This window comes from Bombina bombina, chromosome 3 (genome assembly GCF_027579735.1).
Source record: "Bombina bombina isolate aBomBom1 chromosome 3, aBomBom1.pri, whole genome shotgun sequence".
Lineage (NCBI taxonomy): Eukaryota > Metazoa > Chordata > Amphibia > Anura > Bombinatoridae > Bombina > Bombina bombina.
Genome location: NC_069501.1, coordinates 1275998796 through 1276070884, shown reverse-complemented (window position 1 = coordinate 1276070884; position 72089 = coordinate 1275998796). Strand labels below are relative to the sequence as shown.

The following is a 72089-nucleotide window of genomic DNA, read 5'->3' as shown; positions in this document are numbered from 1 at the left end:
ACTACACACGCTCCACAGACCCCTAACACTACACACACATAGACTGCACAATACTACACACATCACACAACAATAGACACAACACACAAACACTACATATACTACACAAACACATAAACACAACACTCATATATACATACTACACACGCTCCACAGACCCCAACACTACACACAGATAGACTGCACAAATACTACACACATCACACAACAATAGACACAACACACAATCACTACATATACCACACAAACACATAAACAAAAAACTCATATATACATACTACACACGCTCCACAGACCCCCAACACTATACACACACACATCACTGGACACAACACACAAACACTACATATACTACACAAACACATAAACACAACACTCATATATACATACTACACACGCTCCACAGACCCCAACACTACACACACATAGACTGCACAATACTACACACATCACACAACAATAGACACAACACACAAACACTACACACACAAAGACTGCACAATACTACACACATCACACAACAATAGACACACCACACAAACACATAAACAAAAAACTCATATATACATACTACACACGCTCCACAGACCCCCAACACTATACACACACACATCACTGGACACAACACACAAACACTACATATACTACACAAACACATAAACACAACACTCATATATACATACTACACACGCTCCACAGACCCCAACACTACACACACATAGACTGCACAATACTACACACATCACACAACAATAGACACACCACACAAACACATAAACAAAAAACTCATATATACATACTACACACGCTCCACAGACCCCAACACTACACACACATAGACTGCACAATACTACACACATCACACAACAATAGACACAACACACAAACACTACACACACATAGACTGCACAATACTACACACATCACATCACACAACAATAGACACACCACACAAACACATAAACAAAAAACTCATATATACTGTATATACATACTACACACGCTCCACAGACCCCCAACACTACACACACATAGACTGCACAATACTACACATATCACACAACAATATACACACCACACAATCACTATATATACTATTGAACTCTACACACAGTACACAAACCCATACCACACATACACACTACACAAGCATACACACACTACACAGACACTACACATGCATAGGGGAGTTGTGGCAGTATAGGGGTTAATAGGTTATAGGTTAGGGATATTGGCAGTAAAGGGGTTAAGTAGTGTAGGGGTGTTTGTGTTGGGCTATTGGTGGTTTAGGAGTTAAGTAGTGTAGGGTTAGTTTTTGGTGGGATATTGAAGGTGTAAAGGTAAATAGGTTAGGAAGTTTATTGTGGTGGGCTATTGGCAGTTTAGAGTTTAAGTAGTATAGAGGTTTTTTGCAGGGGCTGATATGGGGTAACGTAGTGTAGGGTGTTTGCGGTGGGCTACTGGTGATATAGGGGTTAATAGATTAGGAAGTTTATTGCAGTGGGCTATTTGCGGTTTAGGGGATAAATAGTGACACATTTGGGGTGTTTTTTTATGGCGGTTTAGGGGTACATAGGTATATTTATTAGGCTTGGTGCTATATATTTAAAAGAGATCCTTTACTTTACATCACCAATGTTGGTGCTGATGCTGCTTGGAATATTTTGCCAGCTTCTCCACCCTTTGTGATATATAGAAAAACGCATCTCAGCACTTTTGAATATTTTACCAGAATTCTTGACATCGCGTTGGATCCCTTTTAAATTTATCACCACCGTGCAGCACTTTCAATCTTTGGGGCCATTGAGTTATGTTCCATTTATCTAATAGTACCATAGGTGGATGTGATACTCAAGGAAGCTGCAAAACTGTAAACTAGTGTCTCCAAATTTCTGATTATTATGACCGGTTATTTGTAGAGCGCCAACAGATTCCACAGCGCTATAAACAAAGGGGGAGTACAACAAACCAAATACAGGGATCAAATGGGTAGAGGGCCCTGCCAAGAGTTGCACTCTTATAGTCAGCTCTTAAGAAGGTGATCTACAAACATCTGGGCTCATAGGCTTACATGCTAATGGGGTTCAGGGGATAGCAATGGAGGAGTGGAACTGGTATAGAGTAAGGTTAGTGTAGTTTGTATGCATCCCTGAACAGTAGAGTCTTTAGGGAGCACTTGAAGCTTTCAAAACTAGGGGAGAGTCTTGTGGAGCGAGGTAGAGAGTTGGGATGGGAGCTAGTCTGGAGAAGTCCTGTAAACGGGAGTGTGATGAAGTAACCAGAGAGGAGGAGAGTAGGAGGTCATGAGCAGAGCAAAGGGGATGGGAGGGAGAGTATCTGGAGATAAGGTCTGAGATATAGGGGGGAGCAGTGCAGTTGAAGGCTTTGTATGTCAGAGTGAGAATTTTGTGTTTGATCCTAGAGGCAAGAGGAAGCCAGTGAAGGGATTGGAAGAGAGGTGTAGCAGATGAAGAGTGACGTGTAAGGAGGATGAGTCTGGCAGAGGCATTTATTATGGATTGTAAAGGAGCTAGGCGGCAGGTGGGGAGACCAGAGAGGACAGAGTTGCAGTAATTGAGGTGGGAGAGAATGAGAGTGGATTAAAATCTTAGTAGATGTTTTTAAGGTGGAAGCGGCAGGCTTTAGCCAAGGACTGAATGTGAGGAGTGAAAGAAAGATCTGAGTCAAAATGTGCCCCCGAGACATCGGGCATGCGGGGTAGGGGTAATGATGGAGTTGTTGACAGTTATAGAGAGATTGGGGGTGGAGATTTTGGAAGAAGGGGGGGAAATGAGTAGCTCAGTTTTGGAGCTTCAGGTAGTGAGAGGACATCCAGATAGAGATGTGAGAAAGGCAGTTAGTGACACGGGTTAGCAAGGAAGGAGAAAGGTATGGTGCATTTGGGTGTCGTCGCAAGTAGATTTGGGTGTCGTCGACATACAAATAATATTGGAAACCGTTGGGCTTTATTAGGGAACCTAGTGATGACGTGTAGATTGAGAAGAGAAGGGGACTGAGGAAAGAGCCTTGCGGTACTCCGACAGAAAGTGGTGACGGGGCAGAGTGCATCTATAGTGGGTGTGTTAGATATGGTTTTCTATGGTTAATACTGATGTCTCAAGTGATTTAACTGTTATATACCAGTTTTTATAGTAGAGCTGGGTGATTGTGTGGTTCAAGAAGATATGTATGTAGCCATTGAAGATATGTATGTAGCCATTACACTGGTACTGGGTATTATTTATTATTTTCGGGTGTAAATTATGAAATGCTCTCTAGTCATACAACTGATTTGTAAAGTCAATAAGTGCAGCTGGAGAGGATTATACGATTTTACCCCAGGACCCATAGTCCTTCAATAAAAGGTTCTTGCATGTATTTGATTTGTATATAATACTTAGCTATAAATAAATAATAAATAAAAACTTGCTAAGTTTCATATGATTAGTAATTCTACCTCCTCCATTAGCATCTAGGCCTTGCTGTGAAGATGCAGAGCAGCAGACTGGTGATGAGAACTGGTTTAGCTGGGACGTTTGTAAGTAGACAAAAGATTGTAGGAAGACCATGATATGGTGAGGTGAATTGGTTTAGCTGGGACGTTTGTAAGTAGAGAAAAGAAGGTAGGAAGACCATGATATGGTGAGGGGAACTGGTTTAGCTGGGACATTTGTTAGTAGACAAAAGAAGATAGGAAGACCATAATATGGTGAGGGGAACTGGAGAAGAGTAGGTGGAAGCAGCTAGAGTCTGAGGAGAGTAGAGATTAGATGAAGAGTAGACGCCAGCTGCTGTAACAAAAACAAGAACAAACATTAACAAACAGGCTTCCTGGGCAAATCAGTGTTAGCAAATAATAAAGAATTCACAGAGACATCAAATATAAGTGCAAATAAAATGTATCTAGGAATTTCTATGTAAAACTTTTTTTTTGTCAAAAAACAAAAAATCCAAGAACTAAAGTCTTACAAGAATTGTGTGAAAGTATTAAATCAGTGATGGATACTGGATACACATCTCTTTCTCTAGTCTTGAGGACATATACAGGTCATGTACACATTGTATTTTATTTATTGTGTCACCTCTACAACAAAAACATGCAGTTAGGACAAATATCAAGCACTATCACCTAGATTACGAGTTTGCATTAGAGGCTGTGCGGTGCCAACGAGCAGTTTATGCTCACCACTCACTTACAGACAGCGCTGGTATTACAGGTTTTTACAAACCCGGCGTTAACTGCAAAAAAGTGATTGTAGAGCAAAATTTTGCTCCACATCTCACCTCAATACCAGCACTGCTTAAGTTAGCTGTGAGCTGGCTGAACGTGCTTGTGCACGTTTTCCCCATAGGAATCAATGGGGGAGAGATGGCTAAAAAAAGTCTAACACCTGCAAAAAAGCAGCGTAAAAGCTCCTAACGCAGCCCCATTGATTCCTATGGGGAAAATACATTTATGTCTTCACCTAACACCCTAAACATGAACTGTGAAAAAATTATGGAGATTAGGCGCTTAATCTGCAAAAGGGATAAAGGTGCGTATGGAAGTCGTTAGCTAAATATGTAGAAAAAACTGGACCTTGGACAGAATAAGTGAAAAATTCTTCTACAATTTATTTTCAAAATAAAAACATGATAATACCAAGATAAAATAATCACAATCCCTAAGTGTTGCAACACTATATTGATCAATTCATAAAATTCATAAAATTCAGATATACATTTGTTTCATACACCAATAACAGGATTTATCTGCTCTTTTGTATCATTTGTTCAAAGATTTTAGATAGGATTTATTCTTTTATTTCAACACAATTAATAATATTTGTCTCTATTTGATATTTTATATCTATATTTCATCAACTTTAAAATTACAAATATGTAGCAAAAACTAACAATTAGTTAAAACAATTTAAATGCAAGACTAATTATAAATGGTGTCCCCACAATGGCTGTTTACTTATATTGGTTGTAATTTTGCGTATCTTAACACTACACTATAATTAAATAAATTAAATAAAATAAAATAATCTAAAGTAAAAAAAAAAAAAAACTAAATTACAGAAAATAATAAAAAAAATTACAATATTTTTAAACTAATTACACCTAACTAATCCCCCTAACAAAATAAAAAAGCCCCCCAAAATAAAAAAGCCGTACCCTACACTAAATTACAAATAGCCCTTAGAAGGGCCTTTTGCGGGACATTGCCCCAAAGTAATCAGCTCTTTTGCCTGTAAAAAAAAATACAAATCCCCCCCAACATTAAAACACACCACCCACACAACCAACCTTACTCTAAAACCCACCCAATCCCCCCTTAAAAAAACCTAACACTAACCCCCTAAAGATCACCCTACCGGGAGATGTCTTCATCCGACCAGGCAGAAGTCGTCTTCCAGATGGGCAGAAATCTTCATCCAAGCTGGCAGAAGTGGTCCTCCAGACGGGCAGAAGTCTTCATTGAGACGGCATCTTCTATCTTCATCTATCCAGCGCGGAGCGGGTCCATCTCCAAGACATCCGACGGGGAGCATCCTCTTCTTTCCACCGCTACGACTGAATGAAGGTTCCTTTAAAGGACATCATCCAAGATGGCGTCCCTTTAATTCCGAGTGGCTGATAGAATTCTATCAGCCAATCGGAATTAAGGTAGAAAAAATCCTATTGGCTTTGAGCTTGCATTCTATTGGCTGATTGAAACAGCCAATAGAATGCCAGCTCAATCCTAGAATTCTATCAGCCAATCGGAATTGAAGGGACGCCATCTTGGAGAACGTCATTTAAAGGAACCTTCATTCAGTCATAGCCGTGGAAAGAAGAGGATGCTCCACGCCGGATGGATGAAGATAGAAGATGCCGTCTGGATGAAGACTTCTGCCCGTCTGGAGGACCACTTCTGCCCAGCTTGGATGAAGACTTCTGCCCATCTGGAGGACCACTTCTTCCCGGCTAGATGAAGACGTCTCCCGGTAGGGTGATCTTCAGGGGGTTAGTGTTTTTTTAAGGGGGGATTGGGTGGGTTTTAGAGTAGGGTTGGTTGTGTGGGTGGTGGGTTTTAATGTTGGGGGGATTTGTATTTTTTTTACAGGTAAAAGAGCTGATTACTTTGGGGCAATGCCCCGCAAAAGACCCTTTAAAGGGCTATTTGTAATTTAGTGTAGGGTAGGGCTTTTTTATTTTGAGGGGGCTTTTTTATTTTGTTAGGGGGATTAGATTAGGTGTAATTAGTTTAAAAATCTTGTAATTTTTTATTATTTTCTATAATTTAGTGTTTGTTTTTATACTTTAAATAATTTTATTTTATTTAGGGAATTAATTTAATTATAGTGGTAGTGTTAGGTGTAATTGTAACTTAGGTTTTATTTTACAGGTACTTTTGTATTTATTTTAGCTAGGTAGTTATTAAATAGTTAATAACTATTTAGTAACTATTCTACCTAGTTAAAATAAATACAAACTTGCCTGTAAAATAAAAATAAACCCTAAGCTAGATACAATGTAACTATTAGTTATATTGTAGCTAGCTTAGGGTTTATTTTATAGGTATTTAGTTTTAAATAGGAATTATTTATTTAATTATAGTAATTTTATTTAGATTTATTTAAATTACATTTAAGTTAGGGGGTGTTAGGGTTAGACTTAGATTTAGGGGTTAATAACTTTAATATAGTGGCGGCGACGTTGGGGACGGCAGATTAGGGGATAATAAATGTAGGTAGGTGTCAGCGATGTTAGGGACAGCAGATTAAAGGTTAATAAAATGTAACTAGTGGTTGCGAGGCGGGAGTGCGGTGGTTTAGGGGTTAATATATTTATTATAGTGGCGGCGATGTCCAGTTCGGCAGATTAGGGGTAATTTTTTTTAAAAGTGTTTGCGATGTGGGGGGCCTCGGTTTAGGGGTTAATAGATAGTTTATGGGTGTTAGTGTACTTTTTAGCACTTTAGTTAAGAGTTTTATGCTACAGCGTTGTAGTGTAAAACTCTTAACTACTGACTTTTAAATGCGGTACCAGTCTTGACAGGAGAGGGTGTACCACTCACTTTTTGGCAGACTCGTAATACCGGTGCCATGCAAATCCCATTGACAAAATAGGATACGTAATTGACGTAAGTGGATTTGCTGTATTTCCGACTCTGGCCAAAAAAGTGAGTGGTGAGCCTCTACCTGCAAGACTCGTAATACCAGCGGGTGTTAAAAAGCAGCGTTGGGACCAGCCAACGCTGCTTTTTAAGCCTAAAGCAAGACTCGTAATCTAGCCGTTTATTTGCAAAATAGATAAGAAAAATTACTTCAACTAAGACACTGTGCAATGTAACCATGTGACTTGTCTGTACAGCTTCTGATTGGTTGCTCAACCATTGAGTAAAGATAAAACACTCCCTGTTCCAGATCACAATAAATATCGTTATAACCTCACTACATCATTAGTGTGCAACTTAATATTACAAGGCCATGGCTAATCAGATTTGCCAGAGAAGTTTTATCGCAGCCAACATCGCTGTAGTGCAACCATTACTTTCAATGGATATCCCAACTGCGCTAAATAGCGCTCATAGCACAAGTTGAAAGTTATAGGTTGCGCTCAAGCGAAAGCCAAAACTGGGGTAGAATTTTTTTTTAGAAAAGTGTAAGGGTTAAATTTTTTTTTCACAAAACATACATTTTTTATAATAAATTATTACACACATATATGAAAAATTGAGGAACAGATGGGGTGAACATCATTGCAACTGTAAAAATTCCACAAAAAAAATAATTAAACATAGCATACCCAATCACTGCCTAACCAAACACAATGGAAATCCTTATATTTTCAGTTATGTTCCTATTGACTTTGTTCCTAAAAGTTCAGATTACAATAGACTTAACAGACTCAGACAGCGCGAGACATATTGGATCTATCGATTGAGGACGCTACATCCTCTTGGGCTTAATGGCAATCTGGATCTGGCAGCCTTCAATTGATAGACCCCTCTTTACGGACAAATTATATAAGTCCCTACCAAACAAATATCTATATCATTTTTACACCATCCCAACTTTTTAGACCTAACAATACGATCAACATTATGATCCATATACCATGATTACTACATCAATAACATGATTCAAATATTATAAGAACCAATTCACAACATCACTGCCAAGATTATATTTTTTTCTGGCTTTAAAATACACATTTATATACCATTACATCCACCAAATATTCTTATTACATAACGTATTTTCACACCACTAACACATTAATCATACATAATAACATTTTATAGCAATTAATATAGATATACATTCACACAACCCCCTTTTTTCATATTTACACACCAATTACACCCAATAACATTTTACATCAGCCATACAGAAATATTATGTATCAACTTTTTTTCGCTGATTCTATTTTCAGTGTTTGAGTGTTTAATATACATTCAGACACTTAGAAGAATAGCTAGATTAGAAATTATGATGTTAATAAATTTCTCCTGTGCATGCATAAATGTTACAAAATATTTCCATTGATGAGCAGGAAATTATTATCATATTTTATAAATTACTATTTTTCCTAAATATATTCATACATTTATTGCTAGAACCAAGCATTTTTACTATTTTTTATACAGACACGCTATTTATTAAATCCAGGGTTATTTCACCACTAGATTTAAATTGTTTTAAACAGGCTTTTATGCGCAAATATATAGCGAATAAGACAAACAGACCAATAATCTTTTATTCACAGTTATACAAGCTGACAGATATATAGGATACTAATAGACCAGCAATAGTTAGTACATTAGGCACAACCATTAGAGTACAGACAAATCATACTAAAATAGGATAACCAACAAAACCATATTTGAGATAGCGACCTATTGAATAGGAATGCTACTATTATTAGAACCCTGGGTAAAGGTAATATATTACTAAACAATAGTCTATAAATAACACACTCTGAACATAGAATTATTTTTCTGCTAATTGTTTATACATAAACAATTTTTTGGGATTTATTTTTGTAATCAAACCAACTTTTTTCTTCATTTACTAGATTGAGCGGATACTTTATGCGCTAAAAATGAGTATAGAGTGAGATTATATATATATATGTCAATAGTGAGATTATGTGCATCCCTATATTTATAATGTAAGAATTATTTTATTTAAACTAATATCTGTACGTGCATATATGCTTTTTAACTATGAATGTCTTTTAAATTTGTAATTTGTTACAGCTGGGAGCCTGAATTGGTTTTTCCAGCTGACTTATACATGTGTATTCTTATTGGATAAACACCCTATGACAACTTCCTTTTAAAACACACAATGTGTATAAATTGTTAACAATTGCAAATGATTACATTCACTTTTTATCTGATGAAACGACCCGGTTAGGGTTGAGAAACGCGTCATAACAATAAAGCATTCTTATCTGAGAAGTTGTCCATGTTGAGCCATTTTACTAATAATAGAACAACACAATAAGGCTTTCCTTTTTGCCAACTGAAATTCAGTCACCAGGAGGTGTATTCCAAGCGGGAATCAGGAGAAGAGCCTTGGGAGCTTTATTCCCACAGTGTACTAGCCACTGCTAAGTGCTAGCAAGCCTTCACGCACTGGTCACAGTACAGTGCCGCTTGATCCGGTAAGCACATTACCTACCTTCATTCACACCTGTATTACCAGACAATAGCTATTTTAGGGTTTATTTTTATTTTACAGGCAACTTTGTATTTATTTTAACTAGGTACAATAGCTATTAAATAGTTATTAACTATTTAATAACTACCTAGCTAAAATAAATACAAAATTACCTGTAAAATAAATCCTAACCTAAGTTACAATTACACCTAACACTACACTATCCTTAAATAAATTACATTAATTAACTACAATTACCTAACATTAAATAAAATTAACTAAAAATAACACTAATAAAAATAACAATAAGTACAAAAAAACCCCTCTAAATTACAAAAAATAAAAAAAAATCCTTCTAGGCCGATGACTACCCAACGAATGGCTGGTCCTTTAAATGACGTCATCCAAGATGGTGTCCCTCGAATTCCGATTGGCTGATAGGATTCTATCAGCCAATCGGAATTAAGGTAGGAAAAATCAGATTGGCTGATGTAATCAGCCAATCGGATTGAAGTTCAATCCGATTGGCTGATTGGATCAGCCAATAGAATTGACCTTGCATTCTATGGGGTAGTCTTAGGTTTTTTTGAGGGGGGATCGGGTGGGTTTTAGAGTAGGGGTGTGTGGGTGGTGGGTTGTAATGTTGGGGGGTATTGTATTTATTTTTTTTTACAGGTAAAATAGCTGATTACTTTGGGGCAATGCCCCTCAAAAAGCCCTTTTAAGGGCTGGTAAAAGAGCTAATTACTTTGGGGCAATGCCCTGCAAAAGGCCCTTTTAAGGGCTATTTGTAATTTAGTGTAGGGTAGGGCATTTTATTATTTTGGGGGGCTTTTTTATTTTATTAGGGGGCTTAGATTAGGTGTAATTAGTTTATACTTCTTGTAATTTTTTTTATTTTCTGTAATTTAGAGGGTTTTTTTGTACTTTAGTTATTTTTAGTTAATTTTATTTAATGTTAGGTAATTGTAGTTAATTAATTTAATTTATTTAATGATAGTGTAGTGTAAGGTGTAATTGTAACTTAGGTTAGGATTTATTTTACAGGTAATTTTGTATTTATTTTAGCTAGGTAGCTATTAAATAGTTAATAACTATTTAATAGCTATTGTACCTAGTTAAAATAAATACAAAGTTGTCTGTAAAATAAAAATAAACCCTAAAATAGCTATAATGTAATTATTAATTATATTGTAGCTATCTTAGGGTTTATTTTATAGGTAAGTATTTAGTTTTAAATAGGATTAATTTATTTAATTATAGGAATATTTATTTAGATTAATTTAAATAATATTTAAGTTAGGGGAGGTTAGGGTTAGACTTAGGTTTTGTGGTTAATTAATTTAATATATTGGCGGCGGTGTGGGGGGGTAGATTAGGGGTTAATCAATGTACTGTAGGTGGCGGCGGTGTAGGTGGGGCAGGATAGGGGTTAATAAATGTAATGTAGGTGGTGGAGTGTTCCGGGTGCGGCGGTTTAGGGGTTAAACAATTAATTTATTTGCGGCAGGGTCCGGGATCGGCAGGATAGGGGTTAATAACTTTATGTAGGTGGTGGTGGTATAGGGGGTGGCAGATTAGGGGTTAATAGGTATAATGTAGGTGGCGGTGGGGTCCGGGAGCGGCGGTTTAGGGGTTCATATATTTATTATAGTTGCGGCGGGCTCCGGGAACAGCGGTTTAGGGGTTAATAAGTGTATTATAGTTGCGGAAGGGTCCAGGAGCGGCGGTTTAGGGGTTAATAACTTTATGTAGCTGCGGGGGGGTCCGGGAGCAGCGGTTTAGGGGGTAAAACTGTATAGTATAGTTTGGGTGCTTAGTGACAGGCTAGCAAGAAAGCTGCGAATAAGCCGATGAGCAGCGAGATCAATGACTGTCAGGTAACAACAGTCCGCTGCTCATCGCACCGTACTTGGTGCACAGCTTTTTGACAGCTATCTTGATAACTTTGGCGAACATATTCAGGTCCACAGTGGCGATGTTAGGAGACCTTAGGCGAGCGTATTGGGCCGGCGAATGCAGGTAAGTAGACACGTTGATAACTAGAGGCCTATGTGTTAAAAATAGAAATACAGAAAAAAATAAACAAAGCTATAAAAATAATACAATTAAACCTATACTAATACCCCTATAAAAATTAAAAATCCCCCCAAAATAAAAAACAAACAAAATCTAATACTAAACTAAATATAGCCCTTAAAAGGACTTTTTGTAGGGCACTGCCTTAAGTTTAAAAGCTCTTTTACATTAAAAATAAACAAAGTCCCCCCTAACAGTAAAACCCCCACCCACCAAACCCCCCCAAATAAAAAAAAACCTAACACTATATAAACCTAATCTACCCATTAAACTGGAAAGGACATTTGTATGGGCATTGCCCTTAAACACTAAAGGCCCAAATAGATATTAACAGTTTCAGAAGTCCGGCGGATAAGGTCTTCTTCCAGGTGGGTCCATCATCTTCATCCGCGACAAAGGCGGCCCAGAGTGGAGGTCCGGAGCGGTCTTCGCAGATGTGGCGATCCTCGGCGGTGGTCATCTGTGGCGGCGGCGGTGGTCCTCGGTGGCGGCAGTCCTCAGCAGCGGCGGTGGTCCTTGGAGGCGGTGGTCCTAGGCGACATGGAGGCTCCTCTTCATCCGATGTATGTGATATACGCAATCAATTTGGGGTACCTTGCATTCCTATTGGCTGAATTTTTCAAAACAGCCAATTGAATGAGAGCTACTGAAATCCTATTGGCTGTTCAACTCAGCCAATAAAATTATTATATTATAAAGAAATAGAGAAGGCGCCACATAGCATAATTCTGTATAGTGTATCAAGATATAAATTGTAGCTCAAATGCACTCACGTGTAAAAAAGCACCAAGATGTGGTGCTGACTAGGCAAACCGGAGCCTCAGAGTTGTCCGGTAAACTCTCCTCTTAAGCAAAGACTCCCAGAAGCCAAAATGGTATTCGCCAAAGAGGCTATGTTGTCAGAAAGGCACTGTTCCGCCTCCAACAGTATTGAAATGACTTCAAATGAGAGTGTCCAAAGAGAAGCAAAGTAGCAAGTTGGATATATTAAAAGTGTTTATTACAACACATTAAAAACACAGCAACGCGTTTCTCAGTATCATGTACTGTTTCCTCAGGCTGAATAAAACTATACAACATTTGCTACTTAATATACTCTATACTAACCAATAAAAAGCTATTTAGCGTACATGCCCTAATTTCTCTTAATTAGTCACATGATTAACAGATGTTTGCAAACCACATTCATGTCAACTCAGATCCGACATAGCATATATCGTATAACCACATTTATCCTATAAACAATATCAAATCTTATCGCATGTGGCAACATTCCTTTTGAACATTTGTCTACAACTAATATATATAGTATGAAATAAAACAAGTTAAAAATTGTAATAGCAGTTATAAAGCAGACAAACCGCATTGATAGTAACATTGACATTCATTTGAATACCCCTATTATAATATCGATCAATATCGTACCTGTTCGATTACTCAAATCTAGTTTTAAATTTACATCTAAGCACATTGATCCCTGCAATATCTCTTTCCTTGGTGATTATGTGCTCGTAAACACTGTATATCTCGATTCAGAAAATAACCGCATTATCGTGATTTGTTACTTACTTTGGCTACTTACTAGCGTGTCTAACTTTCGTGGGTGTATATGATTAGCTGGTGTTACCAAGATTACGTCTCAGGCGGGTGTGTGCTATTGATAGTCTCCTATTGGGGTAACTAGGAGTGACGTATCTGGTTACTATGGAAGATTCAAGTGTGACGTATAGTGTCTTGATTCGAAAGAATCAGAGTTAGCAACCTAACCCGCTATAATCATAGTGTTCAGTGGTTACATAAGATAAAGTGGATGTTAAATTTTCAGAACCAATGGTAACCTCTATCTTAGCGATTATGTTTTATATCAGGTATGTATTTACATGTTATATTTGTACTGTATATTTCACTGAACACTATGATTATAGCGGGTTAGGTTGCTAACTCTGATTCTTTCGAATCAAGACACTATACGTCACACTTGAATCTTCCATAGTAACCAGATACGTCACTCCTAGTTACCCCAATAGGAGACTATCAATAGCACACACCGCCTGAGATGTAATCTTGGTAACACCAGTAATAAACAGCTAATCGTATACACCCACGAAAGTTAGACACGCTAGTAAGTAACCAAAGTTAGCCTTTGCACAATAACGTATAACTGTTATATATACATTTTTTAACCCTAGCACAATGAAACCACTAGAAAGATACTTTTGAAGGAATATAAACAAATCTCGATAATGCGGTTATTTTCTGAATCGCACATAATCACCAAGGAAAGAGATATTGCAGGGATCAATGTGCTTAGATGTAAATTTAAAACTAGATTTGAGTAATCGAACAGGTACGATATTGATCGATATTATAATAGGGGTATTCAAATGAATGTCAATGTTACTATCAATGCAATTGTCTGCTTTATAACTGCTATGACCATTTTTAACTTGTTTTATTTCATACTATATATATTAGTTGTAGACAAATGTTCAAAAGGAATGTTGCCAAATGCGATAAGATTTGATATTGTTTATAGGATAAATGTGGTTATGCTATGTCGGATCTGAGTTGACATGAATGTGGTTTGCAAACATCTGTTAATCATGTGACTAATTAAGAGAAATTAGGGCGTGTACGCTAAATAGCTTTTTATTGGTTAGTATAGAGTATATTAAGTAGCAAATAGTAGTAGTTTTATTCAGCCTGAGGAAACAGTACATGATACTGAGAAACGCGTTGCTGTGTTTTTAATGTGTTGTAATAAACACTTTTAATATATACAACTTGCTACTTTGCTTCTCTTTGGACACTCTCATTTGAAGTCATTTCGATACTGTTGGAGGCGGAACAGTGCCTTTTTGACAACATAGCCTCTCTGGCGAATACCATTTTGGCTTCTGGGAGTCTTTGCTTAAGAGGAGAGTTTACCGGACAACTCTGAGGCTCCGGTTTGCCTAGTCAGCACCACATCTTGGTGCTTTTTTACACGTGAGTGCATTTGAGCTACAATTTATATCTTGATACACTATACGGAATTATGCTATGTGGCGCCTTCTCTATTTCTTTATAGATTAACTCGTTGTGGATGGCTTTATACATCGAGGAGAGCTGCCTTACACCTCTATAACTTTTGGGGATAATTTTGGACTTTATTTGGATTTTATTTTTGTCTATCTGGACGTTTATATTTACAATTTTGTATGTTTCAAGCTATTATTATATTATACATACCTGTATGTTTATGCCTAAGTGATACTACGTGTAGGAAATATATGTATTAAGAACTGTGAAACCATCTACAATTTTGGTATTATTGTATATCTAGATAGCGCCCCTATCTCATATATTATTGTATAATCCTTTAGGGTGTACATATATATATATATTTAATAAAATTTCAGTAACTCTTATTCTATAGGCTGATTTTGACAATTTCAGCCAATAGGAATTTAAGGGACACCAATAAATATAGGGTACCCTGAATTCTTTCTTCTGTGTGCGGCAGACTATCGCATGAAGAGGAACCTCCACGCCTTCGCCGAGGACCGCCGCAGCCGAGGAGCACCATCACCACTTCTGGGAAGATCACTATGGACCTCCGCTCCGCGCCGCCTCCGCTGTGGATGAAGATGATGGACCCGTCTGGAAGAAGACCTTCTCTGCTGGACTTCTGAAACCATGAGTACCTATTTTGGGCTTTAGTGTTAGGTTTTTTCAAATTTTTTTTTTGGGGGGGTTTGTTTTTTTAGATTACTTTTTTTTTTGGGCAAATCTGAAAAGAGCTGAATGCCCTTTTAAGGGCAGTGAAAAAGAGCTGAATGCCCTTTTAAGGGCAATGCCCATACAAATGCCCTTTTCAGGGCAATGGGTAGATTAGGTTTATTAGTGTTAGTTTTTTTTATTTTGGGGCATTTGGTGGGTTTTACTGTTAGAGGGGACTTGATCTATTTGTAATGATCTGTTAAACTTAGGGCAATTCTCTACAAAAAGCCCTTTTAAGGGCTATTGGTAGTTTAGCATTAGATTAGTGTTTTTTTTTATTTTGGGGGCTTTTTTATTTTCATACGGCTAGATTACGAGTTTTTGTCGATAATGGTGTGCAATGCTAGCGAGCAGTTTTCCCTCATCGCTCACTTGCAGAAAACGCTGGTATTACAGTTTTGTTATAACCTGGCGTTAGCCGCAGAAAAGTGAGAAAAGAGCAAAATTTAGCTCCACATCTCACCGCAATACCAGCGCTGCTTACGGTAGCTGTGAGCAAGTAAAACATGCTCGTGCACGATTTCCCCATAGGAATAAATGGGGCAGAGACGGCTGAAAAAAAACCTAACACCTACAAAAAAGCAGCTTTCAGCTCCTAACGCAGCCCCATTGATTCCTATGGGGAAAGAAATTTTACGTTTACACCTAACACCCTAACATGAACCCCAAGTATAAACACCTTTAATGTTACACTTATTAACCCCTAATCTGCCATCCCCGCTAATGCTGACACCTACATTATATTATTAACCCCTAATCTGCCGCTCCGGACACCGCCTCAACCTACATTATAGTTATGAACCCCTAATCTGCTGCCCCTAACATCGCCGACACCTACATTATATTTATTAACCCCTAATCTTCCGCCCCCAATTTCGCCGCAACCTAACTACACTTATTAACCCCTAATCTGCTGCCCCCAACGTTGCCGCCACTATAATAAAGTTATTAACCCCTAAACCTAAGTCTAACCCTAACCCTAACACCCCCATAACTTAAATCTAATTTAAATAAATCTAAATAAAATTACTATGTTTAACTAAATTTTTCCTATTTAAAAATAAATACTTGCCTATAAAATAAACCCTAAGTTAGCTACAATATAACTAATAGTTACATTTTATCTAGCTTATGGTTTATTTTTATTTTACAGGCAAGTTTGTATTAATTTTAACTAGGTACATTAGTTATTAAATAGTTATTAACTATTTAATAGCTACCTAGCTAAAATAAAGACAAATATACCTGTAAAATAAATCCTAACCTAAGTTACAATTACACCTAACACTACACTATAATTAAATTAATTACCTTAACTAAATACAATTAAATACAATTTAAAAAAAATATCTAAAGTACGAGAAAAAACAAACACTAAATTACAGAAAATAATAAAATAATTACAAGTTTTTAAAACTAATTACACTAATATAATCCCCCTAACAAAATAAAAAAGCCCCCCAAAATAATAAAAAGCTCTACCCTATACTAAATTACAAATAGCCCTTAAAAGGGCCTTTTGCAGGGCATTGCCCCAAAGTAATCAGCTCTTTTACCTGTAAAAAAAAATCCAATACCCCCCAACATTAAAACTTACCACCCACACACCCAACCCTACTCTAAAACCCACCCAATACCCCTTTAATAAAACTTAACACTAACCCCTTGAAGATCACCCTACCTTGAGAAGTCTTCACCCAACCGGGCCGAAGTCCTCAAAGAAGTCGGGCAAAGTGGTCCTCCAGACGGGAAGAAGTCTTCATCGAAGCTGGGAAGAAGAGGTCCTCCAGACGGGCAGAAGTCTTCATCCAGATGGCATCTTCTATCTTCATCCATCCGGAGCGGAGCGGCTCCATCTTCAAGACATCCTCTTCAAACGAAGTCCAACTGAAGAATGAGGTTCCTTTAAATGACGTCATCCAAGATGGCGTCCCTTGAATTCCGATTGGCTTATAGAATTCTATCAGCCAATCGAAATTAAGGTAGAAAAAATCCTATTGGCTGATCTAATCAGCCAATAGGATTGAAGTTCAATCCTATTGGCTGATCCAATCAGCCAATAGGATTGAGCTAGCATTCTATTGGCTGATTGGATACATTCTGTGCCCCACAAGCCTAATTCAAACAGTGTGCTGTTTTCCAAAACCTTTTCCATTATCAGTTTCCTGCCACTGGAAGTACTGGCACACTATCATGGCTGAAGGTATGACAAATGCTACTACAAATGATAATACAGATATACAAATGGGTCTGAAGACGTTTGGTTATGATGAGGAAACTGTACAGCAGATTAATTCCAATGTCATGGGGAATAGAGACTTTAAAATCTCTCCTTCTGAAGTTACAAGCAGGCTGTTTGAAAAAGAAAGCAAGAAAAGAATAGTACTGGAATAACATGCTATAACACTGTCAGAATACCATAATGTGCAACGTATGCCTAGAGGACTGAGAATGTCCACATGCCAAACCATATATGCTGACCGCAAGGAGTATACAGATAAATTCAAAAACATATTGAGCAAATGCTTTTGTGATCTAATAACATGGACTGTTGAATATGCACAAAGAGAGATTGATAAATATAAAGAGAGCATTAATCAACAAAAAGAAAAAATGTTGAAGAATTTACCTCTAGAAGAATATAGGAAATTGGTGATGGAGGTAGAAAAATCTGTCAGTGAATACAGAAAGCATTTGGAAGGTAGAAAACGAACAAAATTTATTAGAGATGAACAAGACTACTGTCATGGGACAGTCTACAGATGGCGCCAGAGTACAGGCCTTGGGAAAAACATGAATAACACTACCCGAGATCAGATGAGACGGATAAAGCAGTCCTCAGTACAGGAAGAGGGTAACAGCGGCTCAGAATCATTTGCTAGTTTTTTAACAGAGGACTCAGACGTCGATTCCATCGCGCCGGTAGGAAGCACAAAAGGAAACGCTCCCAGTCAGCTGATGACGTCAGAGCGACAGCGGACACGCAGGATGCGTGGGACACAGCGGGAATACTACCGCTACTAGCTCTGAGAACGCCGATTGGAACGGAGGGACAGATGCAAGAACACAAGTGGGTGCATCACACAGGTAATACACAAAGTGCTACAAGAAACAGTGTTACTGGTTTTGACACAAATGTAGCTAAGAAATGTGTAAAACAAGTGATATTGAATGACTCTGACACCCGAACACTTGACTCTATAGTAGCTGATACCGATGATCCATATAATAGAATATCTATGACTGTCGATGAATTACGTCAGGACAAGGCCTGTACTCTCATTGATTGTAATACCACCACACGGACTGTGAATATAAAAACTGATACAATACCTCCAGTAAGGACAAATAGTACCCAGGGATTACATGGTATACCGATAGTTTCGGGACTAACTGCCAAGTTAAATGCATCTAAGATAATGGTTCCAATTGAGCATGTTATCCCTTCTGTTTCAGTTAAAGAATTGGGATTAGATACCTCTCAAAATACTATGATGGTGAATGCTATGAATGAATGTATGTAAAAATTGTATGAATGTGGTGATACTACACCTTCACACAAGGTGCAAAAGCAGGCAACGCCAATATTTGCGCGGGTTTGGTATCCTATATACGGCGTAACCTAGAAGTATATTTCTGCCGCCGCCCGTAGTTTTTTGGGCCATAGGCAGGTATACCAAACCCGTGCAGTTTGGTATCCAATATACAGCGTAAGGACTTACGTGGCGAAAATGGAGAAATCTTGCTCCATTTTCACCTCGCCACAAAAAGCAGCCATAAGAAGCCTTACGCTGACTATTGGAGCCCCGTAACTCTTTAAACTGGCTGCTAAATAAACCTAACACCTAACGCATGCACAATGTCTATCTCCCTGTCAACCGCGATCTGCTAAATAAAACCTAACACCTAACAACCAATCAGCCAATCGGATTGAACTTGAATCTGATTGGCTGATTCAATCAGCCAATCAGATTTTTCTACCTTAATTCCGATTGGCTGATAGAATCCTATCAGCCAATCGGAATTTGACGGACGCCATCTTGGATGACGTCATTTAAAGGTACCTCATTCGTCGTTCAGTCGTCGGCCGGGATGGATGCGCCGCTTGGATAAAGACATCGCTGGGATGAAGACCTCTTCTTTGCCGCTTGGATAGACATCGCCCGGATCGGATGAGGAGTTCGGACCGGGTGGATGAAGACAAGGTAGGGAGATCTTCAGGGGGGTAGTGTTAGGTTTATTTAAGGGGGGTTTGGGTTAGATTAGGGGTATGTGGGTGGTGGGTTGTAATGTTGGGGGGTGGTATTGTGGGGTTTTTTCAGGCAAAAAGAGCAGTTTTCTTTGGGGCATGCCGCCACAAAAGGCCCTTTTAAGGGCTGGTAAGGTAAAAGAGCTTTGAACTTTTTTTAATTTAGAATAGGGTAGGGAAATTTTTTTATTTTGGGGGGCTTTATTATTTTATTAGGGGGCTTAGAATAGGTGTAATTAGCTTAAAAATCTTGTAATTTTTTTTATTTTTTGTAATTTAGTGTTTGTTTTTTTTTGTAATTTAGTTTAGTTTAATTGTATTTTTAGATAGATATTTGTAGTTTATTTAATTTATTGATAGTGTAGGTGTATTTGTAACTTAGGTTAGGATTTATTTTACAGGTAATTGGGTAATTATTTTAACTAGGTAGCTATTAAATAGGTAATAACTATTTAATAGCTATTATACCTAGTTAAAATAATTAACAATTTACCTGTAAAATAAATATAAACCCTAACATAGCTACAATGTAATTATTAATTATATTGTAGCTATCTTAGGGTTTATTTTATAGGTAAGTATTTAGATTTAAATAGGAATATTTTAATTAATAATATTAATATTAGATTTATTTTAATAAGAGTTTAGTTAGGATGTTAGAGTTAGATAGGGTTATTATACTTAATATATATATATAATATAATAACGATATTAACTATATTAACCCTAATATAATTAGGGTTAATATAGTTAATATATATAATATAATAACTATATTAACCCTAATATAATTAGGGTTAATATAGTTAATATAGCTGGCGGCGGTGTAGGGGGATTAGATTAGGGGTTAATACATTTACTATAGATGGCGGCGGTGTAGGGGGATGTAGATTGTAGGCAAAAGAGCAGTTTACTTTGTGACAAAGCCCTGCCAAAAGCCCTTTTAAGGGCTGGCAAAAGAGCTGAATTCTTTGGGGCATGCCCCACAAAAAGCCCTTTTAAGGGCTGGCAAAAGAGCTGTTACTTTGGGGCAATGCCACGCAAAAAGCCCTTTTCAGGGCTATTTGTAGGGTTAGACTTAGGTTTAGTGGTAGGGATAGTTTAGTATTTTAGGGGTTAAATAATTTAATATAGATGGCGGCGGGGTAGGGGGATTAGATTAGGGGTTAATAATTTTAAAATAGATAGCGGCGGGGTAGGGGCTCACTTTAGGGGGTTATAGATTTAATATAGCTGGCGGCGGTTTAGGGGTTAATAACTTTTATAGGTAGCGGCGGGCTCCGGGAGCGGCGGTTTAGGGGTTAATACATATTTTATTGTTAGGATAGTGAGGGGGGATAGCGGATAGAGGGTTAGACGTGTCGGGCTATGTTAGGGAGGCGTGTTAGACAGTGCGGGTGATTTAGACTTTAGTCAGGTTTTGTAGGTGCCGGCAGTTTCTAACATGCCGTAAGTCACTGGCGACGCCAGAAATTTGTACTTGCGCAGATTTCTGGACATCGCTGGTTTATCCGACTTACGGCACATCAAAAGTACTGATAGAAACAATTTGTTACAATTTGGTAGCTATCACTCTGAAAGTATATTTAAGGCTATTCCAAAGAGCCAGTTTTCCAGAGTAAAACGTATAGTATCAGATAAGGATAAATGTAAATATAGATTGGAACAAATGGAGAAAAAGTTTGTCAATAGAAAATATCCTACTACACTAATTGCTGAACAACTTAATGTAATCATGAATGATACAATAGAAACTTAAAAAAAACAAAGAACAAGAGACAAATCGTATGATTTTTGTAAAATAATTCAATAGACTCAGTACTAAAATTGGTATATTTTGAAGGAGTGCAATCCTGAAGTTCCTGAATTTAAAATAAATCCCATGGTAGCGTATAAAAAGGAATTGGAGCATCAAATATATTTTGGTTCACTCAGACATAGGTGGCAGTAAACAAAGCCATCAAAGGACTATAGGTCCAAAAAAAAGTGGGTGCTACCCCTGTCTGAGTTGTAGCAACTGTAGCTCTATGATAAAAGGTGAGATCTTTTACAATCCTATCAATGGGAAAAAATTTAAGATAAACAAATATTTAACCTGCAGGGCAACTCACTGTGTTTATCTTATCAAATGTCCGTGTGGCCTAATTTATATTGGCGAGACCTGTAGAGAGGTAAGAGAGAGGATAACTGAACATAAATCAAACATCAGATGTAAAAATAAAGATGCTCCAGTATCCTCTCACTTCCTCTCTATGGGTCATAATATCAGCCAACTTAGGTTTCAAATCATAGAGCAGGTTGATAGACCCAGGAGAGGGGGCAACAGAGAACACCTGTTAAAAACTAGAGAGATGCTCTGGATATATAAGTTAGAGACCCTGAGACCCAACAGTATGAATAAGGATTTTGATTGGAAATTGGAACACGAACTTCCGCAAATGTTTGCGAACGGGCGAACCGGGCGAACCGCCATAGACTTCAATAGGCAGGCGAATTTTAAAACCCACAGGGACTCTTTCTGGCCACAATAGTGATGGAAAAGTTATTTCAAGGGGACTAACACCTGGACTGTGGCATGCCGGAGGGGTATCCATGGCAAAACTCCCATGGAAAATTAAATAGTTGATGCAGAGTCTGGTTTTAATCCATAAAGGGCATAAATCACCTAACATTATAAAATATGAGGAAAAAATGGAAAAAAACAACACACTTTTTCTAACTTTGACCCCCAAAATCTGTTACACATCTACAACCACCAAAAAACAACCATGCTAAATAGTTTCTAAATTTTGTCCTGAGTTTTGAAATACCCAATGTTAACATGTTCTTTGCTTTTTTTGCAAGTTATAGGGAAATAAATACAAGAAGCACTTTGCTATTTCAAAACCACTTTTTTTCAAAATGAGCGCTAGTTACATTGGAACCCTGATATCTGTCAGGAATACCTGAATATCCCTTGACATGTATATATATATATATATATATATTTTAGAAGACATCGCAAAGTATTGATCTAGGCCCATTTTGGTATATTTCATGCCACCATTTCACCGCCAAATGCGATCAAATAAAAAAAAATTGTTCACTTTTTCACAAACTTTAGGTTTCTCACAGAAATTATTTACAAACAACGTATGCAATTATGGCATAAATGGTTGTAAATGCTTCTCTAGGATCCCCTTTGTTCAGAAATAGAAGACTTATATGGCTTTAGCGTTGCTTTTTGGTAATTAGAAGGCTGCTAAATGCCACGGCGCACCACACGTGTTTTATGCCTAGCAGTGAAGGGGTTAATTAGGAAGCATGTAGGGAGCTTGTAGAGTTAATTTTAGCTTAAGTGTAGTGTAGTAGACAAACCAAAGTATTGATCTAGGCCCATTTTGGTATATTTCATGCCACCATTTCACCGCCAAATGCGATCAAATTTAATTTTTTTTTCCCCCCGAAATTTTAGGGTTCTCACTGAAATTATTTACAAACAGCTTGTGCAATTATGGCACAAATGGTTGTAAATGCTTCTCTGGGATCCCCTTTGTTCAGAAATAGCAGACATATATGACTTTGGCGTTGCTTTCTGGTAATTAGAAGGCCGCTAAATGCTGCTGCGCATCATACGTGTATTATGGCTAGCAGTGAAGGGGTTAATTAGGTAGTTTGTAGGGAGCTTGCAGGGTTAATTTTAGCTTTAGTGTAGAGATCAGCCTCCCACCTGACACATCAGACCCCCTGATCCCTCCTAAACAACTCCCTTCCCTCCCCACCCCACAATTGTCCCCGCCATCTTAAGTACTGGCAGAAAGTCTGCCAGTACTAAAATAAAAGGTTTTTAATTTTTTTTTAATTTTATAGCATATTTACATATGCTGTGGTGTAGCATCCCCCCTTATCCCCAACCTCCCTGATCCCCCCCAAAACAGCTCTCTAACACTCCCCATCTGCCTTATTGGCGGCCATCATGGGTACTGGCAGCTGTCTGCTATTATTTCACAGTCAAAAAAGTGTTGTTTTTTTTAAATGTACACTACTTTTACACCAGATATGAGTGGTGGCACTGGACAGGTGGGCACAGTATACGCCGTGAGCCTGACACACACGCTGGCAGGCAGGCAACTGCAATTAGATTACACAGAAAAAAAAAAAAAAAGCAGACTGATGTTCTAGCCCTAAAAAGGGCTCTTTGGGGTGCTGTCAGATGAGTCCTTCAGGACTGTAGTGGACACTGAAAACACTAGCCTAGCTATCGATTTCCCTATTAAATCAGCAGCAGCTACACTGTCCCTCCTCTCACTAAGAATACAGCTTCCAAATGAATCTAAAATGGATGCTGTCCAGGAGGTGGGAGGGTCTGGGAGGGAGGGTCTGCTGCTGATTGGCTGGAATGTGTTTGCTGACTGTGAGGTACAGGGTCAAAGTTTACTCAATGATGACAAATAGGGGGCGGATCGAACATCGCATATGTTCGCCTGCTGCTGCGAATGCGAACAAGCTATGTTCGCCGGGAACTATTCACCGGCGAACTATTCGCGACATCACTATATAGCAGGCTTGAAACGTTGTATGTTTTTCTTCTGAGGACCACATGTAAGAAAAAATAAAGGTTCTTTTTAAATTTTCTGGAGGCTGGAATACCTTTTGTTGTAATATTGCTATGTTCACGGGAGCTTCTTATTGGTGTGATTTCTTGTCCGACCTCATTTCTGAGTAGACTACTATTAAGGAGATCCAGGATAGTATCAAGGCTCTAAAGCTGGCTAATACTTTCATCTGTGATGCTAGCATGCAAGTGATCAGGCTGGGAGCTAAGATCTCTAGCTTTGCAGTACTAGCTCGCAGAGTTCTATGGTTAAAGGCTTGGTCTGCGGACGTTACATCCAAGTCCAAACTCTTGTCTTTACCTTTTAAGGGCAAGACTTTATTTGGTCCTGGACAGGCTGAGATAATTTCTGAGGTTACTGGTGGAGAGGGATCTTTCTTACATCAGGACAAAAATAATCAACTTAAGAGTCACCGGAATTCTAATTTTCGTTCCTTTCATAACTTCAAGGGACAAGAGTCTTCTTCTTGTTCTTCCAAGCCGGAGCAACCCAGGACTTCATGGAGGTCAAACCAACCTTGGAACAAGAGCAAACTGTCCAAGAAGTCAGCATGAAGGGGTCGCCCCCGATCAAGACTTGGATCAGGTAGGGGGCAGGCTTTCTTTCTTTTGTCAAGCTTGGATCCATGATGTCCCAGATCCTTTGGCGGTGGAAGTAGTTTCCCAGGGATACAGGATAGGGTTCAAGTCTTGTCACCCCAGGGGCAGATGTATCCTGTCTCGGTTATGATAAAGAGAGAAGCCTTCTTATGCTGCGCAAACGACCTATCTTTTCTGGGAGTGATTGTCCCAGTTACAGTAGAGGAACAGGGTCAGGGTTTCTATTCAAACCTCTTTGTGGTTCCCAAAAAGGAGGGAACTTTTTGACCCATATTAGACCTCAAATGTCTCAACAAATTTCTCAAGGTTCCATCGTTCAAGATTGAGACTATACGCTCCATTCTAATTTGATTTAGGAGGGTCAGTTTATGTCAACCATAGAACTGAAGGATGCCTATCTTCATGACCCTATTCACAAGGATCATCACAAATTTCTGAGGTTTGCCTTTCTAGACAAACACTTCCAGTTTGTTGCTCTTCTAGGAGCACTTTTGGCGGTGGTCAGATCTCAAGGGATAGCGGTTGCACCTTACCTGGACAATATCTTGGTCCAGACACCACCTTTTCATTTAGCAAAATCTCATACAGACACTTTGTTGTCTATTCTTCGTACTTATGGATGGAAGATAAATATGGAAAAGAGTTATCTGGTGCCAGACACCAGGGTATGCTTTTTGGGGAAGATTATAGACTCTCTGTCCATGAAGATTTTTCTGACGGAAGTCAGAAAATCCAAAATTCTGGATTCTTGTTATACTCTTCAGTCCTCTATCTGTCCGTCAGTAACTGTGCATGGAGGTAATTGGTCTAATGGTAGCTTCCATGGACATTATCCCTTTTGCTCGTTATGCATGCTCTGACAATGGAACGGAGAACACTCAGATCTCTCTCAGACAATAGTTCTAGATCCTCTAACACAAGACTCTCTATCTTGGTGGATTTCGCAGGACCATCTGTCTCAGGGTACATGCTTCCAGCGACCTTCCTGGGTGATTGTGACCACAGATGCCAGCCTGTCGGGTTGGGGAGCAGTTTAAGGCTCTTTAAAGGCTCAGGGTCTTTGGACTCGAGAGGAGTCTTCTCTCTCCATAAACATCTTGGAGTTGAGAGCAATCTTCAATGCTCTAATCAGATTATCAGGTAAATCGGACATCACCTGGGTGGCATACACCAATCAGCAGGGAGGAACTCAGAGTTCCTTAGCTATGAAGGAGGTGACTTGCATTCTACAGTGGGCAGAGTCTCACAATTGTCTCCTCTCTGCCATCCACATCCCAGGGGTGAAAGAAAACTGGGTATGGGTGTACCTAGGTACACACAAGCCCAAAAGGGGGCGCTTCCTAATACTAGATCTAAAAACAATAATAACTAAAATACAAATACACTGTGTGCAGAATTATTAGGCAAATGAGTATTTTGACCACATCATCCTCTTTATGCATGTTGTCTTACTCCAAGCTGTATAGGCTCGAAAGCCTACTACCAATTAAGCATATTAGGTGATGTGCATCTCTGTAATGAGAAGGGGTGTGGTCTAATGACATCAACACCCTATATCAGGTGTGCATAATTATTAGGCAACTTCCTTTCCTTTGGCAAAATGGGTCAAAAGAAGGACTTGACAGGCTCAGAAAAGTAAAAAATAGTGAGATATCTTGCAGAGGGATGCAGCACTCTTAAAATTGCAAAGCTTCTGAAGCGTGATCATCGAACAATCAAGCGTTTCATTCAAAATAGTCAACAGGGTCGCAAGAAGCGTGTGGAAAAACCAAGGCGCAAAATAACTGCCCATGAACTGAGAAAAGTCAAGCGTGCAGCTGCCAAGATGCCACTTGCCACCAGTTTGGCCATATTTCAGAGCTGCAACATCACTGGAGTGCCCAAAAGCACAAGGTGTGCAATAATCAGAGACATGGCCAAGGTAAGAAAGGCTGAAAGACGACCACCACTGAACAAGACACACAAGCTGAAACGTCAAGACTGGGCCAAGAAATATCTCAAGACTGATTTTTCTAAGGTTTTATGGACTGATGAAATGAGAGTGAGTTTTGATGGGCCAGATGGATGGGCCGTGGCTGGATTGGTAAAGGGCAGAGAGCTCCAGTCCGACTCAGACGCCAGCAAGGTGGAGGTGGAGTACTGGTTTGGGCTGGTATCATCAAAGATGAGCTTGTGGGGCCTTTTCAGGTTGAGGATGGAGTCAAGCTCAACTCCCAGTCCTACTGCCAGTTTCTGGAAGACACCTTCTTCAAGCAGTGGTACAGGAAGAAGTCTGCATCCTTCAAGAAAAACATGATTTTCATGCAGGACAATGCTCCATCACACGCGTCCAAGTACTCCACAGCGTGGCTGGCAAGAAAGGGTATAAAAGAAGAAAATCTAATGACATGGCCTCCTTGTTCACCTGATCTGAACCCCATTGAAAACCTGTGGTCCATCATCAAATGTGAGATTTACAAGGAGGGAAAACAGTGCACCTCTCTGAACAGTGTCTGGGAGGCTGTGGTTGCTGCTGCACGCAATGTTGATGGTGAACAGATCAAAACACTGACAGAATCCATGGATGGCAGGTTTTTGAGTGTTCTTGCAAAGAAAGGTGGCTATATTGGTCACTGATTTGTTTTTGTTTTGTTTTTGAATGTCAGAAATGTATATTTGTGAATGTTGAGATGTTATATTGGTTTCACTGGTAAAAATAGATAATTGAAATGGGTATATATTTGTTTTTTGTTAAGTTGCCTAATAATTATGCACAGTAATAGTCACCTGCACACACAGATATCCCCCTAAAATAGCTATAACTAAAAATAAACTAAAAACTACTTCCAAAACTATTCAGCTTTGATATTAATGAGTTTTTTGGGTTCATTGAGAACATGGTTGTTGTTCAATAATAAAATTAATCCTCAAAAATACAACTTGCCAAATAATTCTGCACTCCCTGTAGAAATAAAAATATAATATTAAAGTGTATATATAAAAACCATACACCAACAGAACACAAAAGTCCAATGTAATCCAAAAGGCGGCAGCACTCTGTCAAAGGACGGTCAAATCCTGGTGTATGATGATCTATTGAAAGAAATAACAGAGGTGCCACCACTGCCTAGTACCTCCATCACAGTAAGAGAATGATGCAAGATGTCAAATTATACTCACAAAGGTGAAGCACCCAACGGTGCTAATGGGGCAGACTGGAACTTTGCAGTGGTCCTCAATCACAAATCCCTTGGGGAAGCCTTCTTAGCACCTATGTAAACACAAAAAGCAAACAAACATAGTCCAGTAACGTTGGGACAAGGGCAAGAGGAAATGTGTTGGTTGCACTTACAAGAAAGAAAGCACCTCCAGGTGCAGTAACAACAGACTGGGACTTTGCAGCCACCAAGCTGACTGTGTACACCAACAAGCAGCAGGCAGCTACAGACTTGTTCCAAAAAGGCCCAAAACCAGTGATGTATTAGTGTTAAACACCATACAAACTGATATAAAGTGATGATGAAGCAAGTGTATAATGAAAGTTATCTTTATTCTAAAGCGACGCGTTTCTCAGCCTAGAAGTGGCTGTTTCCCCATGCTATGATACAGACATTAAAATTACAATAAAAAAGACATTAAAAAAGACATTAAAAATCTGGGAGATTGTGCTCGTGGCCAAATGGAGAAGTCTTGGAATCTAAAAAATATATATATAATTGTTGGGAAGACTATAGGAACGTGCAATGCAAACCATTAAAACCCAGATTATAGCTAATTATTTTATGCATATTGTATGTGGATAATACTATGAGACCTAAAAGTTGTGTTTTATTAAAATCGTGATGAGTGTGTGACAACCTAAACCAGTGGTTTGCTAGTTGCTATGTGCTAAAATACCTAATAAGTGTAGTGAAAAGGAAATATTATGCTCAATAAAAACATACTATAATGATGGATATTAATTCTGATGTGAACCCCTCTCAATTCCAATATTGTATTGTAATAAAAATTGTGGCCACATATTAATATTAGGGGAATAAGTGATCATTCCTATATTTATAAAATTGTGTGTCTTGTGACAAACCATAGTGAATACTAAAATATGTGATAATTTAAAGAGAAATATGAAATAGTACTGACTAACGTGAACATACCTATACCCTGTATTGTAAAGGAGATTATTATTGGTGTTGATATTTATGTTATTAGAAAGAATATATAAAACTGTTATAGTGAACTAATGTCCTCAATCTAGGTGTGTGAAGGTATGAGTGTAAAAAGAAACTAATAACTGGGCTATGGTTGTTTGCTTTTTGTGTTTACATAGATGCTAAGAAGGCTTCCCCAAGGGATTTGTGACTGGACATCATTGCTTATTCTATACAGTGAGCTGGATCACTGCAAAGTTCCAGTCTGCCCCATTAGCACCGTTATACGGTGCTGTATAATTTGACATGACATCTTGCATCATTATCTTACTGTGTTGGTGGTACTAGGCCATGGTGGCGCCTCTGTTCTTTTTTCTATAGCAGATCCCAGGGGTGGACAACTGGGAGGTGGATTTTCTGAGCAGGCAGAGTTTTCATCCCGGGGATTGGGCTCTCAATTCGGAGGTATTCACAATGATAACCCTCAGGTGGGGGGTTCCGGAGTTAGATCTGATGGCATCTCATCTAAACACCAAGCTTCCAAGGTACGGGTCAAGATCAAGGAACCCACAAGCAGCACTGATTGTCACTCTGGCAGTCCCATGGAAATTCGGTCTTGCGTATCTGTTCCCTCCATTTGCTCTCCTTCCATTAATCATTGCTTGTATCAAACAGGAGAGGGTGTCAGCTGTTCTAATAGCTCTTGCCTGGCCACGCAGGATCTATTTCACAAATCTGGTGAAGATGTAATCTCTTCCCCCTTGGAGGTTGCCTCTGAGGAAGGGCCATTTTCTTCAGGATAGCCTGGAGAAAGGTTTGTCAGTCAGTACTCTGAAGGGTCAGATTTCTGACCTATCTATTCTTTTGCACAGACGTTTGGCAGATCTTCCAGATGTTCAATCCTTTGTTCAGGCCTTGGTCAGGATCAGGCCTGTGTTTAAACCTGTTGCTTCTCCTTCTTAATCCTGTTCTTAAGGTTCTGCAGCCTATGCATGTAGTTGATATTAAGTTGTCATCTTGGAAAGTTTTGTTTCTTCTTGCTATTTCCTCTGCTCGCAGAGTTTCTGAGCTTTCAGCTCTGCAGTGTGATTCTCCTTATATTATTTTTCATACGGTTCTTTGTACTAGGTTCGGATTTCTTCCCAAGGTAGTATCGGATCCCAATATCAATCAGGAAATTGATGTTTCTTCATTTTGTCCTAATCCTTCTTCTCACAAGGAATGCCTGTTGCATAACCTGGATGTTGTGCGTGCTCTAAAATTAAGCAACTAAGGATTTTTGGCAATCATCTGCCCTGTTTTCTACGGTAAACATGAGGGTCAAAAGGCTACTTCTACTACTCTCTGTGGTTGAGAAGTGTTATCCGGTTAGCTTATGAGACAGCTGGACAAATGCCTCCTGAGAGAATTACAGCTCATTCCACTAGGGCTGTCTCTTCTTCCTGGCTTTCAAAAATGAAGCTCCTGTGGAGCAAATTTGCAAGGCGGCTACTTGGTCCTCCTTGCTTACCTTTTCCAAATTCTACAAATTTGATACTTTTGCCTTGGCTGAGACTTCCTTTGGGAGAAAGTTTCTTCAAGCGGTGGTGCCTTCTGTTTAGGTCCGCCTGTCTTGTTCTCCCTCCCTTTCATTCTGTGTCCTCTAGCTTGAGTATTGGTTCCCACTAGTAATTGGAATGATATCGTGGACTCTCCATGCTATTGGAAAGAAAACAAAATTTATGCTTACCTGATAAATTTCTTTCTTTCCTGGCATGGAGAGTCCACGACCCGCCCTTAATTAATGTTTAAGATGGCAGCATTTCATTCATGTAATTGGCAAGAGTCCATGAGCTAGTGACGTATGGGATATGCAATCCTACCAGTAGGGGCAAAGTTTGCAAAACCACAAAATGCCTATAAATACACCCCCACCACACCCACAATTCAGTTTTTACAAACTTTGCCTCCTATGGAGGTGGTGAAGTAAGTTTGTGCTTGATTACTATGATTTCTTCTATGATAAGCGCTTCTAAGCATTTTGAAGCCTAATTCCTCTCCGAATACAGTGTTTGTCAGAGGGATATAAACCTCAGGCACCTCTATACCCTTGTGTCATCTTCTATTTCCATTTTCCTTCGGCCGAATGACTGGGGATTATGAGTAATGGGAGTGACATTTAACAGCTCTGCTGGGGTGTTCTTTGCCTCCTCCTGCCGGCCAGGAGTTGAATTCCCACTAGTAATTGTAATGAAATCGTGGACTCCATGCCAGGAAAGAAATTTAACAGGTAAGCTTAATTCTTTTTTGTAATGTGCCCCATAAAAGTCTTCAGGGAGAAGTTAGCGTGGTCGCAATATCTGAAGTATGTCGCTCACCTAGATTACATGTTTTGCGCTATAGAGGGTCCGAAATGAATGCAACAAAAGTTGCGTTATTTCACCCTCCATAGCACTGCCATTGCAAGTTTTGAAAAAGCCGCCTTGTGCGTGCAATATTGTGGTTTTAAGTTCCATATTGCACAAATACAAGTGCTGCTTTGACGTGCTTGTGCACGCTTTCCCCATAGACATCAATGGGAAGTAAGTGTTAGAAAAAAAACTAACACCTGCGATCGCGGAATGAAAAGCTCCGTAACGCAACCCCATTGATGTCTATGGGGAAAAAAAGTTAAGTTTAAACCTAACATAAAACCTAAGTCTAAACACCCCTAATCTGCTGCCCCCGACATCGCCGACACCTACATAAAGTTATTAACCACTAAAATTAAACTAACTACAAATTAAATAAACTAAATTACAAATTAAAAAAACCTAACCCTACTAAATAAAATTAAATCTACAATTACAAAAAATGAAAAATACTAAATTACAAAAAATAAAAAAATTCTAAAGTACAAAAAATAAAAAACACTAAATTATGAAAAATAACAAACAAAATTATCCAAAATAAAAACAATTACACCTAATCTAATAGCCCTATAAAAATAAAAAAGCCCCCCCCAAATAAAAATATCCCCTAGCCTAAAATAAACTACCAATAGCCCTTAAAAGGGCCTTTTTGTAGGGCATTGCCCTAAGTTAAACAGCTCTTTTACATTAAAAAATTACAAAGACCCCCCCAACATTAAAACCCACCACCCAACCAACCAAAATAAAACACCTAACTCTAAAAAAAATACTAAGCTACCCATAGCCCTGAAAAGGGCATTTGTATGGGCATTGCCCTTTAAAAGGCATTCAGCTCTTTTTCGTTGCACTTAAAAGGGCATTTAGCTCTTTTAAGATAGCCCAAACCCCAATCTAAAAAAAACCCACCCAAATATTTTTAAAAAAACCTAATACTAACCCTCGATGATCCACTTACAGTTTTTTAAGTCCGTAAATCCATCCTCATCCAGGCGGCGAAGTCCTCATCCAGGCGGCATCTTCTATCTTCATCCCGGCAGCGAGGAGCAGTCCATCCTGAAGACATCCGGCATGGAGCACCCTCTTCATACGGTCGCCGCCGTACACTGAATCTTCAATGCAAGGGAGCCTTTTCAAAATGGTGTCCCTTGCATTCCTATTGGCTGATTTGATTTTGAAAATTCAAATCAGCCAATAGGATAAGAGCTACTGAAATTCTATTGGCTATTCAAATCTTGTTTCCTGCTGTGATACTTGTGTATGCTTATCCTGCTGCTGAGACCAAAGACCTCTGCAGTAAAACTTGTGTATGCTTATATTACTGCTGAGACCAAAGACCTCTGCTGTGATACTTGTGTATGCTTATCCTACTGCTGAGACCAAACACATCTGCTGTGATACTTGTGTATGCTTATCCTAATGCTGAGACCAAAGACCTCTGCTGTGATACTTGTGTATGCTTATACTGCTGCTGAGACCAAAGACCTCTGCTGTGATACTGTATGTTTATCCTACTGCAGAGACTAAAGACCTCTGCTGTGATACTGGTGTATGTTTATCCTAATGCTGAGACCAAAGACCTCTGCTGTTATACTTGGGTATGCTTATACTACTGCAGAGACCAAAGACCTCTGCTGTGATACTTGGGTATGCTTATACTACTGCAGAGACCAAAGACCTCTGCCGTGATTCTTGTGTATGCTTATACTACTGCTGGGACCAAAGACCTCTGCCATGATACTTGTGTACACTTATACTACTGCTGAAACCTGTTGTGATACTTGTGTATGCTTACACTATTACTGAGACCAAAGACCTCTGCCGTGATACTTGTGTATGCTTAATACTACTGCTTGGACCAAAGACCTCTGTCATGATACTTGTGTATGCTTATCCTACTGCTGAAACCAAAGACCTCTGCTGGGATACTTGTGTATGCTTATACTACTGCTGAGGCCAATTATCTCTACTGTGATACTTGTGTATGCTTATACTACTGCTAAGACCAAAGACCTCTGCCATAATATTTGTGTTTGCTTATACTACTTCTGAGCCCAAAGTCCTCTGCTGTGATACTTGTGTATGCTTATACTGCTGCTGAGACCAAAGACCTCTGCTGTGATACTGTATGTTTATCCTACTGCTGAGACCAAAGACCTCTGCTGTGATACTGGTGTATGCTTATCCTAATGCTGAGACCAAAGACCCCTGCTGTGATACTTGGGTATGCTTATACTACTGCTGAGACCAAAGACCTCTGCCATGATTCTTGTGTATGCTTATACTACTACTGGGACCAAAGACCTCTGCCATGATACTTTTGTACGCTTATACTACTTCTGAGATCTGCTGTGATACTTGTGTATGCTTACACTACTGCTGAGACCTAAGACGTCTGCTGTGATACTTAAATAAGCTCTCTTGTTCCAGGTCATTTTAAAAAATACCCACTGGGTTCTGTGTTTGCTGAGAGACTTGTGCTTACTTATATATGCTCCCTAGTTCCTGGACATTCCTCACCAACAGTACCCACTGGGTTCTGTGCTTGCTGAGAGACGGATGATTAAAGTTTTCATTGTAAAGACTTTCGGCCAGATTTAGAGTTCTGCGGCCAAAGGGGTGCGTTAGCTACGCTTGTTTTTTTTCCCCCCGCACCTTTAAAATTCCGCTGGTATTTAGAGTTCACAGAAGGGCTGCGTTAGGCTCCATAAAGGGAGCATAGAGCATAATTTACCACCACTGCAACTCTCAATACCAGCGGTGCTTACGGACGCGGCCAGCTTCAAAAACGTGCTTGTGCACGATTCCCCCATAGGAAACAATGGGGCAGTTTGAGCTGAAAAAAAACCTAACAACTGCAAAAAAGCAGCGTTCAGCTCCTAACGCAGCCCCATTGTTTTCTATGGGGAAACACTTCCTAAGTCTGCACCTAACACCCTAACATGTACCCCGAGTCTAAACACCCCTAACCTTACACTTATTAACCCCTATTCTGCCGCCCCCGCTATCGCTGACCCCTGCATATTATTATTAATCCCTAATCTGCCGCTCCCTACACCCTGCCGCAACCTACGTTATCCCTATGTACCCCTAATCTGCTGCTCCTAACACCGCCGACCCCTATATTATATTTATTAACCCCTAATCTGCCGCCCCCAACGTCACCGCTACCTACCTACAATTATTAACCCCTAATCTGCCGACCAGACCTTACCGCTACTATAATAAAGTTATTAACCCCTAATCAGCCTCCCGCCTCAAAAACCCTATAATAAATAGTATTAACCCCTAATCTGCCCTCCCTAAAATCGCCGATATCTAACTTCAAGTATTAACCCCTAATCTGCCGACCAGACCTCGCCGCTACTCTAATAAATCTATTAACCCCTAAAGCTAAGTCTAACCCTAACCCTAACACCCCCCTAAGTTAAATATCATTTTTATCTAACGAAATAAAATAAATCTTATTAAATAAATTATTCCTATTTAAATCTAAATACTTACCTGTAAAATAAACCCTAATATAGCTACAATATAAATAATAATTATATTGTAGCTATTTTAGGATTAATATTTATTTTACAGGCAACTTTGTATTTATTTTAACCAGGTACAATAGCTATTAAATAGTTAATAACTATTTAATAGCTACCTAGTTAAAATAATTACAAAATTACCTGTAAAATAAATCCTAACCTAAGTTACAATTAAACATAACACTACACTATCAATAAATTAATTACATACAAATATCTACAAATAAATACAATTAAATAAACTAACTAAAGTATAAAAAATAAAAAAAGAACTGTTTCAAAAAATAAAAAAATAATTTACAAACATTATAAAAATATTACTACAATTTTAAGCTAATTACACCTACTCTAAGCCCCCTAATAAAATAACAAAGCCCCCCAAAATAAAAAAAATGCCCTACCCTTTTCTAAAATAAAAATTGAAAAGCTCTTTTACCTTACCATCCCTTAAAAGAGCTTTTTGCGGGGCATGCCCCAAAGTATTCTGCTCTTTTGCCTGTAAAAAAAAACATACAATACCCCCCCAACATTACAACCCACCACCCACATACCCCTAATCTAACCCACCCCCCCTTAAATAAACCTAACACTAAGCCCCTGAAGATCTTCCTACCTTATCTTCACCACGCCGGGTATCACCGATCCGTCCAGAAGAGGGTCCGAAGTCTTCCTCCTATCCGGGCGATGTCTTCATCAAAGCGGGGGCTGAAGAGGTCCATCATCCGGGTGAAGTCTTCATCCAAGCGGGGGCTGAAGAGTCCATCATCCGGCTGAAGTCTTCATCCAAGCGGGGGCTGAAGAGGTCCATCATCCGGCTGAAGTCTTCTATCAAGCGGCATCTTCAATCTTCTTTCTTCCGGCTCCATCTTCATCCCGCCGACGCGGAACATCCACCCTGGCCGACGACTTCCCGACGAATGACGGTTCCTTTAAGGGACGTCATCCAAGATGGCGTCCCTCGAATTCCGATTGGCTGATAGGAATTAAGGTAGGAAAATTCTGATTGGCTGATGGAATCAGCCAATCAGATTCAAGTTCAATCCGATTGGCTGATCCAATCAGCCAATCAGATTGAGCTCGCATTCTATTGGCTGTTCCGATCAGCCAATAGAATGCGAGCTCAATCTGATTGGCTGATCCAATCAGCCAATCGGATTGAACTTGAATCTGATTGGCTGATTCAATCAGCCCCCACTTGGATGAAGACTGCAGCCGGATGATGGACCTCTTCAGCCCCCGCTTGGATGAAGACTTCAGCTGGATGATGGACCTCTTCAGCCCCCGCTTGGATGAAGACATCGCCCGGATAGGAGGAAGACTTCGGACCCTCTTCTGGACGGATCGGTGATACCCGGTGTGGTGAAGATAAGGTAGGAAGATCTTCAGGGGCTTAGTGTTAGGTTTATTTAAGGGGGGGGTTTGGGTTAGAGTAGGGGTATGTGGGTGGTGGGTTATAATGTTGGGGGGGGTATTGTATGGGGTTTTTTTACAGGCAAAAGAGCAGAATTCTTTGGGGCATGCCCCGCAAAAAGCCCTTTTAAGGGCTGGTAAGGTAAAAGAGCTTTTCAATTTTTATTTTTGAATAGGGTAGGGCATTTTTTTATTTTGGGGGGCTTTGTTATTTTATTAGGGGGCTTAGAGTAGGTGTAATTACCTTAAAATTGTTGTAATATTTTTATAATGTTTGTAAATTATTTTTTTATTTTTTGTAACTTAGTTCTTTTTTTATTTTTTGTACTTTAGTTAGTGTATTTATTTGTAGGTAGTTTATTTAATTTATTTATTGATAGTGTAGTGTTAGGTTTAATTGTAACTTAGGTTAGGATTTATTTTACAGGTAATTTTGTAATTATTTTAACTAGGTAGCTATTAAATAGTTATTAACTATTTAATAGCTATTGTACCTGGTTAAAATAAATACAAAGTTGCCTGTAAAATAAATATTAATCCTAAAATAGCTACAATATAATTATTACTTATATTGTAGCTATATTAGGGTTTATTTTACAGGTAAGTATTTAGCTTTAAATAGGAATAATTTATTTAATATGATTTATTTTATTTTGTTAGATTAAAATTATATTTAATTTAGGGGGGTGTTAGGGTTAGGGTTAGACTTAGCTTTAGGGGATTAGCGGTGAGGTCTGGTCGGCAGATTAGGGGTTAATAATTGTAGGTAAGGTAGCAGCAACGTTGGGGGGGCAGATTAGGGGTTAATAAATATTATGTAGGGGTCGGCGGTGTTAGGGGCAGCAGATTAGGGGTACATAGGGATAATGTAGGTTGCAGCGGTGTGCGGTCGGCAGATTAGGGGTTAAAAAAATGTATTAGAGTGGCGGCGATTTGTGGGGGCCTCGGTTTAGGGGTACATAGGTAGTTTATGGGTGTTAGTGTACTTTAGAGCACAGTAGTTAAGAGCTTTATGAACCAGCGTTAGCCCAGAAAGCTCTTAACTCCTGGCTTTTCTCTGCGGCTGGAGTTTTGTCGTTAGATTTCTAACGCTCACTTCAGCCAAGACTCTAAATACCGGCGTTAGAAAGAGCCCATTGAAAAGATAGGCTACGCAATTGGCATAGGGGGATCTGCGGTATGGAAAAGTCGCGGCTGGAAAGTGAGCGATAGACCCTTTCCTGACTGACTCTAAATACCAGCGGGCAGCCAAAACCAGCATTAGGACCCCCTAACGCTGGTTTTGACAGCTAATGCAGAACTCTAAATCTAGGCGTTTATTTGGTTCAATATTGACCTCAATTTGATTTACCTGTTTCTGCATTATATTTATTTAGTAAAGTTTATTCAAGAAAAGACTTTCTTTGTTTTGGTTTTCCATTCCTGCATACTGAGTTCCAGACACCTACCTCCTCCTCACAGGCTGTCAATCATCCCGATCGTATCGGATGATTTTAGCCCACTACCTAAAAGTTGGCGAAGAAGCTAAAGAGCATCCACCGCTTAATAAATGGAGCCCAATGACTCATTATGTTAATGTCTAGATAATTACTGTAAGATCTACATGTGACTTATAACAACTTTGTTCTTTTCATGTCTCAACAACGTCTATAATGTTTTTTATCCTTTAACTTCTCTCATTGTGTAGCAATACAATAACTGGCAGAGGAATATCTGGAACATAGTGGGAAATCATGGATAATTTTACCAGCTTCTATCCTTCCATGTTTATACTGGTTGGAATTCCAGGTCTAGAGATTGTACCTAACTGGATTTCTATCATGTTCTGTTCTTTCTACATCATGGCCTTGTTTGGAAACCTTATCTTAATGTTGGTGATTCCATTGTCTTCCAGTCTCCACAGTCCTATGTATAGTTTCCTCTTCCTGCTAGCAGCTAATGATACACTGTTGTCTACCTGCATAGTGCCTAAAATGTTGTCCATCATATGGTTCAACCTGAAGCTCATCAGTTTTAATGGATGTCTTCTCCAGATGTTCTTTGTCCATTGCTTTACAAGTACTGAATCTGGGCTGTTGCTGACTATGGCATTTGACCGTTATTTAGCTATTTGTAAACCTCTCAGATATACAATGATAATGACCAATACCCTGATAATGAAAATGGTTATAATTCTACTCACCAGAGCAACCATTCTGATGGCACCTTCCATTATCCTCATCAAACTTTTTCCAGCTTTCAAGACCAATGTTATTGCCCATTCCTACTGCGAGCATATGGCTGTTGTAAAGCTTGCAGCGGCTGACATTCGTGTGAACAGTGTCTTAGGGCTGATTGTAGCCTTTACCATTCTCGGTGTTGATGTTCTACTTGTTTTACTATCCTATTCCATTATTTTCCATGCAGTTTACCATATTCCCTCTAAAACAGCCCGTCTGAAGGCATTTAACACCTGCACACCCCATATTTGTGTGTTTTTAAGTTTCTATGCCCTGGCATTTTTTTCCTTCTTATCTCATCGTTATGGTAAAAGTATTCCGTCTTATGTCCATATAATCCTGTCTGACATGTATCTGCTTGTTCCACCCATGCTCAACCCAATTATATATGGTATAAAAACCAAACGCATCCGTGATCAGGTATGGAGTGTGGTCTGTAGAGCACATTATATCCATTGACCCAGATACCCAAAAACATTCCTAAATGTTATATCGGATATGAAATTAGATGTTTATTTTATGACTGTTTAACACCTTTTGTACTAACAAGACAACTCTTGTCAGATAAAAAGGTGTCACAAACACCTTTCAGTTATTGCTGAAATACAATAATATTGGGACATAGATGCTATCTTTACTGGTAACAGTAATAAAAAAATTTCGATGTGAAGAACATAGAAATATAAAATATGCATAATGTGCTTCAGATTTCACGCTTTACATCTAACACAGTGTTGGGTTAGCGCACATGGGCCTAGATTTAGAGTTGGGCGGTAGCCATCAAAACCAGCGTTAGAGGCGCCTAACGCTGGTTTTGGGCTACCGCCGGTATTTGGAGTCAGTCAGGAAAGGGTCTAATGCTCACTTTCCAGCCGCGACTTTTCCATACCGCAGATCCCCTTACGTCAATTGCGTATCCTATCTTTTCAATGGGATCTTTCTAACTCCGGTATTTAGAGTCGTGGCTGAAGTGAGCGTTAGAAATCTAACGACAAAACTCCAGCCGCAGAAAAAAGTCAGTAGTTAAGAGCTTTCTCGGCTAACGCCGGTTCATAAAGCTCTTAACTACTGTGCTCTAAAGTACACTAACACCCATAAACTACCTATGTACCCCTAAACCGAGGTCCCCCCACATCGCCGCCACTCAATTACATTTTTTTAACCCCTAATCTGCTGACCGCCACCTACGTTACACTTATGTACCCCTAATCTGCTGCCCCTAACACCGCCGACCCCTATATTATATTTATTAACCCCTAACCTGCCCCCCACAACGTCGCCGCCAGCTACCTACAATAATTAACCCCTAATCTGCCGACCGCCACCTACGTTATCCTTATGTACCCCTAATCTGCTGCCCCTAACACCGCCGACCCCTATATTATATTTATTAGCCAATAATCTGCCCCCTTCAACATCGCCTCCACCTGCCTACACTTTTTAACCCCTAATCTGCCAAGCGGATCTCACCGCTACTATAATAAAGTTATTAACCCCTAATCCGCCTCACTCCCGCCTCAATAACCCTATAATAAATAGTATTAACCCCTAATCTGCCCTCCCTAACATAGCCGACACCTAACTTCAAGTATTAACCCCTAATCTGCTGACTGTAATAAATGGATTAACCCCTAAAGCTAAGTCTAACCCTAACCCTAACACCCCCCTAAGTTAAATATAATTTAAATCTAACAAAATAAATTAACTCTTATTAAATAAATTATTCCTATTTAAAGCTAAATACTTACCTGTAAAATAAACCCTAATATAGCTACAATATAAATTATAATTATATTATAGCTATTTTAGGATTTATATTTATTTTACAGGTAACTTTGTATTTATTTTAACCAGGTACAATAGCTATTAAATAGTTAAGAACTATTTAATAGCTAAAATAGTTAAAATAATTACAAAATTACCTGTAAAATAAATCCTAACCTAAGTTACAATTAAACCTAACACTACACTATCAATAAATTAATTAACTAAAATACCTACAATTACCTACAATTAAACCTAACACTACACTATCAATAAATTAATTAAATACAATATCTACAAATAAATACAATGAAATAAACTAACTAAAGTACAAAAAATAAAAAAGAACTAAGTTACAAAAAATAAAAAAATATTTACAAACATCAGAAAAATATTACAACAATTTTAAACTAATTACACCTACTCTAAGCCCCCTAATAAAATAACAAAGCCCCCCAAAATAAAAAAATGCCCTACCCTATTCTAAATTACAAAAGTTCAAAGCTCTTTTACCTTACCAGCCCTAAGTTACAGATTAGGGGTTAAAAAAATATGCAGGGGTCAGCGATAGCGGGGGCGGCAGAATAGGGGTTAATAAGTGTAAGGTTAGGGGTGTTTAGACTCGGGGTACATGTTAGAGTGTTAGGTGCAGACGTAGGAAGTGTTTCCCCATAGCAAACAATGGGGCTGCGTTAGGAGCTGAACGCGGCTTTTTTGCAGGTGTTAGGTTTTTTTCAGCTCAAACAGCCCCATTGTTTTCTATGGGGGAATTGTGCACGAGAACGTTTTTGAAGCTGGCCGCGTCCGTAAGCACCGCTGGTATCGAGAGTTGAAGTTGCTGTAAATATGCTATATGCTCCTTTTTTGGAGCCTAACACAGCCATTCTGTGAACTCTAAATACCAGCGGTATTTAAAAGGTGCGGCCAGAAAAAAGCCAGCGTAGCTAACGCACCCCTTTGGCCGCAAAACTCTAAATCTAGGCGATGAAGAATTAGCCATCTTAAAGCGTATTCTTGAATTATTACATATAAAATATTTTAAAAAATATAAATTAAAATACATTATGCATACTGTAAAAATATATACAGTATATTCTATGGATTATTTAGATTTATTACAATATTTATAATAATTTTTAATAATTATTATTAATATTTTTAAATATTTTTTATTCGCAATATATCAAGAAAATGTGTTAAGATTTAGGGGCCGAATTATCAAGCTCCGAAGATCGCTGCTCCATAACTTGTCCGCCTGCTCTGAGGCTGCGGACAGAAATCAACCCGGTCGAATACGATCGGGTTGATTGACACCCTCTGCTACCGGCCAATTGGCGGCAAATCTGCAGGGGGTGGTATTGCACAAACAGTTCTAGTGAACTGCTTGTGCAATGATAAATGCCGACAGTGAATGCTGTCAGCATTTATCGATGTGCAGCAGACATAATGCGCTACATCGTAAAATGTCCACTCGCACTGATAAATATGCCCCTAAATGTTACTAAGTGAGAAACATGAAGTGCGTTACACATATTTTACATTCCTATGTTCTTTATATAGAAGAAAATTTTATTTTATTATTACATTTATATTTCTATAAATATCTGATAATGTTAATGTAAAACATAGCTATGCCTATATATTTATGGGAATAGATATACAGGTATATAAAGATATATACAGTATAGGAATAATTGTTTACAAAAAAACTGTTTTGTATGTGAAGAGCATTGGAATGTGAAATATGTAGAGTAAACATGCAGTAAACACATAAATACATAAGTACATAAAAACATATATACAGTAAACATGCAGTAAACACATAAATACATAAGTACATAAAAACATATATACAGTAAATATGCAGAAAACACATAAATACATAAGTACATAAAAACATATATACAGTAAACATGCAGTACACACATAAATACATAAGTACATAAAAACATATATACAGTAAATATGCAGAAAACACATAAATACATAAGTACATAAAAACATATATACAGTAAACATGCAGTACACACATAAATACATAAGTACATAAAAACATATGTACAGTAAACATGCAGTAAACACATAAATACATAAGTACATAAAAACATATGTAGAGTAAACATGCAGTAAACACATAAATGCATAAGTACATAAAAACATATATACAGTAAACATGCAGTAAATACATAAATACATAAGTACATAAAACATATACAGTAAACATGCAGTAAACACATAAATACATAAGTACATAAAAACATATATACAGTAAACATGCAGTAAACACATAAATACATAAGTACATAAAAACATATGTAAAGTAAACATGCAGTAATGACATAAATACATAAGTACATAAAAACATATGTAGAGTAAACATGCAGTAAACACATAAATACATAAGTACATAAAAACATAAGTATATATATATATATATATATATATACATGCATACATACACATATTTAGGCATGTACAGTATATGTGTGTATATATACAATATAGCCCTTGTCATATACCATATACCTTTGAGCCCTTATATACATATAAACATTTATTAGAATATTTTTCATCAGTTGGTGTTGATATGTGTGTAACTGTAAATTTGTATGTATTTATGTTGTGTTTAGTGCGCTATCCCGATGAGCATTAAATGTGAGTGAGCTCTCCTGATCATGTTTACTTTCTACTTGTAATGTGAGAGCTTTTTCCATTATGCACAAATAGCCAATATCGTTTGGTTGCAACAGTAATCGCGCGACTTGTAATTTAGCCCATAATGAGTTAATGTCTGAAACAATAGGATTTGCTAATTAAATAGGATCTGTAAATAAATCTTACATTGTCACTAAATCTTTATTCCAATGCTCTGTCATGTGACTTCACTTTATAATGTAAATTTGTGTTTTATTGTCCTGGAAATAGATTAAAGAAACAGTAATAATCAGCTCCAAAGCAACAATACACCACTGCTACATGGTGATTGGTGGTTGCTCACATATACCTCTTGTCATTGACTCACCAGATGTGCTCAGCTAGCTCCGAGTATGGCATTGCTGCACTGGAACTGACTTTACCAATGTGTTTAACCTCTTTGCAGGTGTTATATGTAGTTATATATAAAAACATTCTTCTTGTACTTTTGTGTCATTTTTATATTTTTGTTTACTACATTTTTAATTTTTTATTATCTAATAAAATATAACTTACAGTTTCACCTACAGCTTCTTGTATCTTATTTGTTGATTTTATCATATTATTTTTTTTTGTTTAAATAATTTTTATTGAGGTACAGAATGATATGACATACAAATAAAAAAAAAAAAGGGAAAGAACAATATCGTACAATTAGCTTAATTGCAGCGTAACACACAGTGAATTCCAATTCTAAAGTACTAATAATCAGTAGTATGTCATATTTAGAGTCCCAAGACTAAGCAAACCTCATACATTTTTACTTTTAGGTATTACAACGTTTCTTCAGTAATGAAACAACAATAAAACGTACTATAAACATACATGTCAAAGTGGACATCAATAACAAGCATATAATGAGAAACCGAAAGACTCAACATATACATTACATATGACAAAAAAAAAGAACTATGATTATTTTTGTGGCACATACAAGGATAAGCCACGCAAAAAGTCACTGGTACACAAATTTACCAGAGATCTATAATAATGTTTGGTGAGTAATGATCTATGGGAAAATAACTCAAAACTTCAAAGAATAGTTCAAAAGGTAACCCAGTCACTGAGTAATTAGGTGGGCAAATGGTGAGTGAATGGAGGAATGAGTTTGTGAGTAACTGGGTAAGTATCTGAGTAGATAAGGGAAAGACTAGACCAATTGTGCTCCGTTACCTTAAAGTGTGATGAGTAACATATAGCATTGAAGGAACACAGTATACGTGAATATATAGTTGAGGGATTGAGTAATGGAGTAAATGAGGGAGTATATTATGGAGAATGAGTGGGACAGGGAATTTGGTGTGTAAATGTATGAATGGGTGGGTAGGGGAAAATGGGGGTAGGTGGATGAATGGTGAATGAAGGTAATGAAATGAGTAAATGAATGAATGGGTAGATGAATGGGTATATGAAGATATGAACGAGTGAGTTGCTAAAATATGATATATAGACAATAACAGTAAAGAGACCCAGCATACATAGATATATGATTAAATGGGTGAATAGGTTGATGAACAAGTGAGTGGTCGAATGAATGAATAAATGAGTGGGTGAGTGGGGGGGAGGTTAGTTTCGCTCCCATAATTAAACGCAAAGCCTTATAGAGCTCTGCAAAGCACATGATACGGAATGCAAAAATAAGGAAGCGTGATAAGTTAGGAGGGAAGCATGACAATAAGAAACTAAAAAGGCTCCACATGAACTGGAACAAAAATTGGACACTAATACCCAGGATAAATGGTGGAAGAATGAAATAGAAGGGGGTGGTCTTATTCCTCAGAGTATGGCATATGGGCAGTAAAATTTTAAAAGGATTTTAAAAAAGGTACAGCTCAAGTTGACTGACATTAGAATAGGCTGTGTATGGTTCAACATGTGAGCTAGAATCCCTGTAGTAAGGATAAAAAAAAAAAAAAATATATAGGATAAAGATGGCTGGCGGAAGTGTTAGTATGGTTAAGCAATCATAAGCTTCTGTAAGGGTTGCAAACTAAATTAGTTTGAATTAAATACATAAAATGAGGCTGACCTCAACAAATACATAGGAGAATCCACTGCCCCGGCCGTAGGCAGCAGACTCCCCCCTATACATGCAATGGTCAACTATCCAGCCCATCCCTATGTGATTCCCTAGGGGAGAGAGATGGTAGAGCATGAGGACTACAAAGGAGCCATCATTATAGCAGAAGAGTACAAGTCTATAGGGCACATATAAATATATCTAGAAGGATCATAAGTTTACAGACCATAGCCTATAATATTGTTTATGAGATTACCATACTATAAGGGATATAAAAGGGTGTAATCCATTCCGTTAACAAAGCATTAGAAAAAGATGACTGCTATATAACTTGTAGCATACTCATAAGCCCCCATACCCACATGAATAAAGTAAATGAACCGGATATTGTTAGCAACTAATCTCCCTTTCAGGAGTGTATACATGTGACATCTATAAGAACAATCGCATACTATTGAAATAGAGTATTGTTAAGGTAAAACTATTACGTCCAACCATGTGAAACCATACACTGTTAACATATGAATATATGAAAATCCAGCGTGTCTCCCACACTACCAACATATATCTAGAATTAACTGTAGAACTTACACCTTAATGATATCTGGGAAAACACACACAAATGTACAATTGTTTAACCCATATGATGGGATGAAAAGTAACTTCAAATCTAGTGCAAATTTAGTCCCCAGACACTTGGAAGAAAATCTGTGTGGTTGCTAGTGGTCTAGAACACTGTTAACATATGAGCTTATAAGAATCAAGTGTGCTATCCCCTCTGCAGATAAATAACTAACATTAACTATGAAAAACATAACTTAGTGATATCAGGGTATGAAAACATAGATACACAACTGTTTAACCCCCATCCTAGAGTGAGAGCCAAAGTCAATAGTAGTACAAACTTAGTCCCCAGATAAATGGAAAGAAATCCGTGTGGCTACATATGTTACAAGGCACCAAAAGCTGTGAAGGGTCCCCTGCTCACCGCCCAAAGTCATATGTATATGAAGACGACTAGCCCACTCCGGTTCTCAAGGCAATGATATGGGGCAGTATACTGGATTGCAGCGTAGGTCTGAATAAACTTGCCTACATGACTGAATGTGTCCTCCTGTGGCAAGCGCCTGTGCACTTGAATCTCTTCCTCGGTTGTATGCAAAGCGGGACACAGCCACAGTTCCGGTCAGTACCTCGCTAGGCGTCGGATCCTTATCAGTAGAAGTCGGCCTCTTAGGAAAAGCCAAGCTTGGGACCAGCTGATACTCCCGCGTGGTTTCATTTTCTCTTGTCGGCTTGCCGATATCTATAGGAGTGGCAGGTAGCGATGACGGGGGCCTCACCGCCCCGCCACCTCTGCTGTGTGTGCCGATGCAAGGGTATCCCAGGGGTAACAAAGCCGCCCGCATTGTGCCCAAAAAAGCTAGTCGGTGTTCCCATAGTAGTGAGTCAATCACTTCCAATATGGCGACGGGGGTCACCATTGCTTCTCCTTGCAGAGTAAATGTTGTCAGAGTAGTTGAGGCTGAGGGATGTCACTGCAATCACTAAGCCGAGTCCTTTAGCATTTCAGGTGTAGAACAAGGCAGCAGCAAACTTGGATTATCACACCTCTGGAAAGTCTCAGCATTGTATTCACGCCAATTAGACTCAAATGGCGGCTCTCAAACCATGCTGTAGTTGTCTTGGCAGGCAAAAACAGAGGGTTCCCATTCATAATTCTGCAGCCACAGGGTGCTAGGTTCAGAAATGGTGCTTTTGTTGAAAAGAGTATGTTGATTTGGGGTAAATTACCCTGAATATTTAAACGTTTTTAAGCTTATTGTCAGGAGCTTCAAGAATCTGCGTCTTGTCCCATTGCATGTTGGTTCCGCCCCCCCGATTTTCTCATATTATTAAACGTGTATTTATTGCAGAAGTTATATGATGATACCTGTATATACTTAATATTCCTTATAGTCAAGTTTCAAACACTCGTAACTTTCATTCGGCTAGATCACAAGTGGCCAGGAACACATATTACGAGTCGTAAAGCAACGTCCATTCCACACAAAAAAAAATACGTTTTTGTGTGGGATTTCCATAGCGCCGATATTACAGGTTGTGCGTTGCGGCTAAAAACTAAACTGTTACAAAGTACACTAACACCCATAAACTACCTATTTACCCCTAAACTGCCACCCTCCTAAATTGCAAACACTATAAAAATCTATTAACCCCAAATCCGCCGCTTCCCGAAATTGCCAACACTATAATTAAGCTATTAACCCCTAATCTTCTGCTTCCCGACATCACTGACACTATAATTAAGCTATTAACCCCTAAACCTCCCGCCTCCCACATCGCTGCCACTAAATAAACCTATTAACCCCTGAACCTCCGGCTACCCACATCGCCGCTACTAAATAAACCTATTAACCCCTAAACCTCCAGCCCCCCACATCACCGCTACTAAATAAACATATTAACCCCTAAACTGCCAGACCCCCCACATCGCAAAACATTAAATTAAACTATTAACCCCTAAACCTAACATCCCCCTAACTTAAAATTAAAATTACTATATTACTATCTTAAAATAAATAAAAACCTGTGAAATAAAAATAAACCTATTATTAATCTATAACATAACCTAACATTACTATTCTAATAAAAAAATGAAATAAAAAAATGCTACCAAAAAAAATTTAAATTACAAATTTAAAAAAACCTAACACTACTAAAAAAATAAAAAAATGCTAAGCTTACAAAAGATAATATAAACAAAATTATTAAAAATAAAAACAATTACACCTAATGTAATAGCCCTTTAAAAAATAAAAAGTCCCCCAAAATAAAAACGCCCCCTAGCCTACAATAAACTACCATTAGCCCTTAAAGGGGCCTTTTGTAGGGCATTGCCCTAAGTTAAACAGCTCTTTTACCTGTAAAAAAATACAAAGTCCCTCCAACAGTAAAACCCACCACCCAACCAACCCCCCAAAATAAAAAAACCTTAAAAAAAACCCTATGCTACCCATTTCCCCTAAAGGGGCATTTGTATGGCCATTTTCCTTAAAAGGGCATTCAGCTCTTTTACATTGCCCTTAAAATGCATTCAGCTCTTTTACAAAAGCCCAAAGTTTGATTTGAACAGCCAATAGGATTTAAGTAGCTCTCATCCTATTGGCTGATTTGAATTTGAAGAATCAAATCAGCCAAAAGGAATGAAAGGTACGCCATTTTGAAACGGCTATCTTGCATTCAACTTCAGTGTACGGTGGTGACCGTATGAAGAGGACGCTCCGCAGAGGATGTCTTCCAGGATGGCTCCCCTCCACACCGTTGGGATGAAGATACAAGATGCCCCCAGGATGGATTAAGATATCGCCACCTGGATGAAGACTTCTCGCTGCCTAGATGGAGATGAATGTCCGGACTTCAGGAAACGTGAGTAGATATTCTGGGATAAGTGTTAGTTTTTTTGTTTTTTTTTAGATTAGGGCTTTGGGCTTTTGTAAAAGAGCTGAATGCCCTTTTAAGGGCAGTGAAAAAAAGCTGAATGCCATTTTAAGGGCAATGCCCATTCAAATGCCCCTTTAGGGACAATGGGTAGCTTAGGTTTTTTTAGAGTTAGGTTTTTATTTTGTGGGGTTGGTTGGGTGGTGGGGTCTACTGTTGGGGGGACTTTGTATTTTTTTACAGGTAAAAGAGCTGTTTAACTTAGGGCAATGCCCTACAAAAGGCCATTTTATGGGATATTGGTAGTTTATTGTAGGCTAGAGGGTGTTTTTATTTTGGGTGGGCTTTTTTATTTTTATAGGGCTATTAAATTAGGTGTAATTGTTTTTATTTTTGATAATTTCGTTTATTATTTTTTGTAAGCTTAAGGTTTTTTATTTTTTGTAATTTAGTGTTTTTTACTTTTTGCAATTTTTAGTAGTATTTTTTTTTTTCATTAGAATAGTAATGTTAGGTTAATTTATAATTTAGTGTTAGGTTTATTTTTATTTCACAGGTAAGTTTTTATTTATTTTAAGATAGTTATATTGTAATTTTAATTTAAAGTTAGGGGGAGTTAGGTTTTGGGGTTAATTGTTTAATTTAAAGTTTTGCAATGTGGGGGGCTGGCGGTTTAGGGGTTAATAGGCTTATTTAGTAGCGGGGATGTGGGGTCTGGAGGTTTAGGGGTTAATAGATTTATTCAGTAGCAGCGATGTGGGGGGCTGGAGGTTTAGGGGTTATTAGGTTTATTTAGTAGCGGCGATGTGGGGGGCCGGAGGTTTAAGGGTTAATAGGTTTATTTAGTAGCGGCGATGTGGGGGGCTAGAGGTTTAGGGGTTAATAGGTTTATTTAGTAGTGGCGATGTTGGGGAGCGGTGGAATAAGGGTTAATAAATTTATTATAGTGTCGGCGATGGGGAGAGGTGGAATAGGGGTTAATAACTTTATTATAGTGTCGGCAATGTCAGGGGCAGCGGAATAGGGTTAATAACTTTTATTAGTGTTGGCGATGTCGGGGGCGGTGGAATAGGGGTTAATAACTTTTATTAGTGTCGACAATGTCAGGGGCAGCAGAATAGGGTTAATAACTTTTATTAGTGTTGGCGATCTCAGGAGAGGCGGATTAGGGTTGCTTAGACTTGTGGTTTATGTTAGGGTTTTAGGTTTAAACGTAACTTTTATTTCCCCATAGACATCAATGGGGCTGCGTTACAGAGATTTTTCATTCCGCACTTCAGGTGTTTTGTGCGGTATGGAGCTTAACGCCACCATATCGCACGCACAAGGAGGCTTTTCAGTAATTCGTAATGGCAGCAATGTGGGGAGTGAAATAATGCAACTTTTTTGGCATTAGTTTTGCACCCTGTTTAGCACAAAACTCGTAATCTAGGTGATTGATAACTAGAGAGGGGATTTATTTAACACCCGTGTGCACGTTTTCATGCACACACAACACAACACTACAAATATTTTATTATTTTTTCCACAAAGTTTTATTTTTTTTGTCTCTCCCCATTTTAAAATAAATATATTGTTTTAAAAAATGTCAGTGATACTTGTTTCCCTGAAGCACACTGTGCTTTGCTTCATAGAGACCTACGCACACGGATTAAGGTTGCTGCGTGTTATTGTGAAATGATTGCAATAAATAATGCCTGTATTTAGTTCATGTTAGACGTGCATTTGGTTTGTTGTGAATGCAAATTTTTTAACAAACCACGGATATTCTCTGGTTTTCATTAAACGAATATCTGACCGAATGCAAAGATAAATAAAAATTAAATTACCTTAGGGGGTTAAAATACCTACCTGTAGCGTGCTGGAGAGCCGCGCTAATCTAAATCCTTCTTCAGAGAGTCCAGCACGCGCTAATTGGAGTCTTAGGGGCAGATTTATCAATGTATGGCGGACATGATACGCTGTAGCATATCATGTCCGCCAGACATTGCTGAATGCATACGCTGTCAGCATTTAACATTGCACAAGCAGTTCTAGTGAACTGCTTGTGCAATGCCGCCCCCTGCAGAAAGGTAACCAGTACAGGCAAATGTTTTCACTTGTAGCAAAGGAATATTTACATTTATTTAACAAAAATTAATATAAATGTTCCAAGAACGTTCATTATTCATTTAGTTTAAAATGGACTGAAAAGTGAATATTTGCGAAATATTTGAAATGCAAAGTTTTTTGAATATTTGTTACTAAACATTTTCGCCCATAACCTCTAGTTAATATCCACATGTTTGTAACGCTAAAGAGATAGGAAGTCAAACTTAAACTTGCAGGATTCAGATAGAGGGGGATATCTATCAAGCTGTCAACTTTGTTGAATTACACGGCACCAATATGCTCGCCTAACATCGCCTAACATTGCGCCTGCAGACCTGAATACGCTCTCCTTATTTATAAAAAAAACTGGCAAAAGACGCGCACAAAGTACGGGGCCGATGAGCATCGGACTATTGTTAACTAACAGTCATCGATCTCGCATCTCTTCGGCTTTTAACCAACTTTATTTATACCCTGTCACTAAACGCCGCCACTATACTAAAATATTTAACCCCTATCCCGCCGCTCCTGACCCTGCCACAGCCTAAATAAAGTTATTAACACCTATCCCGCCGCTCCCCGACCCCGCTGCAACCTAAATAAAGTTATTATCCCCTATCCCGCTGCTCTTGACCCTGCCACAACCTAAATAAAGTTATTAACACCTATCCTGCCGCTCCCGGACCCCGCCGCCACTAAATAAACATATTAACTCTTAAACCTTTGAGCAGCTCTCATCCTATTGGCTGTTCCAATCAGCCAATAGGATTGAACTCTAATCCTATTGGCTGATTGGAACCTTTCAGCCAATAGGAATGCAAGGGACGCCATCTTGGATGACATCATTTGCATTCAAGTTCCAGTTTACAGCAGTGACCGTATTGAAGAGGAGCTCCGTCCCGGATGTCTTCAGGATGGACCCGCTCTGCGCCGGATGGATGAAGATAGAAGATACCGCCTGGAAGAAAACTTTGCCGGCTGGATGAAGATGGAAGTGGCCGCCCTGATGAAGACTTCTTGCTGGCTGGATGGATCCTTCAAGCGGGACTTCAAGAACTATTAGTGGATCGTAGGGGGTTAGTGTTAGGTTTATTTAAGGGTTTTTTGGGTGGGACTGGGCAGGTAAAAGAGCTAAATGCCCTTTTAAGGGCAATGCCCATACAAATGCCCTTTTCAGGGCACTGGGGAGATTAGGTTATTTTAGATAGGGTTTTTATTTTGGGGGGTTGGTTGGGTACAGGTAAAAAAGCTGATTTTTTTGGGGCAATGCCCCACAAAAGGCTCTTTTAAAGGCCATTGGTAGTTTATTGTAGGCTTGTTTTTTTTAATTTTGGGGCAATTTTTTATTTTGATAGGGCTATTAGATTAGGTGTAATTCTTTTTTATTTTTAATAATGTGGTTTGTTTTTTTCTGTAATTTAGTGTTTTTTATTTTTTGTAACTTAGCGTTTATTTTTTTTGGTCATTTAGTAATTTGTAATTAGGTTTAATAGTAGATTTAAATAATTTTAGAAGGGTTAGGTTTTTTTAATATGTAATTTAGTTTATTTAATTGTTAGTTTAATTTAATTGTAGTATAATAGTTAGGGTAGGTTAATTAATAGTTTAATATAGTTTATTTAAATTCTACAGCTAAGTTTAAATTTATTTGACGATACGGATGTTGTAATTTTAATTTATAGTTAGCGGGCTGTTAGGGTTAGGGGTTAATAACTTAATTTAGATTATGGCGATGTGGGGGACTGGCGGTTTAGGGGTTAATAGGTTTAGTTGGTGGTAGTGATGTGGGAGGACAGAGGTTTAGGGGTTAACACATTTATTTAGTGGTGGCGGGGTCCGGGAGCGGCAGGATAGGGGTTAATGCGTTTATTTAGTGGCGGTGGGGTCTGGGAGCAGCGGGATAGGGGTTAATAACTTTATTTAGTGGCGGCTGGGTCCGGGAACGGCAGGATAGGGGTTAATAACTTTATTTAGTGGTGGCGGGGTCCGGGAGCAACAGAATAGGGGTTAATACATTTTATTTAGGTAGCGGCAATGTCGGGGCGCCAGATTAGGGGTGTTTAGACTTGGGGCTTAAGTTAGGGTGTTAGGTGTAAACGGTACTTGTTTTCTACCATATAAATCAATTGGAAATCTGGCAGCATCGAACATAAGGTTTCGCTGCTTTCAGACTCCCATTGATTCCTATGGCATCTGCGGCCTCCAGGGTGGCGGATTGAAAACCAGGTACGCTGGGCCGGAATAGCCACGAGCGTACCCGTTAACTTTTTGATAACTTTGAAAAAGTGTCAGATAGAGCTGAATGTGTATACAGAACATCTGTAATGACCTAAGCATCGATCAGCATCGGATTGAGACCGGCGGATCATATGTTACATCACAGATTTCAACTTTTGCCGGCTTTGATAACTAGGTTGGATCAAGCTTGCAACAATTACGCTGCGGAATTCCAGCGTATTTGCGGTTGATGGCTTGATAAATATCCCCCAGAGAATGTCATTTTAAGACCCTTTTAAAATGACTTCTATTTTCAAATGTGCATTGTTCTCTTGGCATCCCTTGTTGAAAAAGAATACATAGATATCCTGCACTAGTGGGAGCTGCTGCTGATTGGTGCCTGCACACATTTGTCTCTTGTGATTGGCTAACTAAATGTGTTAAGGTAGCTGTCAGTGGTGCAATGCTGCTCCTTCAGCTAAGGATAACAAGAGAATTAAAATTTTTTTGATAACAGCAGTAAATCTAAGTTGTTTAAAATGATATTTTCTATCCAAATCATGAAATAAATGTTGGTGTTTCTGTCCCTTTAAGTTATAGTACTTTGATTTAATAAGATTTGTCTTGCACATTATAGTAATCTTTGGCGTTTGGTACTGTTTGCTGACCTTCTAGATTGATGTTCTGTGTGTTTTTAAAAGAATCCATTTTCTTTCTGAAGAATCTCATGTAGTAATTTGCTGTCACTATTAGAAATCCTGCTAGGTTGTGAGATTCATGTTATTCCCTTGTGTGAAACATATTTATTAGAGTACACAGTTATTAGAGAGGGCTTTGGGATGTTTGAGTAATTTTTACATTTTACTATATTTATTTTTAATGAATGCTGTTATATTGCGTAGTAAAACACTGATCAGTACAATGAGAATGTCAAGTTTTAGCGAAAGTCCCCATGAAGTAAATCTCACGTTTGTGCTCTGATTGGAAACAGTGTTAAACATTTTTAAATTCCACTAATGTCCAATATAAAACATTTATTCCATGCTTGTGTCACTCAGACTTACCAACCATATACATCAGTCCCTGTCCATTGTACATCCCTTTGTCCTGTGTCATGAGAACCATGTGACACTGTGCTATATGTGACCACAGCAAATCATTCAGAGAGCTAATTATAGTTTATTCTAAAGGAATATGCAGTACCTGATCTACAAATCATTCATAATCCTGGGACATCACAGTATCAAATCTTGTCACACATAAAGAAAATTGGAGCAAGGCAGTGACGCAATCTCCAAAACAAATGATTAAATTAATCCCTGTGTCAAAATTGCTCTTGGCAGTATATTTCCTCCATCTACATAATAAACCCTCAAGTATGGAAACATATCTGAAAAGTTATCCGTAATAACCAAGGTGGCAATTAAAAAAAGGAAGAGACAACACTCTTCAGTGATCTTTTGATGCACGTTTCACATAACGCTTCCTCAGAGGGGGTGCTTGCCGCCGTTGTTCAAACATATTTGACCTACACAAATTCCGCCCCCTATAGTTCAAATGCCCCTGTGCTTATTGTTATCGCTAACAATTAGATCAAAAACATTGTCAATCTTAGCGTGCATCATATCCAATATTGATACTCACATAGGGCGCCGTACACCCCCTCTGAGGAAGCGTCATGTGAAACGCACAACAAGGGATCACCGCAGAGTGTTGTCTCTCCCTTTTTTTAATTGATACCTTAGCTATTACCAATTACTATTCAGATATATTTCCATACTTGGGGGATTATTATCTAGATGGAGGTTTTTCTCTAAGAGCGATGCTTGCAGTGTTAATAAAATAAATTTCAGCTCCCGGAGGGTTAATATATTTTGTACTGAGCAAGTTGCTGTAACATTAGATATTTCCTGATTTCCTCCCTTGCATGACTAATGTTGATATATGTATTATATCAACGGATATAGCCACGGTGTGTGTGACTGTTTGACTGTTTACTTATAAACAAAAGATATTTCTTTCATGTATTGGCAAGAGTCCATGAGCTAGTGACGTATGGGATATACAATCCTACCAGGAGGGGCAAAGTTTCCCAAAACTCAAAATGCCTATAAATACACCCCTCACCACACCCACAATTCAGTTTTAAAAACTTTGACTCCTATGGAGTTGGTGAAGTAAGTTTGTGCTAGATTTCTACGTTGATATGCGCTTCTCAGCATTTTGAAGCCCGATTCCTCTCAGAGTACAGCGAATGTCAGAGGGATGTGAAGGGAGTATCACCTATTGAATGCAATGGTTTTCCTCACGGGGGTCTATTTCATAGGTTCTCTGTTATCGGTCGTAGAGATTCATCTCCTACCTCCCTTTTCAGATCGACGATATACTCTCATATTCCATTACCTCTACTGATAACCGTTTCAGTACTGGTTTGGCTATCTGATATATGTGGATGGGTGTCTGTTGGTAAGTATGTTTTCATTACTTAAGACACTCTCAGCTATGGTTTGGCACTTTATGTATTTATATAAAGTTCTAAATATATGTATTGTACTTATATTTGCCATGATTCAGGTTTCAGTATATTTCCTTTTTGCAGACTGTCAGTTTCATATCTGGGAAATGCTTTTTTATGAAAATGTATTTTTTACCTGGGGTATAGTCTCTTTTTCAAATTGACTGTCTTTTAAATTAGCGAAGTTATGTTCATTGACGCAAAATTCATCATTTCACAAGGTTGCATCATCTATGACGGGAGTGTGTCGTTTCCGGGCGTTTTTGGCGCCAACATTTTTTTTTCTGTTTGTTGTGCGTCATTCTTGGTGCCAAATATTTTCATTATTTAAGACCCCATTCCTATTTGCCTCTTGCTTTTTTCTATGTCAGAGGGCTATTCTGTTTGCATTTTTTCCCATTCCTGAAAGTGCCATATAAGGAAATGGATAATTTTGCTTTAAATGTTGTTTTTTCTCTTACATTTGCAAGTTGTCTCAATCTGATCCTGTCTCAGAATTCCCTGTTGGATCCCTGCTGCCTGATAACAGTTCTACCAAAGCTAAGTGCATTTGTTGTAAACTTGTGGAGATTATACCTCCAGCTGTAGTTTGTAATAGTTGTCATGATAAACTTTTACATGCAGAAAATGTATCCATCAGTTCATTACCTGTTGCTGTTCCCTCAACATGTAATGCACAAGATATACCTGTAAATTTAAAAGAATTTATTTCTGATTCTCTTCAGTAGGCTTTGTCTGCCATTCTGCCTTCTAATAAACGTAAAAGGTCTTTTAAAACTTCTCATAGAGTTGATGAAATGTAAAATGACCGGCAACATACTGATTTATCTTTCTCTGATGAGGATCTATCTGATTCAGAAGATCCTGCCTTAGATACTGACACTGACAAATCCTCTTATTTATTTAAAATGGAGTATATTCGTTCTTTATTAAAAGAAGTGTTGATTACATTAGATATGGAGGAAATTAGTCCTCTTGATATTAAAACTAGTAAACGTTTAAATTCTGTTTATAAACCTCCTGTGGTTATTCCAGAGGTTTTTCCAGTTCCTGATGCTATTTCTGATATGATTTCTAAAGAATGGAATCAGCCTGGTACTTCTTTTCTTCCTTCTTCAAGGTTTAAAAAATTATATCCTTTGCCAGCAGTTAGATTGGAGTTTTGGGAAAAGATCCCCAAAGTTGATGGGGCTATCTCTACTCTTGCTAAACGTACTACTTCCTAGGGAAGATAGTACTTCTTTTAAAGATCCTTTAGATATGAAACTTGAAACTTATCTAAGGAAGGCTTATTTATATTCAGGTCATCTTCTTAGGCCTGATCTACAAAACAGAAAGAGACAGATGCGCCACATGGCCCAATATTGTTTGTTCAACACAATAATTATGGTCTAGTCGTGCCAGTATAAACTCACAATTTGGAATGCACTTCAGTTAGTGCAATAGAAGCAGTCTGGGATTAATCACAGTCACCCAGCAGACCGACCTCTAGGGTAGAATGGAATAATCTGTAGTGGAAATATAAAGAGACACAGGGGTGCCTATATGGCCTAGTACAGTTTGGTCCCAAGATATATTACTCTATTTAAGTAATATACTCACAATTGGTAAAGCATCTCCAGTGATGCAAATCAGGCAGGATGGGATCAATACAGTCACCCAACAGACTATGACAGGGTTCCCACAGGAAGAAAACAGCATAGGTCCCAATGAAGGCTAAGGTTTGGTCCAAATAATGCACAAGAGCAAGTGTTTTATAAAAAAAGTAATATTTACTATATAAAAACAAGTAAAAACAAGCGACGCGTTTCTCAGCACACAGGCTGTTTCATCAGGCTTACAACATATAACTAAAACACTTGCTATTTATAGCCAACATATGTATCAGCTTTAATTGGACACACCTGTTAGGGGGGTGGCATGAAGAAATTTCTTTTGAGACTACCCTATCAGCATTCACTATAGTGGATGACAAATGTGAATCACATTATAGATCATAACATTGTAATAAATGATGTATACCAGCAATAGTATTTGTTTGTTTGTTTAATTCCCCAACTATGTATTCTCATATATATTTATATATCCATCCAAAGGATCAATGATCCTGTTAGGCACCACTGACAAGTAAAGTAATATGCGTGATACAGTTGTACAAATTCCCCATATTGATGGCTCTGCAGCAATAAAGATGCATTGACTTACTTGAAGTTAGTGTTAATATATACTTGCCTTACTTGAGGTTAATATTATTGTATCGTGTGGCGATGTGTCGATAGAAAGTAAACTTTCATATTAGCATTTCCTACGGCGTTCTCTACTTGTTACTGCGCATGCGTGTGATGTCATCTGTCAGTCTCTGTCTTACAGATGCGCATGCGTGTATCCCCTAAGTATCGTAGCGATATTCTGATGTTAATCAATTTATTTAAAGAGATTCTAATATAAAAAATATATCATGGTGTGCTGGGATAGTTTTTAGGATATACCACTATACTATTTAGATGGCAAACTTTCCTGTAAATAGGCTTAGGGTAATATCCCATTACGGTTGTAGATATTATCTTCCTCGTCAAAACCTAACTAAATATATTCTTAATCTGAAGTTACCTTTTCCTCAACATAAGTGTAATAGTGATAACTGTGTAATGATGAATAAAACGGTGACAATTTTGTAAACTACTAATCTATGTTAAAATTTATCGGAACTAATTATCATCAGAGGCTATAGATATTCATAAGGAATAAGAGGATGTATCAGTGTAGTCTCCTGACCTATTTCCGTGAACTAAATGTAATGTGTCTAATGTATACATTAATTGGGATAAATGTATATAATATATCTATCCATAGTGTCATATGTGTTAGTAAATGTAAACTATATTACCATCAACCCAGTCATAATAGTAACATCTCCCAATGAGGATTTCTATGTTCACGCGTGTCTATTTATATGGGATTATATATATTAAATTATCATCAAACTAAATGAACAAGTGTAATATTGTAGTGATCTGTAGGTAGCACGAGTGTGACTAATGACAGAGATCCCGTTATTAGCTAAATTTAAGCCCCATACCGTGTATATTCTGACTATTGGTGCGACAGATATTTATATATGTAGTATAATCTACATATGTACACCCTAATTATGTGTAGATATATTCTAGATAATTTATAAGTATATATGTGACTATGTTGTGACTAATATTATGAAACATAATATAATTAATATAATAATATAATATATATATATATACAATGGAGGATTGTGTTAGTGTGTTATATACCATATCCAATTGATGGTATACTATTAGTAGCACCATTAGTGTCAAAAGGCCTATCATATCCTTTGTGTGTATTTGATGAAAGTGTATGTGAAGGTGGGAGGGTATGTGTAATATATGGTAAAAATGAATAAAAATAAATAAAAACTTGCATCATTATGATAGAGATATAGATATATATCTCTATCTATTTTCGTAGTGACAGACAGTGGTAAGATAATATATCTGAGTGTCTACCTAACCTAAGAGCCCTCAGATCACTCATTAAAACAATATAATGAATGCTGAAGAGGAAAGCAGAAATTAGATAAGTATAGCCAATCAGATGTCAAAAGCGGCTAAGTCCACACATTCATTGAGACCGTCTGGTACCAGAGTATGAAGTTTATGTATCCAGTAGGTCTCCCTACGACGCAAGTTAAGAAAGGCATTGTGACTGTTTCGAGATATTTGCTCAATAGGTAGTATTGACAGCGTTTTTGTGCTTCCTTTATGTGCAAAGGCACAATGCCTTGACAGACTATGTTTGAGATATTTCCTCTTAATGTTGTAAGTGTGTTCACTCCAACGTTTCTTTATAGCACGACTAGTGCGTCCTACATATTGAGCCCCACATGAGCAGTTCACTAAATAGATCACATAGGTCGACTCACAGGATAACCTCTTGCTGATTTTAAACTCTTCTCCTGTTTGGTTAGAGGAGAATGTGTTGGTACCTCTTTTTATGACTCTGCACATATTGCATTTATTCTTCAAACATTTGTACACTCCAGTTGGGGGAACAAAATTGCCCAGAAAGGTCCTTTTTTGGCCTGATCTATGATCAGAACAAATGACCCTGTCCCTTACAACTTTGCTAGGGGCCAGTCTGTTCTTATGAGTCGGCGCTCTTCTATATACAATCCTTGGTTTAGATGGGATTAGTTTTTTAAGGTGTGGATCATCGCAGATAATGGGCCAATGTTTTAATATGATTTTTTGGATCTCACGATAGTTACTGTTAAATCCAGTAATGAATAATGGCGTTTTATTATAATTTTCAATTGTTTGATCTTTTTTAGTCTTTTTTTGGGTCTTATCAGATGTTAGATAAGTGTTCCTGTCATCCTGTAAGGCTCTAAAATATCCTTTTTGGATCAAGTCCAGAGGATATCCCTTTTCCAAAAATCTATCCTTCAAAATAAGGGATTGTTTCTTATAACTTTCGATAGTGCTACAATTGCGTCTTATTCGCCTAAACTGTCCGTAGGGCACATTTTTCTTCCAGCTAATATAGTGGTTACTGTTGAAATTTAAGAAACTATTACAATCAACTTTTTTAAAAAAAGTTTCAGATATAATTGTCCCACTCATAGAAAAAGATAGAGATAAGTCCAAAAATTCAATAGTATTGGATTGAATATTGGAGGTGAATTCCAGATCAAATTCATTGATATTAAGTGAGGAGGTGAAGGTTGTGGCCTCCTCTACAGTGCCCCTAAACAGAATCAGAAGATCATCTATATAACGGCCATAGAACACCAGACTCGCACCCATAGCAGACCCATAGATGTGGGTCTCCTCAAATTTGCCCATATATAAATTGGCAAAACTGGGTGCGAATCTGGTGCCCATGGCCGTACCCCTAACCTGAAGGTAGTAAGATCCCTGATAAAGAAAATAATTATGGTGTAATATAAAATAAATTATTTCACTGATGAATTGCTGTTGCCTCAATGGCATATAAATATCGGTTGCCAAGTAGGATTGAATAACCGACAACCCTTTGTCGTGTGGGATATTAGAATAGAGCGAGCTCACATCGCTGGTGATCCACCACAGTTCATCATCAGTTTTTTTGATGTCCAAACTATTTAATTTGTTAAGGAGATCTGTGGAATCCCTAATAAATGAGGGTAGATTAATAACGTGTTTCTGTAAGAAAGAATCTATATAAGCTGAGAGATGGTCAGTCAAGCTGTCAATGCCTGCCACAATCGGACGACCAGGAGGAAGGGATATATTTTTGTGAATCTTAGGCAAATGGTAGTAAAATGCCACATTAGGGTTTTTAGGATAGAGATATTCCTTTTCTTTTTTGGATATAATGCCCTCATCAAATCCTTCTTTGAGTAATGAATAGAGTTGTTTCTGATAGATGGGGGTAGGGTCTTTGGCTAATAATTTATAATAGCTATCATCTTTTAGGATCCTATCGGCCTCTAGAATATAACAATGAAGAACAATGCCCCCTCCTTTGTCCGCCTGGCGTATTACAATGTTCTTATTCGCAATGAGTGATTCGAGGGCTTGACGTTCGCCAGGACTTAAATTATGCCTATATTTAGCTTTTTTTGTTAATTTTTCAAAATCCTTTAGTACCATCGATTGAAAAATGCTAATGTGTGAATTTTTCACACGGGGAGGATTAAAATTAGATTTGGGCTTAAAGTCTGTTTGGATATATTTGTCATTTAGTTGTTGCAATAATGTGTCTGGTTCAAATGTAATGATACCATCTTTTAAATGTTTATCCATGGAGTTCAAAACAATGGGTATACAGTCAGTATTTTTCAGACGTTTCTCTGCGAAGTATTTCTGTAATGAAAGCTTCCTAGTGAAGCTGTTTGTATCCACAAACAATTGGAACATATTAGGGCCATTAGTGGGGCTAAAGGATAGACCTCTACCCAATACTCTGATTTCATCGTCAGATAATATGTGGTCTGACAAATTAAATATTCCCTTTTTGTATTTTAATAGTTTTTCCTTTTTGGCGGTTGAGGATTTTCCTCTGTTTCCTCGTTTGTGTGGATTCTTTTTTGTCGTGGTGGCCCTAGGCTCCCTGATACTTCAAATCACTTTAGACCTATGAATAGATCGTTTGAATCGACAAATAGATTTCAGCCACTTAATTCTGATAATACCCAGTCTCCTATTAATCCTACAACATCTTACACTAATGAACATAATAGGACTCCTTTTTTAGAGATGGGCCAAGACCACCGTGTAGAACACTGGTCCATGTCCCCCGGCCACCACGACAAAAAAGAATCCACACAAACGAGGAAACAGAGGAAAATCCTCAACCGCCAAAAAGGAAAAACTATTAAAATACAAAAAGGGAATATTTAATTTGTCAGACCACATATTATCTGACGATGAAATCAGAGTATTGGGTAGAGGTCTATCCTTTAGCCCCACTAATGGCCCTAATATGTTCCAATTGTTTGTGGATACAAACAGCTTCACTAGGAAGCTTTCATTACAGAAATACTTTGAAGAGAACCGTCTGAAAAATACTGACTGTATACCCATTGTTTTGAACTCCATGGATAAACATTTAAAAGATGGTATCATTACATTTGAACCAGACACATTATTGCAACAACTAAATGACAAATATATCCAAACAGACTTTAAGCCCAAATCTAATTTTAATCCTCCCCGTGTGAAAAATTCACACATTAGCATTTTTCAATCGATGGTACTAAAGGATTTTGAAAAATTAACAAAAAAAGCTAAATATAGGCATAATTTAAGTCCTGGCGAACGTCAAGCCCTCGAATCACTCATTGCAAATAAGAACATTGTAATACGCCAGGCGGACAAAGGAGGGGGCATTGTTCTTCAAAACAGGTCGGATTATATTCTAGAGGCCGATAGGATCCTAAAAGATGATAGCTATTATAAATTATTAGCCAAAGACCCTACCCCCATCTATCAGAAACAACTCTATTCATTACTCAAAGAAGGATTTGATGAGGGCATTATATCCAAAAAAGAAAAGGAATATCTCTATCCTAAAAACCCTAATGTGGCATTTTACTACCATTTGCCTAAGATTCACAAAAATATATCCCTTCCTCCTGGTCGTCCGATTGTGGCAGGCATTGACAGCTTGACTGACCATCTCTCAGCTTATATAGATTCTTTCTTACAGAAACACGTTATTAATCTACCCTCATTTATTAGGGATTCCACAGATCTCCTTAACAAATTAAATAGTTTGGACATCAAAAAAACTGATGATGAACTGTGGTGGATCACCAGCGATGTGAGCTCGCTCTATTCTAATATCCCACACGACAAAGGGTTGTCGGTTATTCAATCCTACTTGGCAACCGATATTTATATGCCATTGAGACAACAGCAATTCATCAGTGAAATAATTTATTTTATATTACACCATAATTATTTTCTTTATCAGGGATCTTACTACCTTCAGGTTAGGGGTACGGCCATGGGCACCAGATTCGCACCCAGTTTTGCCAATTTATATATGGGCAAATTTGAGGAGACCCACATCTATGGGTCTGCTATGGGTGCGAGTCTGGTGTTCTATGGCCGTTATATAGATGATCTTCTGATTCTGTTTAGGGGCACTGTAGAGGAGGCCACAACCTTCACCTCCTCACTTAATATCAATGAATTTGATCTGGAATTCACCTCCAATATTCAATCCAATACTATTGAATTTTTGGACTTATCTCTATCTTTTTCTACGAGTGGGACAATTATATCTGAAACTTTTTAAAAAAAATTGATTGTAATAGTTTCTTAAATTTCAACAGTAACCACTATATTAGCTGGAAGAAAAATGTGCCCTACGGACAGTTTAGGCGAATAAGACGCAATTGTAGCACTATCGAAAGTTATAAGAAACAATCCCTTATTTTGAAGGATAGATTTTTGGAAAAGGGATATCCTCTGGACTTGATCCAAAAAGGATATTTTAGAGCCTTACAGGATGACAGGAACACTTATCTAACATCTGATAAGACCCAAAAAAAGACTAAAAAAGATCAAACAATTGAAAATTATAATAAAACGCCATTATTCATTACTGGATTTAACAGTAACTATCGTGAGATCCAAAAAATCATATTAAAACATTGGCCCATTATCTGCGATGATCCACACCTTAAAAAACTAATCCCATCTAAACCAAGGATTGTATATAGAAGAGCGCCGACTCTTAAGAACAGACTGGCCCCTAGCAAAGTTGTAAGGGACAGGGTCATTTGTTCTGATCATAGATCAGGCCAAAAAAGGACCTTTCTGGGCAATTTTGTTCCCCCAACTGGAGTGTACAAATGTTTGAAGAATAAATGCAATATGTGCAGAGTCATAAAAAGAGGTACCAACACATTCTCCTCTAACCAAACAGGAGAAGAGTTTAAAATCAGCAAGAGGTTATCCTGTGAGTCGACCTATGTGATCTATTTAGTGAACTGCTCATGTGGGGCTCAATATGTAGGACGCACTAGTCGTGCTATAAAGAAACGTTGGAGTGAACACACTTACAACATTAAGAGGAAATATCTCAAACATAGTCTGTCAAGGCATTGTGCCTTTGCACATAAAGGAAGCACAAAAACACTGTCAATACTACCTATTGAGCAAATATCTCGAAACAGTCACAATGCCTTTCTTAACTTGCGTCGTAGGGAGACCTACTGGATACATAAACTTCATACTCTGGTACCAGACGGTCTCAATGAATGTGTGGACTTAGCCGCTTTTGACATCTGATTGGCTATACTTATCTAATTTCTGCTTTCCTCTTCAGCATTCATTATATTGTTTTAATGAGTGATCTGAGGGCTCTTAGGTTAGGTAGACACTCAGATATATTATCTTACCACTGTCTGTCACTACGAAAATAGATAGAGATATATATCTATATCTCTATCATAATGATGCAAGTTTTTATTTATTTTTATTCATTTTTACCATATATTACACATACCCTCCCACCTTCACATACACTTTCATCAAATACACACAAAGGATATGATAGGCCTTTTGACACTAATGGTGCTACTAATAGTATACCATCAATTGGATATGGTATATAACACACTAACACAATCCTCCATTGTATATATATATATATTATATTATTATATTAATTATATTATGTTTCATAATATTAGTCACAACATAGTCACATATATACTTATAAATTATCTAGAATATATCTACACATAATTAGGGTGTACATATGTAGATTATACTACATATATAAATATCTGTCGCACCAATAGTCAGAATATACACGGTATGGGGCTTAAATTTAGCTAATAACGGGATCTCTGTCATTAGTCACACTCGTGCTACCTACAGATCACTACAATATTACACTTGTTCATTTAGTTTGATGATAATTTAATATATATAATCCCATATAAATAGACACGCGTGAACATAGAAATCCTCATTGGGAGATGTTACTATTATGACTGGGTTGATGGTAATATAGTTTACATTTACTAACACATATGACACTATGGATAGATATATTATATACATTTATCCCAATTAATGTATACATTAGACACATTACATTTAGTTCACGGAAATAGGTCAGGAGACTACACTGATACATCCTCTTATTCCTTATGAATATCTATAGCCTCTGATGATAATTAGTTCCAATAAATTTTAACATAGATTAGTAGTTTACAAAATTGTCACCGTTTTATTCATCATTACACAGTTATCACTATTACACTTATGTTGAGGAAAAGGTAACTTCAGATTAAGAATATATTTAGTTAGGTTTTGACGAGGAAGATAATATCTACAACCGTAATGGGATATTACCCTAAGCCTATTTACAGGAAAGTTTGCCATCTAAATAGTATAGTGGTATATCCTAAAAACTATCCCAGCACACCATGATATATTTTTTATATTAGAATCTCTTTAAATAAATTGATTAACATCAGAATATCGCTACGATACTTAGGGGATACACGCATGCGCATCTGTAAGACAGAGACTGACAGATGACATCACACGCATGCGCAGTAACAAGTAGAGAACGCCGTAGGAAATGCTAATATGAAAGTTTACTTTCTATCGACACATCGCCACACGATACAATAATATTAACCTCAAGTAAGGCAAGTATATATTAACACTAACTTCAAGTAAGTCAATGCATCTTTAATGCTGCAGAGCCATCAATATGGGGAATTTGTACAACTGTATCACGCATATTACTTTACTTGTCAGTGGTGCCTAACAGGATCATTAATCCTTTGGATGGATATATAAATATATATGAGAATACATAGTTGGGGAATTAAACAAACAAACAAATACTATTGCTGGTATACATCATTTATTACAATGTTATGATCTATAATGTGATTCACATTTGTCATCCACTACAGTGAATGCTGATAGGGTAATCTAAAAAGAAATTTCTTCATGCCACCCCCCTAACAGGTGTGTCCAATTAAAGCTGATACATATGTTGGCTATAAATAGCAAGTGTTTTAGTTATATGTTGTAAGCCTGATGAAACAGCCTGTGTGCTGAGAAACGCGTCGCTTGTTTTTACTTGTTTTTATATAGTAAATATTACTTTTTTTATAAAACACTTGCTCTTGTGCATTATTTGGACCAAACCTTGGCCTTCATTGGGACCTATGCTGTTTGCTTCCTGTGGGAACCCTGTCATAGTCTGTTGGGTGACTGTATTGATCCCATCCTGCCTGATTTGCATCACTGGAGATGCTTTACCAATTGTGAGTATATTACTTAAATAGAGTAATATATCTTGGGACCAAACTGTACTAGGCCATATAGGCACCCCTGTGTCTCTTTATATTTCCACTACAGATTATTCCATTCTACCCTAGAGGTCGGTCTGCTGGGTGACTGTGATTAATCCCAGACTGCTTCTATTGCACTAACTGAAGTGCATTCCAAATTGTGAGTTTATACTGGCACGACTAGACCATAATTATTGTGCTGAACAAACAATATTGGGCCATGTGGCGAATCTGTCTCTTTCTGTTTTGTAGATCATCCCTATAGGATCCAGGCCGGGTTCTCTACAGATTGCTGCCTAAAGATCACCCTCTATTTCCACTCCTCAGAGACTTTTTATTTGTATATTTGGAATTATTGAAGCATTACCTATTGTTTTTATTTATTTGGAATTATTGAAGCATTACCTATTGTTTTTATTTATGTGCGATATTTAGTACAACAACTGATTTAAAGTATTAATTTAATTGATCTATCGTTCATTTTATACCTCACTAGGTCTGATATATTATTATCATTTAGGGCGCCCCCTATTATATAGGATTCTTAGGCCTGCAAATTCTTTGGCTGATGTTGCAGCTGCTTCAACTTTTTGGTTGGAAACTTTAGTGCAACAAGTATCGGATCATGATTTGTCTAGCATTGTTAAGTTGATTCAACATGCTAATAATTTCATTTGTGATGCCATTTTTGATATCATCAAAATTGATGTTAGATATATGTCTTTAGCTAGAAGAGCTTTGTGGTTTAAATCTTGGAATGCTGATACGACTTCTAAGTCCAGATTGCTATCTCTTTCTTTCCAAAGTAATAAATTATTTGGTTCTCAGTTGGATTCAATAATTTCAACTGTCACTGCGGAAAGGGAGTCTTTTTGCCTCAGAATAAAAAAATCTAAAGCTTCTAACCATTTTCGTTCCTTTCGACATAATAAGGAACAGAAATCTAATCCTTCCCCAAAGGAATCTGTTTCCAATTGGAAGCCTTCCTCAAATTGGAATAAATCCAAGTCATTTAAGAGATCAAAGCCAGCCCCCAAGTCCGCATGAAGGTGCAGCCCTCATTCCAGCTCAGCTGGTAGGGGGCAGATTAACATTTTTCAAAGATGTTTTGATCAATTCGGTCAAAAATCATTGGATTCAGAGTATTGTCTCTCAGAGGTACAGAATAGGATTCAGAGTAAGACCGTCTGTGAGAAGATTTTTTCTCTCACGCATTCCAGCGAACCCAGTAAAGGTTCAGGCTTTCCTAAAGTGTGTTTCAGACCTGGAGTTATCAGACCTGGAGTAATCATGCCAGTTCCGTTTCAGGAACAGGGTCTGGGGTTTTATTCAAATCTATTCATTGTCCCAAAGAAAGAAAATGTATTCAGACCAGTTCTGGATCTAAAGATTTTGAATCAATATGTAAGAGTACCAACTTTCAAAATGGTAACTATAAGGACTATTCTGCCTTTTGTTCAGCAAGGGCATTATATGCCCACAATAGACTTGCAGGATGAATATCATCATATTCCCATTCATCCGGATCACTATCAGTTCCTGAGATTCTCTTTTCTAGACAAGCATTACCAATTTGTTGCTCTTCCTTATGGCCTAGCGACAGCTCCAAGAATCTTTTCAAAGGTTCTCATGCCCTACTCTCTGTAATCAGAGAGCGGGGTATTGCAGTGTTTCCTTATTTGGACGATATCTTGGTACTTGCTCAGTCTTTACATTCTGCAGAATCTCACACAAATCAACTAGTGTTGTTTTTTCAAAGACATGTTTGGAGGATCAATTTACCAAACAGTTCGTTGATTCCTCAGACAAGGGTAACCTTTTTAGGTTTCCAGATAGATTCAGTGTCCATGACTTTGTCTCTAACAGACAAGAGACGTTTGAAATTGGTTGCAGTCTGTCAGAACCTTCAGTCTCAGTTATTCCCTTCAGTAGCTATGTGCATGGAAGTTTTAGGTCTCATGACTGCAGCATCGGACGTGATCCCCATTGCTCATTTTCATATGAGACCTCTTCAGCTTTGTATGCTGAACCAATGGTGCAGGGATTATACATGGATATCACAATTAATATCCTTAAATCCCAATGTTCGACTTTCTTTGACTTGGTGGTTAGATCACCATCGTATAATTCTAGGGGCCTCCTTCTTTCATCCAACCTGGACTGTGATAATACAGGAGCTGGTCTTTCCGGTTGGGGAGCAGTTTGGGGATCTATGACAGCACAAGGGGTTTGGAAATCTCAAGAGGCGAGTTTACCAATCAATATTTTGGAACTCCGTGCAATTCTCAGGGCTCTTCAGTTTTGGCCTCTGTTGAAGAGAGAACCGTGCATTTGTTTTCAGACAGACAATATCACAACTGTGGCATATGTCAATCATCAGGGTGGGACTTACTTGTTTGGGTGGAATCCATCTCCTGTCTAATTTCTGTGGTTCATATCCCAGGTATAGACAATTGGGAAGTGAATAATCTCAGTCGTCAGACTTTACATCCGGGAGAATGGTCTCTCCACCCAGATGTGTTTTCTCAAATTGTTCAGATGTCGGGGCTTCCAGAAATAGATCTGATGGCATCTCATCTAAACAAAAAAATTCCCAGGTACCTGTCCAGGTCCAGGAATCCTCAGGCAGAAGCAGTAGATGCATTGACACTTCCTTGGTGTTATCAACCTGCTTATATTTTCCCGCCTCTAGTTCTTTTTTCAAGAGTGATCTCCAAAATCATCATGGAGCAATCGTTTGTGCTGCTGGTGGCTCCAGCATGGCCTCACAGGTTTTGGTATGCGGATCTTGTTCGGATGTCCAGTTGCCAACCTTGACCACCTCCATTAAGGCCAGATCTTCTATTACATGGTCTGTTTTTCCATCAGGATCTCAAATCATTAAATTTGAAGGTATGGAAATTGAGCGCTTAGTGCTTAGTCGTAGAGGTTTCTCTGACTCAGTGATTAATATTATGTTGCAGGCTCGTAAATCTGTTTCTAGAAAGATTTATTATTGAGTTTGGAAGACTTAAATTTTATGCTGTTATTCTCATACATTTTCTTGGCATTCTTTTAGAATTCCTAGAATTTTACAGTTTCTTCAGGATGGTTTGGATAAAGGTTTGTCTGCAAGTTCTGTGAAAGGACAAATCTCTGCTCTTTCTGTTTTATTCCACAGAAAAATTGCTAAACTTCCTGATATTCACTGTTTTGTACAGGCTTTGGTTCATATCAAGCCTTTCATTAAATCAATCTCTCCTCCTTGGAGTCTTAATTAGGTTTTGAAGGCTTTACAGGCTCCTCCATTTGAGACATTGGGGGGTAGTTATCAAGCCGTCAACCTCAAATACGCTGGAATTCCGCAGCGTATTTGTGGCGAGGCTGATACGCCTTAGTTATCAAAGGCTCGAGACCGGCAAAAGTAGAATTTTGTGACGTAAGCATCGATCCGCCGGACTCCGTCCGACACAGATCGATTCTTACGTCACTCCAGATGTTCCGCACACAAGTGCGGCACATTCTCACTACTTTTGCTAGTTATCAAAAAACTAGCAGGTACGCTCGGCACTTTTACGGCCCAGCGTACCTGGTTTTCAATCCGCCACCCCTGGAGGCGGCGGATCCCATAGGAATCAATGGGAGTCTGACCATAGCGAAAGTACAAGTTCGCTGCTGACAGACATCCCATTGATTCCTATGGGAGCTGTCTACACCTAACACCCTAACATGTACCCCGAGTCTAAACACCACTAATCTGTCCCCCCTACACTGCCGCAACTAAATAAAGTTATTACCCCCTAAACCGCCGCTCCCGGAGCCCACCGCAAGCTACTTTATACATATTAACCCCTAAACCGCCGCTCCCGGAGCCCACCGCAACTATAATAAATGTATTAACCCCTAAACCGCCGCTCCCTGAACCCGCCGCAACCTATATTAAATGTATTAACCCCTATCCTGCCCCCCCTACACTGTCGCCACCTATAATAAATTTATTAACCCCTAATCTGCCCCCCCCTACACCGTCGCCACCTATAATAAATTTATTAACCCCTATCCTGCCCCCCACTACGCCGCCGCCACTGTAATAAAATTATTAACCCCTAAACCTAAGTCTAACCCTAACCCTAACGCCCCCCTAACTTAAATATTAATTAAATAAATCTAAATAAATTAACTCTTATTAACTAAATGAATCTTATTTAAAACTAAATACTTACCTTTAAAATAAACCCTAATATAGCTACAATATAAATAATAATTATATTCTAGCTATCTTAGGATTTATATTTATTTTACAGGTAACTTTCAATTTATTTTAACCATGTACAATAACTATTAAATAGTTATTAACTATTTAATAGCTTACCTAGCTAAAATAAAGAGAAATGTACCTGTGAAATAAATCCTAACCTAAGTTACAATTACACCTAACATTACACTATACTTTAATAAATTATTCCTTTTTAAAAATAAATACTTACCTGTAAAATAAAACCTTAGATAGCTACAATATAATTAATAATTATATTATAGCTATCTTAGGATTTATATTTATTTTACAGGTAACTTTGTATTTATTTTAGCTAGTTAGAATAGTTATTAAATAGTTATTAACTATTTAATAACTACCTAGCTAAAAGAAATACAAAATTACCTGTAAAATAAATCCTAACCTAAGTTACAATTAAACCTAATACTACACTATCATTAAATTAACTAAATAAACTACCTACAAATAACTACAATTAAATACAATTACATAAACTAACTAAAGTACAAAAAATAAAAAAAGCTAAGTTACAAAAAATAAAAAAATAAGTTACAAACATGTTAAAAATATTACAACAATTTTAAGCTACTTACACCTAATCTAAGCCCCCTAATAAAATAACAAACCCCCCCAAAATAAAAAAAATCCCTACCCTATTCTAAATTAAATAAATTTCAAAGCTCTTTTACCTTACCAGCCCTTAAAAGGGCCATTTGTGGGGGCATGCCCCAAAATGTTCAGCTCTTTTGCCTGTAAAAGAAAAATACAACCCCCCCCCCAACATTAAAACCCACCACCCACATACCCCTAATCTAATCCAAACCCCCCTTACAAAAACCTAACACTAATCCCCTGAAGATCATCCTACCTTGAGTCGTCTTCACTCAGCCGAGCCACCGATGGAACTGAAGAGGACATCCGGAGCGGAAGAAGTTAATCCTCGAAGCGGCGCTGAAGAAATCTTCCATCCGATGAAGTCATCATCCAGGCGGCGCTGAAGAAAAGTCTTCGATCCGGCCGATGTCATCTTCAAAGAGGCGCTGAAGAGGTCTTCTATCCGGGCGAAGTCATCTTCCAAGCCGGGTCTTGAATCCTCCTTCCGCCGACGCGGAACCACCTTCTTCACCAACGGACTACGACGAATGACGGCTCCTTTAAGGGACGTCATCCAAGATGGCGTCCCCTCAATTCCGATTGGCTGATAGGATTCTATCAGCCAATCGGAATTAAGGTAGGAAAAATCTGATTGGCTGATGGAATCAGCCAATCAGATTGAGCTCGCATTCTATTGGCTGTTCCGATCAGCCAATAGAATGCGAGCTCAATCTGATTGGCTGATTGGATCAGCCAATCGGATTGAACTTGAATCTGATTGGCTGATTCCATCAGCCAATCAGATTTTCCTATCTTAATTCCGATTGGCTGATAGAATCCTATCAGCCAATCGGAATTGAGGGGACGCCATCTTGGATGACGTCCCTTAAAGGAGCCGTCATTCGTCGTAGTCTGTCAGTGAAGAAGGTGGTTCCGCGTCGGCGGAAGGAAGATTAAAAACCCGGCTTGGAAGATGACTTCGCCTGGATAGAAGACCTCTTCAGCGCCTCTTTGAAGATGACATCGGCCGGATCGAAGACTTTTCTTCAGCGCCGCCTGGATG

General features: G+C 38.1%; 1 protein-coding gene across 1 annotated transcript; it reads left to right on the top strand.

The window, feature by feature from the left end:
- Positions 1-38115: 38115 nt before the first annotated feature.
- On the top strand, positions 38116-48784 carry LOC128652170 (olfactory receptor 52A5-like; the record flags this gene model as incomplete). The annotated part of the gene is made up of 2 exons (XM_053705112.1): positions 38116-39021; positions 48764-48784. Coding segments are annotated over exons 1-2 (927 nt in total), but the record flags the coding sequence as incomplete, so codon positions are not given.
- Between the last annotated feature and the right edge of the window lie 23305 nt (positions 48785-72089).